The sequence below is a fragment of the Myripristis murdjan genome, chromosome 5, assembly GCF_902150065.1.
Source record: "Myripristis murdjan chromosome 5, fMyrMur1.1, whole genome shotgun sequence".
In the NCBI taxonomy this organism is placed as follows: domain Eukaryota; kingdom Metazoa; phylum Chordata; class Actinopteri; order Holocentriformes; family Holocentridae; genus Myripristis; species Myripristis murdjan.
Window position 1 is genome coordinate 10,458,860 of NC_043984.1, and position 72,089 is coordinate 10,530,948.

General features: G+C 42.6%; 1 protein-coding gene across 1 annotated transcript; it reads left to right on the forward strand.

Moving 5' to 3' along the window:
* The first annotated feature begins 751 nt into the window (after nucleotides 1–751).
* LOC115359613 (lymphoid-restricted membrane protein) lies at nucleotides 752–10,601 on the forward strand. The gene is made up of 14 exons (XM_030052169.1): nucleotides 752–833; nucleotides 1,282–1,454; nucleotides 1,541–1,610; nucleotides 1,829–1,901; nucleotides 2,339–2,369; nucleotides 2,898–3,038; nucleotides 5,096–5,227; nucleotides 6,599–6,740; nucleotides 6,906–6,952; nucleotides 7,664–7,714; nucleotides 8,088–8,185; nucleotides 9,084–9,191; nucleotides 9,496–9,633; nucleotides 10,184–10,601. Exons 2-14 carry the CDS (start codon nucleotides 1,443–1,445, stop codon nucleotides 10,341–10,343), a joined length of 1,203 nt encoding a protein of 400 aa, XP_029908029.1. The 5' UTR covers nucleotides 752–833; nucleotides 1,282–1,442; the 3' UTR covers nucleotides 10,344–10,601.
* The last annotated feature ends 61,488 nt before the right edge of the window (nucleotides 10,602–72,089 follow it).

Below are 72,089 nucleotides of genomic sequence, written 5' to 3' on the forward strand. Positions count from 1 at the left end.
AGGGCGTTCATGTGTGCACTTTTTGCTCAGAAACTGAAATTTAGGTCACACCTGACACCACATGAACGGGCCAATAGATAGCCCACTACGGCTGTTTCACATAAACCTCAAACTACACACAAATGCATGAAAAGGCATGACTCTAGGTTTGTAACATTACCCAGAACTATGAGTAAACTATCTCTTTAACTGAGCGACAGATATTTAGGGTATTGTACAGTATGGTCAAAATCAGTTTATTGAAAATTCTTCATGAAATTCTTTTTCTACCCATCATCTCTGAGCCTCCTCTGAAACTGTTTGGTTTCCCCCCTGAAGACGCCCACCTCACACTTTAAAAACCAACAGCTTAAAGGGATAGCTCAGATTTTTAAACATATATTTATATTTTTGGTCTATGCAAGTGCAATACATTCACAAAGTCTGGTCAATTAAACTGTTCTCTGTCCCTTCCCTACAGTAGAGATAGTTCTACCACTTTGGAGACCATGACAATTTATGGAACTACTTTATGACAGAAAACATACGGAATTTGGGCTATCACTTTAAAATGTTGGTATGCACACATTTTTGCTTGCGTGTGGTTTGCTAATGAGGTGCAGTGATCTTATTCGATACACTCTGCCCCGCCTGTGTCTTCATTTGAGTCCCGCCTAGTCTGTGGGAACGCACCCCCGCCCCCTTTTCTCCCTCCTCTGAAACTCCCGGTGGAGACCATCTTGAAGTAGTTGTGTGGCTTCTCTGCATTTTCTGTCTCACCACCTCTCACTTGGTTTGTGATTCCTTGGTTTTTACTCATCTTGCCAGTTAGGAAGAGATACTATCAGATCACAGTAAGTTATGATTCAGTTACTCACCCTTCTGATCTCTGTCTCACTCACCGTCTCTCTTGGCATGACAGGACACAGACCTGTGTTATCAAAGCAATAAAAGAAATGAATGGATTAGTGATAATATTATCAATATTTACAAGGAGTAAACACACTACATTTGGCCATGAAGATCAGTAAATCAATGTCAGTCAGTCAGAAATATTAATTGTGGAGCTTTTTTTCCCTGAATGTGTCACAACACAACATATGCAACAGCTAAAGTTTCTAATCCATCTTCAAGGAGTCAGGGAGCTGTTTACAATCTGGGACAATTTTACTTATTTGTTAAAACAATTTGTATCTTATATCTCTGTATGGGTCACAGTGGGATTAAAAATGCATTTCTGTTACAACCTCTCCCTTGCTGAAACACCGATCACCCTCTCTCTCTCCTCTCTTTGTCTTGTAGGCGAACCCTTTAAGCCAGAGCTGTGCCACAACACATGCAATCAGCAATAGCAGCATTAATTTGGCTTGTAAACACACAAGTTTACACACACACACATGCTTCTGAGCCTGTGAGAGTCTTAAACTTCTACCTCTTGAAACCCTGACGTTGGGGGGGAGATCATGAACACCCAGGTAACTGTTGTTTTGTTGATAATGAGCTTTATGAAGACTTGATGATCATGCTAAGTTTTAAGCCTTACAACATTTGTTCCTTTTAGTCTGCCAAGACAGAAACAACCCCCTATGGCTGCGCTACTACACCAGGAGACAGTGAGGACAGTGATGATGGTATGTCATTAGCATGAGCTATACAGGTTATAATTAATCTATTCTGCTCATGTTTTAGCCATGTATCATCTCTGTCATTTGTCATGTTTTGCAGTATTGACTCTGATTCATTCTGCTTAAATCTCCATCTCCATCCTCCTCTCTTCTACTCTCACTGTACCTGTTTGCTTCCTCTCTGATCTCTTCACCTTACTGCTCCTCTTCTCTGTGGTCCTCAGAGTCGAGTCCAGAGGACCAGATTTCAGTGTCCTGGGAAGATCTTCCTATAATGGAGAGACTTGGACTGACCAGGTGAGTTTACACCCATCCATACAGACTATGGTGGCTGTTCAGTTTGGTCAGTTCATTGTTGTTTTTGATGTTGTATGCTGCCTTACATTATCAATAAGAACTGTTTTCCTCATGGCTTGGAGAGTGCCATCAGTCAGCAGGTCTTATCACAGGGATCAAGTAGGCTATATGCTAACATCTGCCTGTGATGCTCCAGCCCTCCTAGTAAATGAGCATAACTGAATTTTTGTGTGCTTTTTCTGCATAGTGTGCTTTCATCATTTGAATATGTAGGCATATAGAGTATGTACAGTTATTTGAGGGGTAAAATGTGTATGTGCAAGGTCAAGTTTGAATGACCCTGAATTGCATGGCATCTTGTAGTTTGTAGTTTGTAGTTTGGCTGTCTGGCAAGCATGCCAGACAGCCTTGTCTTAATCTCACTTTTGTCTTTCTAGTGGTGCAGGGATGACTGAAGAAGAGGTTGAGGTAAGCTAACATCTCTGAAGAGGTGACACACACACCTCATCTGAGTGTTGGATTTTTTTTTTTTTTTGTCCTTGATTGGCAAATTTTGAAGGGGTAATTTGAAAAATGTGTTATTATTTCACCTCTCCCCTAGCTGTTATGCATTGGTTTAAGTGGATAGTTCACCCATTTTGAAATATTTGATATTATTTCACCTCCCCCCCAGCTGTTCTGTAGGACAGTAGTGGTGCTATCTTCCTGTCCTTGTTACTGAGTGCTGCCAGCCACCAGCACAGAAAGCTTGGACCACACAAGAAAATAGTTCTATTGTTCAATTTTTTTATGCCTCTGTAAAAAGTCTCCTACACATCGTCAATCTCAAACTTTGTTTATTTAACTCTTTAAATGGATTAAGACAAAGACTAAGTCTCAGAATTAAACTGGCAATTTCTCCCAGACACGTTCTCAGTATAATCAATTGTGCTGTTTTCCTGCTATGAAATGAAGTCATTTCCTGAGCACAGTAGGGTTGTGCTGACTTTTCTGTAGAGTGCATTCACCCAGCTGGCACTGGCCTTCAACTGTGACCAGTACACTCTGAACCAGAGACTGCAGGCTGAGGAGCATGAGCGCACAGTCGCCCAGGAGAACCTTCGGATGGAGGTGGAAAACAGCACAAAAACACTGCAGGTGCGTGTGTGTTTTTGGTTTCAGAAGTTGGAAAATGCTGTACCGATGCAAAACCAAAAATGCAAAAAGACACTCATCCATACAAGTAACAGTCAATGGATATAAATAAAGTGTTAAAATATGTGATGTTATGTGTACTACTTAAATAATCATTCCAACCAAGATTTTGCTGAGTTCCTTCATTAATGTAGAGGTCCAGAAAGATTTATTTTGCAGCAGCTTTTTTCAAAACTTGAAATGCAGTTTGCAATGTGTTTCCTATTTTGCACTAAAACTGTAATAACTACTGAAGACTGTGAGTCAGTAGCAAAAAAACAATTTTTAATGCCATTGATCTCACATAACAGGACAAGAGGAAACATAAGAATGACACTGTCTCTCTCTCTCTCAGAGCAAATCACAGAGAATAGGAACACTGCTAGGAATTGCTAGGAAAACATTTAGCTGGCCACATTTTCATTCTGAGGATGATTGATTCAGCTTAAAGTTACTTGAGAGATTTCTTCATGACTGGAGGACAGAAATAATTAAAAGGAACCACAACAAGCCCTCATAAAGCGGTACCAAAAAGATATGCTATTACAACAGCAATATAGAGAAGCCACAGCCCAGCCCATAATGTTTATCATCGCTGCATGCAGCTGAACAGGAACGAGGAGGGAATGAAATAAGAAGGAGGAGGAAGACGATCTCCTTAACTAGATTCTGATCTAGCGCACACACACACACACACACACACACACACACACGCACACAAGCCTTGCTGGGTCAGCACTGTAGAGGGTCATTAATACCTCCACTTAATACCGCCACTTCTGCTGCTTGCAGGTAAAGAGCTGGTCTAACGAGACTGTCAACACACTGATGTGTTCTACCGTCTGCTAGACAAAACTGTACACTCACAAGATCATAAAATCCTGCAGGGACTGAGTATTACTGTGCAAACCATATAGCTATAAGTTAATGTAATGAAGACATTTTCTGATTGCCTCATCTTGGCTTTCATTTCGAAGGTCAATGACATTGTGACCTTGGACCAGTGTTCGAAAGAGTCTTTGACGACCTTTTATTTCATGACAATGATAAAATGATGTTAACAATTTAATTTGTGAAAATGAAGACAAAGAGTTTGTTTGTTTTTTAATTTACCCTCAATGAAAAATAAAAACATCAAAATGTCAGAGATAGACAATACAAATAGAAAGGCACAAACATACTGTAAATTTGCCCCTCTTTCACCAGCAAGACAGACAAGCCAACAGACAACTAAGCTGCTTTCACAGGAAGTCCAACTGCGCAATATCCTCTTGTAAATTTCTGATTGAGCAATAACAGTGTTTACAGTGTATGCTTGGGGAAAATGAATGTTTTCAAAAGAAAGCAGTCTTAATTTCCTCCACAGAAAATGCCAAGAAAGAGAGCATCCATTTTCCTGCCTTGACACAGTAAACACCATGTTGGTGAAATTTTAAAGACACTCTGAAGTCCCGTTCCTGTGAAAGCAGCAAACACACTAAAGTGACAGAAACACTGAAATAAAGTAAAGAGAGCTGATGCAATGGAAACAGTACAGCATCTTGTCTAGTCTAGTCTCATTGATGTAAACTGACAGGTTTCTGAACGCTGCAGATGAGACGTATTGACTTTCATTTCAAGGTGGTTTCAGGTTTCAACTGGTCTGGTCGTGTATCTTTGGTGTAAACTCACCTGTAGTGCTCTGAAGCTCTAACAATCACAGTTAAGAATGTTCTAGTGTTTATTTATGAGCTTAAATGTTGACATAATTGAGTTTATCGTTTGTCTTGTTTCAGGTATAAAGTTAATACAGTTAAAAATGATGCTCACTCATCACAAAATATTAGTAAAGAGGAAACGCTACACCTTCATGCAAGTAAGGAGGCTGGTCAGAAAAATAAGCCAAGGATGCTCAGGAAATGCAACAGTATATTTATGACAGTGTTTATACACTGGACAATTTGCTTTGTACAGTAGGCCACTGTAGTAAACATTGTACCTCCTCTACCGGCAGCTATTTCTCCTTCTCTCTGCCCTCTCAGACTCTGCGAGGGAGGTGTAGGAGCAGCGAGTGGACAGACATACTGGGTCAGATGGAGGCCAGTCTGAATACAGTGCTGGCAAGGATGGATGACATCATCAGTGCTGCAGAGACACTGGGGGCTGTGCATCAGGTCAGGATTATTTAACATAACTCAGGTCAGGGGTCCTACTGATCAGTACCCCAATTTAGGATACCCCAAGTAACCCAAATCCTCCAAGTAGTTACCCAAAGGTACCCAATAGGCCAAACACATACTCCAAAGTACCAAAAAGTGCTTAAACAATGAAAAAAAAAAAGTTTAAAAAGTACCTAGACAGTTTTGGGTACTGTTTTGTCTACTTTGGGGTACTTTTGGGTAACTGTATGAGTTCTTCTGAGTACTTTGAGGTAGTTCTGGATGATCAGAAGGACTCTTCAGTCAGTTTTGTGAAAATGAAAAATTTTCTCAATGTTACAAAACATCATGTGTGATTTCTCGTTGGAGCTGCTCAAATGTACATTATATGTGAGCAATTTTTGGGTATGGTTTTACATCCAAACTATACATTCTGGTACAACTATTCTGAGGTCAGGAATTAATCTCTGTTGGATATATGAGCAAAATGCAGTTGCCTGACACCAGCGATAACAATAATGCAGAACCAGTGCCAGCAGTATGGAATACCAGTTAGAGAAGCTTTATCCTGCCCAGAAAGACACGGGTTTGAACCCTGTTTCTGAAACACTCAATATTCCAGGAGAAACACTCCTTGCTCTGCAGCCATTATTCTGTTTTTTGTAGTCACATTTCTGTCACGATTTGTGTTTCAGATAGATATGTGAAAGAAAACAGCAATCCAAAGGTTATACAAATCTGACTTAGTGTGTTAATAGCTCCTAAAGGACCTCCTTTATGACATATGAACACTGAAACAATAATAACCTTTATATTGAAAAGTAGTTCTCAGAAAACAAAGTTACAAACTTGACAAAAAAAAAAAAAAAAAAAAAGTTACATGATTGCGAAATGTTTTCATTAGTTACTCCGTGCTCCCCTGGGGTTAAGAAGGTCCCAAAATAATATTTTTAGCACATAAACTGACAAAAAAAAAAAAAAAAAGCCAATATAACAGTGGTACCATTTTTTTTTTTTTTTTTCTTAAAGAAAATTAAACCGCTCATTATTTTCATATTCAAATTGGAAAGTAGATCCCATAGGTCTTGTCTGAAGGAAACTTCCACATAGAATTGTTGTGTGAGGAAGAAATAAAAAATGTTTGTTTGGGAGCTGTTTTGCGGGACTATGGAAGTGAATGGAGGGACAGAAATACAGTAATGTAGATTAGCAGCACAGGAGAGCACAGAGCAACTAATGAGGATATTTCACCACCATGTGGACTCACAGCATGTCCAGGGGGCTACACAACCCAACACTTTATCAAAGTTCAATTAAAAAGAAAAAGAAAACGTGCACCAATGTCCATCTAATTAATTAGTGAATAAGAGTCTCCCCTCTACTCAGGAGGTGCGAGCCAGTTGCTCAGTGGAGCTGATGCAGATCCATATGGAGCACCTAAAGCAGCGTCACATCACAGAGAGCGCCGAGCTGCTGGCAACTAGGAAGCTGTTTCACCGCAACAGAGGCAGGATACACAGCGACTCAGGCAAGTTACTGCCACGTGGAGGCTTAAGGGGGTGTTACACTAGGGCAAGGAGAGCAGCCACGGACCCAAAGACAGGATGAAAACATAGATAGTGAACTCTTATTTGGCATTGCTTAACTAATTTACATCGCTGATATTTGTATTTCTTTGTTAATGTCATTGTAGAAGACCCTGATGTGAGAAGCCTGTTTGTCAGACAAGGCTCCCAACAGGTAAACGAATGCAAATATGTCAATCCCTGCAATCAATTCAACACTAAATATGTAAAACTCCAAGTCAAAGAATGTATGTATCTTCGATCAATCATTTTTTTTTCTCTTCTGAACAACAGTGAAACAAAAAATTATTAAACTGTTTTTCTGTTGTGGGCCTGAAAAATGGAAAGGCAAATTCACCACTTGATTGCTTCTTCTGTTTAGCCTTTTAAACAGAGAAACACAAAGCTATGTAGTCCTTTTTCCTATTGTGAGACAACAACACAAAGCAACTCAACCGCTTTATTTGCTTTTTCCTTTAAATATGGTCATATGAACCTTGTGTCAGTTTTAAACAGAGGATCTGTTCTGTTTAGGTCTAGCAGAGACCTAAACAAAGACATTGTTGATGCTGTTATTTAATGTCAAAGTTAACAGTTTTTATTTTGTTGTATTTGCACATCTAAAAAACATTCAACCAATAAAACAATTACCTTTCTGAACAATCACGCTCCTCTGCCCGACTAATCAAATAAAGCTGTTTTTCTCTCCTTATCCCTTCCTATCTTGCCATAATATTATGTTTTAAATAAATTAAGAAAGTAGGGTGCTCTCAAACGCCACATAACATCATGCTTTTTTCTGTTTGTTTTTGTGGTTATATTTCACCCAAAGTTTCCCGATACTGTACTACTGACTCATCAGTTCTTTTTTTTTTTTCCATGCCAGCATCTCATAAGGAGAAGAGTCAGCATGACACTCATCCCAACACAGACCCAGGTCAGCTGTTTTTTCCCAAAAGAAAACAGGATGACACCACCTGTGAAGTGTTTCACTGAGACTTGTGTTTCCATGTGCTTATGCTGATATGCACTGTAAGAGCATTTTTGAAAGAAGTTAAAGCAGCTAAGGCAGGGGTGTCAAACTGGTGCCATGGAGGGCCAAGAGCTGCAGGTTTTCATTCCAACCAAAAACTCCACCAGGTGTCAGTGTCAGTGCCAGTTTGACACCCCTGAGTTAAGGTATTCAGTTCAGGAGCTGGATTTAAGAACACCAGAATAAGAGATGCAATTTGTGTCGCTATTTAGAAAGCTAGTCTATTTAAAATATCAACCTCCAAATGTCTGTGACCAGTCCAGTCTTTCCCATGCAGCTCATTGACCTGGAGGCTAAGTTTCGAGAGGGCTGCCAAGCAAATGATGACAACAGCAGTCAAGAACCAGAGGAGGGCGCTGTAACACAGGACACCAGGTGAGAATGTGCAGATCCACAGTCGTTTTTCTGGGCAGTTGCTGTAACAATCCCCCAGAAGACATCTGCAAATTTTGTATAACTCTTTTCCAAACTAAATGTGATTAACCCTTTGAACCCTGGGCAAATTCATTCAGTTCTTTCAGCCACATGGGAAAAAAGTGATGAGCAAATTAATGAGAAATGACCCCAAAAATAAGCATGAAAGTGGTTAAAAAAAAAAAAAAAAAAAAAAAAAAACTGAAACCTGAAAGAAAATGGCCACAACATGAGCAACAAAAAACCTGGAAAATTACCAAAAAATGATAAATAATTAAAACTAATTATTATTCAATATTGAAACTAAAATTACAAAAGTACTATTTAATTAAGAAAATGGCCATAAAATAAATAAATTAAATTATTGATTTATTTATTCAACCTTTCCAAAAAGGGCAAAAAGGACAAGAAAATTACTGGCACGGACGGTGTTAAGTAGATTATTGGTGTATATTTGGGTATAGATAGAAGGGGTGTGTCAAGGGACTAAGGAATCGCACCGCCAATATATTTAATAATCTCAAATGACTTCTCATTTTACCCCCACATAACCGGTTTGTGTAAGGTCTATGCTAAGCTGCTAGGTTTGTGTGTTTCATGCAAAAAAGTGGGCATTTAAAAAAAAAAAAAAAAAAAAAATGAAAGAAAGAGATGGAGTAAGAAAGATCAGGGATTATTGAGGATTTCGATGACATTGTTATGGTGATGAATTACTGGTGTAAAGAAAGTTTGACATCTCTGAAAGTTCACTTCCATATCGTAGTGGGACAAATGGAAACCAATGGCTGGACAAAAAGCTATCCACTTAAACCGATGCTAAACCTGGTTCCTTTCTATACCCTGCTTTTCCTCTCTGTAGGCAGGAGGTGGATTCATGCCCATCAGGCAGCAGCCCCATCCCCAGACTGAGCTTCACACCAAGCTGCCAGAGTCAGGAAGATGACGAGGAAGCTGTCTGCCAGCCAAGGTCTCATCACTGTTGTCTTCAGTTCACTTCATAGTCTGGATGGATGGGATTGGTATTACAGTGATTGTAATGACTGCTCAGTATACTGCACATCACTGTATTGACTTCACATGCTCTCAAATTTATTTGTTTCTACTGAGTAGTCACATTTAACAGGTATGATTCAACTGTGCTGATAATTTTACAAACTCTCAGAGCTCACATTGTTGAGAGGTTCATCGTCTCCAAGACAACTCAGGAAAAATATTCTCTACAAAGACACAAGGCTTGGCCTCTTGGATTTGATCATCCCTTTCTGTCCCAGTCCTCTTCAGGCTATGTTCCGCCGCAGACGTCGGTCAGCCATTATCGAACAGGAAGGAAGCACAGAGGAATCAGTGGACCAGGAGTTACCACCAGAGTATGAGGTCACACCAGAGACAGACACCGATGACCCTGAACTGTGAGGCTTCATGCTTTTTACATTGGTGACACTGAGTCTCTGAAATCTAGTCATGCATTTTAAAAATTTGACTCTTATCTATATGATGGTATTTGCTGCCTCATGTGAGTGTAATACATCCACCAAGTTTCACCTTTTAACTCCTTCACTGTCACAAGAGCTTCACTGGGAGTGTGCCAAAATGGATGAAGTAGAGAGATCGGAAAACAACACAATTTTTAGCAATTCTACAGCAGAAAACAGTTCCACCATTTTTGAAGACAGAGGATTAGACAGATTGTTGAAAACAAAAACAAAAATGTGTTGTGCGTCCTTTAAAACAATATTTCAGCTTTGTGTCGCAGCTCAAAATGGTCTCGTTTTCTGGTCTGTATCTACATCATTCATTCTGGACCAGTACACTCCCAGTGAAGCTCTTGTTCTTGTGTCACATAGTACAGGAAATACACTTTATGGGTAAGAATCTGAACTATCACTAAAATAATACCATTCAATACCTGCCTGCTATTTTCACTTGTAAGAACAACACAGTGTTGTGTTTGTCCCTCAGGCCAGAATTATCAGAGGAATCCCCGTCTCCTTGGCAGCCCTATCTTCGTGGTGCCCTGGTGCTGCTCATCTTCCTCCTATGTTTCCTGCTGCTGCCTGGGCTCCTGCTCACTGGACTGAAATCCACACGCCACCCCTGGACTGGCACCACAGCCACCTGAACACCTCACAGATCACTTTCAAATGCTCTGGGTTCAAGAGCAGTTCCACATATAAGACCTGCAAACATGATCATGCAAGCTCACACCAAAGACCCCTACATGAGGTTTATATGTACAGCAGGGAAGTCAGGTTGGGCTCATTTAATTTGGCAGGAGTTGGATGTTATTCCTGCCTGCCTTGTAAAGTTATTGCTTGCTTGCTTCCAACACTTGATGTTTTTTTTGTGTGTGTGTGTGTGTGTGTATAGTAAAAAGAGATTTCAACACACTTTGGGCTTTATTTGTATACTAGTATTTAACACTTTGCCATCTCAACTTCACTGAGTTGTAAGTTGCCAATTTTATCCAGCATTATAGTAGTGTTTGGGATTGTTGTGGTCGAAGGTGAACATGCCAGCACCGAGATGAGCGGAATGGTACAACTGTGTGTTTATATGTAGGTCAGTGGCAATGTGCGTTTTTGGTACCCACTTTGGTGTTACATATCACTATTGCTTTTGCCCATTAAAAGCCACATTTATTTGCACATCAAAAATCTGATTTAAAATGCATGAAAACCATGAATACCAGTGAAACTCAGTCTGTACTGGGTTAGATCCCACAGCTAATTGCAGGATGTATAGCCTTCTCTTATGGTTAATTAGGGTTCCTACAGGTTTCTTCAAATCAAATTCAAGTCTTTAAAAGACCTTTTTAAGACCATTTATATCAAAAATGATTACCTATTTCTCGGCCTATTTCACAGCCCTACCAGCAAAGAATAATGTACTCCTTGAATTTCGAGCGATCATTTATTCAACAAACAAAATAGCAATCATCAGTGCTCATGCAAAATGTGCTAGATCGACTCTAACGTTAGCTGCGGTCGTAGCAGGAGGGGTGGAAGGAGCACTAGCAGCTAGCTGGCTAGCGTTAGCTGTGACTTCAGGCGCATTAGCAGCTAGCTGGTTAACGTTAGCTGGTGGGAACCTGGCGGTGATTGAAGGAGTTTGTTCCTTTCCTGTGGTGTATTTAATGTGTCTGGCCAATTTGGCATGCAGTAGGCTTCAAAAACTTTATCTACCACAGGTTTTAACCAATGACGGAAAGAAATTTTATCCATCCACGCTTCGCTGACTTTACATTTCTCCATTTTCCAAGCGTGAATTAACTAACATTAAAAAAACAACTACTTGTCTTGTCGTTTGTAGTCTTGTGTCTGCTGTAGCGCGAGGTCTTCAGTTACGTATTCATAGCATTTTCCCGGGGCTGAATTGCATTCAAAATTATTGGTTCCGCAGCTCTTTGTTTATGTTATTATATCAAAATAATTGTGGTTGACAAATGAAACATTTGACGAGAAATGCGATACGGAGAAGTTACATACAGAACAAATTTTAAGACCTAGATATCAAAATTCAAGACTTTTTCAAGTCTTTTTAAGGTATTATTTCCAAGCTCATGAATTCAATGCTTTTAAGACTTTTTAAGACCCCGCGGGAACCCTATTAAATGTCCAGGGCCATCTGAAGTAAGCAGGATCGGTATGACATACTATCTCATTTGAGGGAAGTGGCACACATCTTTAAAGTGCTCGAGTTGTCTTGTGTGGAGGCCTATAGTGGTTAACTATGACTGAAGTTTATATAGTGAAAAACATCAATCATCACTCCTCATCCTCACCCAAAAAAAAAACAAAAAAAAACCTGATCACATCTTCTCCACTCCAGAGGCATGGCATTTATATTTCCAACAGAGAAAGGCTCACGGCTGTGATGAATAGTGTGGCTGTAATTGTTTGACTTAAATCTGGTTGTGGCAAAGAAGCATGCATTTGTGTGTCTACAAGAAAACCTGAATTTCCACAGTTCTGGGAATTGCAGCAATAAATTACCTTTACTGAGATTAAAGTCACAATTCTGAGAAAAAATCTGAGCCAGAAATCTGAAAATAAAATTAGACCTCTGATTTAAATCCCATAATTCTGAAAAGAAAGTCAGAATCTCAAGATTCTGAGATTAATGTCAAAATTCTGACGTTAATCTCAGAATTGTGTGGTCCTAGTCTTCTTTCACAGGAAACAGGTTTCAGGTTTTGTTGTATAAACTTTATTTTAACTCATTGGCTGCCAGCCATTTTCAGAACAGAAAGCCCATACTGCCAGCGTTTTAGAGCATGTAAGTGATCTAGAACGCGACTAGATTGCTGTGAGCTATGACAAACTTCACTGCTAGGCCCGGGTTGGTGGAATTTTTTTTAGATGGCGCCTAGAACATAACATTAGTCTCCATGGCTTCACTTGCCTAGATCACTCGTCTCCATGGTAACCATCAGAGTCACTGGAATTCGAAGAATCCTTTCTCACGTTTGTCTTACTACTAGAATTACCGCAACACATACTCTGTTCTAGTGTAAGCTGCCTAATCTTGTCCGATTTGCAACGTTGCAACATTTTTCTCTTTATCCTCTCTGCCTTCTCTTTATCATCTCTATCCTTTCTGATGCAGATACAAACTTAAACTATTCACACAAACTTCGCCAGCGACCTCCTAGCCCGCCCGATTGAAAAAGCTACGTCGCATGCCGTCTTTGGCAGTCAACGTTTGGATTTGAATTGATGTCTTTAGACGTCAATGGCAGTCAGTGAGTTAACTGCACTGTTACTGTGTCTGTCCTCCAAAATATTAGAAAGTGGGTTTTTGCTATACGCACATCGCCATGGGTGCTGGGCTAATGAAAAGTAACAATGGAAAAGACGTAGAGCCCGCACACCAATACTCCGTATAAGACCTTCATTGTTAAAACAACATTTCGATCAGCGTTTGATCTTTGTCAAGTTCAAGTCAACAGTGTGTTCTGGTGGCCTCCTATATGGATTGATTCTGTCCACCAGGTGCAGGCCATTGTCATAATTAGGTTGCCTGCCTGGGTGATGGGCGGGGCCATTAAACAGCCACCTGATCTACAATGAATCACTCCATTTGATGGGAAGAAATTACTCAAAAATCCCCCATTCAATGGGGCGGAATTGTGCAATTTTTGCAACCCCAGTTTACCCACATTACAGGAATTACTCCAAAATCCCCATCGAATGGAAACGGGTTTCTATTGGCTGTCCTCTGGGGGCCCCCGCCCACCGCCTCCAGACCCAAATTGCATGAATTGCTCCCAAAACCCCATTGAATGGCAACGCTTCCCCATTGGCTGTTCTAACGGGCGCCCCACTCCCTCTTTCAGATGGGGGAGTGAGGTTGCTATGGCAACGAGGGCTAAAAATTAATATATTTCAAAATTGCGGTGGTTTTAGCATATAAATATATTCTTTTTATATTATTTAAAGCATAATGTATTTTATTTCACATTCCTTCAATGAATTGACGTCGTATGTTGGTGTATCTATTTATTGATTTATGCATTCATTTTATGATGACTAAAATTACATGTCCATCGTGTCTAATTAATAATCCTTTAAGGATATTGATAATGTAATTTGGTCTATTGTGTTTATTCATTATTCAATTATACAAAATATATGTTTATCTTTTATTTCAACGGAAGTCACGTGAGCGGAAGTTGCGTCTCTCTCTAACCCGCCAACGGAGAAGGAGCTGCTGAAGCCCCGCGTCAGTTCATTTTTGAAGCTGCTGTGGCCTCTGGACTCCCAGAGAAAACTGTTAAGGTAATGTGACAAAGTAAATTTGATGTGTGTGTGATGTTTATTTATTATCATTTTAGATAGTTATATCTACAATAATAACCATCAAGCGATCCCCATCCGACCTTATGGTAAGTGTGTTCTTAATTTGTGTTGTTATGGTGTGAGAAGCTAACGTTATTTTAGACGCAAAGCTAATGTTTGTTTTGTTTACCATTTAGCTGTGGTTAGCTCATGACAGCATAGATGGATGAAATCAGTGCATCAATCGTCTTAGCTGAGGATCTAATTGAGTCATTTCTTAGCGTTAAAGATGATAAGCTTAATTCTGATTCATAAACTGAGCAAAATCTACAGTAGCTCTCAAATCTGTATCAAATGCTATGCAAGGGATACAAATCAAACATATATTTTTCTGTATAAATACAGCTTTAGTAGACTGAGCTCCAAATACAAATTAACCAAATACATTAAAATGTATTTGTGCTATAATGCTATAATTCGTGGCTCTGTTGTGGATTGCTTGCAATGATGACGTAGTAGTAGTAGTAGTAGTAATAATAACGAAGTTACATTTACCCTATTAGAATGAAAGGTACAAGACCCTCAGATAACATCATTCATGATTAAATTGATTACAAATCACATGGTTTAATATAACACCACCAAATGGCACTATTGTAGTGCTTTAAAGGGACATCACAATAGGTAATTAAGAGGACAGATTGCTTTCCTCTACAGAAACAGGTCCTGTTTTTCTCTTTCCAGTAGAAAGATTATTGTTTTGATTGATTGAGGTCAACTAAAAGGAATTACCTCAAGAAAGCATTTCACTTGTTTACATTGAGATCCTTTTTTTAACTCATATAACACTGAGAAACATACAGGTCGAAATACAGTACAATGCAGAAGAAAGCATTCAAAAAATGGATATACTGCAAGAAAAATAATAAAAAGTAAAGGGGAAAAGAAGGGGAATGTACAGTAGAAGAGGGGGAGGTAAGGGGAGGCTTTGTCTATTCCCAGTGTGCAATCTGTAATGTCAGTATTTGATTATGGTGATGTACTATATATGCATGCTTCTCACTCAACACTGAAGCCTCTTGATGTTGTCTACCATAGTGCCTTGACATTTATCACTGGCGATAACTATCTGACCCACCATTGCATGTTATACGAAAACATGGGTTGGCCATGTCTTGCAGCTTGTAGAGAGCAACATTGTATTTTAAAGCCCTGTGTGGTAAGCTTTCCGTGTATCTATCCTGACTTTTAAATCTAAGATTCACTGGTCACCTATGAATAGTCAGCAAGGAAAGTCTGCCTTCAAGTTTTATGCCCAATACAAATGGGACAAACTCCAGGACTCTCTGAAACTGGTTGCTTTGTGTGACTCAAACAGCTGTTGGCTTTTTTCCATGTTTTTGCAGCTGTAATATTGTGCTATGATTCAATTATTTGAAAACAGCTGACACCCATGTATAGTTATCTTCACAGCTCCCTCATACTTTGCTCTACAATCTCTATTCGATATTAAAACAGGTCAGCTCAAAAAAAAAAATATAAATATTTGCTGTCTCGTTGTTTTCCACTGCTTGTAATGTATGTTTTATATGTGTTGTGATCAGGGCGTACTTGAAAAAGAGAGCTTGCTCTCAATGTGCTCCCCTGAATAAATAAAGGAAAAAGAAAAGAAAGAAAGGTTGTGATCTAAAAAATGTGTTACCATTTCTAAAGCTCGAGTTTCATACCCACACCTATGATTTAACAGTTATTCGGTTATTCTAATCAGCTATCTAATCATGTCTAGCTCATGGGCTCTCTATGTATAATTCATATTTTATTTATTGTGTATATCTTGCAGAACAATGGTTAAAGTCAAAAGAAAGGCTTTTGTTAAATGGAAGTCAACTGTAGTACATCAGGGGAGGACAGCTACCTCTGTCCGGAAGCACAATATCCTTTCTAGCAAGGAGCGAGGAGGTTGTCCCTATGGCAGAGCTGCCACTGAAGGTGCACTGCAGGCTGTGGATGCCGATCATCATACCGAACCCCAGGGTGGTGCAGTGCCTGCAAGAGTTCGAAAGATCCATGATGTGCAGGCATGGATAGACATCCGTACCAGCCTGCACTTACCAGCTGTGGAGTCCCTCTGCCCCCCCATAAATCCATGCCGCCACATCTGCCATTGTGGGTTCAGTGTTACAGAGATCTAAAGGTGTGGGGACTGCGACATCCAGTCCCATCTCTGTCTCTCTTGCATTCAAGAAGTCCACAGCAAATTCAACATGTTGCATGTAATGGAGTTGTGGGATGTAAGTATTTTCCCCTCTGTTACAACTAATATATCCTAAAGGCTCTGAGCTCATGAAATTATTACTCATTTCCTTTTACTCACCAAGAGGTGTTTCACAAGCATTGAAAATTCAAAATGTAGCCATGCAACCTTCTTTCTGATTTACTAGGGTAATGCATATGTGAAGACACTCCCAAAAGCCTTCAGGTGGGAATGGCAAAGGCATGATGGACACACCTGTACAGAGACAGTTGCTTGTTTTTGACCAGAAAGGTATTCCATACTTATAACCTTCTCAGCCTTAAGAAATGTGTGAAACAAAAAAGTCAAATGTTCTGATCAGTGTGTTCATATATTTTCTCCATTCAGATCATCTATTTAAAAATTACCAGCATCAACTGGCGATCATTATACATAATCACTTAATTACACTATGTCAAGTGTAAAATCAATGGAGAGACATCCTGGAATAACCCATCCTTCACGGTCACATAGAAACTTACACGACAGGTAGCCAGTGTGTGGAAGGCTGGGTTCACCCAGGCTATGGGAGACATGCATGGACATCAATTTTATTTTACTTATCATGCCAACTGACACATGTACTGCGGAACACCCAAAACAGGCTCAGAAATTCATATTCAATTCAATACATACACACACTTGTTGTATGTATGTGTATGTTAGGGGTGCAACAGTACAGTGTATCAAACCGAATGGCCCTGTAGCTAATGAACCGAAATTAAATTTGATTTGATTATTTAATTTTTTAACCTATTAAGCTGGTGCATCTTACCTATCCACAACAATACCCATCCACATTTAATAGAGTGTTGCGAATGGGGAAGTGGAGCACCCTCTTTTTTTTTTTTTTTTTTTTTTTTTTTTCTATAACGAAAAAGATAGATCCATGAGATAGATTGATTGGTTAAACTGGTGATTCATTTTGCTGCTATGTCTCTCCCCCAAACATTCAGCAGTAGCCCTTAAGTTGAAAGTGAATTTGAAAACTATGGTTTGATCATATCATTTGTCCACTCTGGACAGCTTAAAAAAGAAAGTGTGTAACCCCAAACAATGCACTCATATGATTTGGTTCAACTTTTCCCGTTATCTCAGACATAGACAGAGTATTAAAACACTCACCCCAATACTTACCTTGGTAGGGGAAACATCAGTTATAATACTGAACTATTTATTTTCTGCCCGCATACAAGATTAATCATTTTGTAAAATATGTATATTTTTTGTTTCAGCGAGAGTGCATTCTGTTGTGTGCACATTTTGTGACTGCGAACCTGAACATGCCACTCTCATCCGTTGAATACCGAATACCGACAGCTGATTGGTCAGAAGGCTGTGACTTCACCCCCTCACTTACATCTCATCATCTATGATGACATCATGGTTTATGATGTCATAGGGGTCTTTGTTGGAACACTGGTGCTCTTGTGTTTTTGAAAGCTTTATAATGGGCTGGAGTAGGTGATGTCACAGCCTTCCAACCAAGGCAGCCTGACAAAGAGACAAAATAAGAATCTATGATGACATCATGGTTTATGATGTCATAGGGGTCTTTGTTGGAACACTGGTGCGTTCCAACCAAGGCAGCCTGACAAAGAGACAAAATAAGAATCTATGATGACATCATGGTTTATGATGTCATAGGGGTCTTTGTTGGAACACTGGTGCTCTTGTGTTTTTGAAAGCTTCATAATGGGCTGCAGCAGGTGATGTCACAGCCTTCCAACCAAGGCAGCCTGACAAAGAGACAAAATAGACAAAAAAAGACAAAAAAGTCACAGATAAAAAGAATGTGACACAAAGAAAGAGACAAAGAGACCACGTTACAGAGAAACAAAGTGAAAAAGGAACAAAACCATGAAGGGACAAAGTGACAGTGAGACTAAGGGACAACAAGACAAAGATTCCAATGTTTGTGCCTTGAGGTCAGAAAATTTTGCTTTATTGGAACACCTGCAGCCATGTCATCCGCACTGGCAGGCCTCCATTCACTGCCATGATGAGCCTGAAAAATGCAACAAACGTGAAATGTGACATCAAAAGGGACTTAAACAGTTCTTGTCCTTGGAGTCCTCCAATGAGTATGTCTAGAGTGTATCCAACACTGCTCAGGTGAGGAGAGGTCCCGCATCTATATGGGCTCTGGCCGACCCCAGTGACGAGGTCATCACCGAATACCGACAGCTGATTGGTCAGAAGGCTGTGACTTCACCCACTCACTTACATCTCATCATCTATGATGACATCATGGTTTATGATGTCATAGGGGTCTTTGTTGGAACACTGGTGCTCTTGTGTTTTTGAAAGCTTTATAATGGGCTGCAGTAGGTGATGTCACAGCCTTTCAACCAAGGCAGCCTGACAAAGAGACAAAATAAGAATCTATGATGACATCATGGTTTATGATGTCATAGGGGTCTTTGTTGGAACACTGGTGCTCTTGTGTTTTTGAAAGCTTCATAATGGGCTGCAGTAGGTGATGTCACAGCCTTCCAACCAAGGTAGCCTGACAAAGAGACAAAATAAGACAGTGAGAAAGAGACGAAAAGAAAACAGGACACTGACATACAAAAAGACAAAAACGTCACAGATAAAAAGAATGTGACACAAAGAAAGAGACAAAGAGACCACGTTACAGAGAAACAAAGTGAAAAAGGAACAAAACCATGAAGGGACAAAGTGACAGTGAGACTAAGGGACAACAAGACAAAGATTCCAATGTTTGTGCCTTGAAGTCAGAAAATTTTGCTTGTAGGAACACCTGCAGCCATGTCATTCGCACTGGCAGGCCTCCATTCACTGCCATGATGAGCCTGAAAAATGCAACAAACGTGTGACATCAAAAGGGATTTAAACAGTTCTTGTCCTTGGAGTCCTCCAATGAGTATGTCTAGAGTGTATCCAAGACTGCTCAGGTGAGGAGAGGTCCCGCATCTATATGGGCTCTGGCCGACCCCAGTGACGAGGTCATCACCGAATACCGACAGCTGATTGGTCAGAAGGCTGTGACTTCACCCCCTCACTTACATCTCATCATCTATGATGACATCATGGTTTATGATGTCATAGGGGTCTTTGTTGGAACACTGGTGCTCTTGTGTTTTTGAAAGCTTTATAATGGGCTGGAGTAGGTGATGTCACAGCCCTCCAACCAAGGCAGCCTGACAAAGAGACAAAATAAGAATCTATGATGACATCATGGTTTATGATGTCATAGGGGTCTTTGTTGGAACACTGGTGCTCTTGTGTTTTTGAAAGCTTTATAATGGGCTGGAGTAGGTGATGTCACAGCCTTTCAACCAAGGCAGCCTGACAAAGAGACAAAATAAGAATCTATGATGACATCATGGTTTATGATGTCATAGGGGTCTTTGTTGGAACACTGGTGCTCTTGTGTTTTTGAAAGCTTCATAATGGGCTGCAGTAGGTGATGTCACAGCCTTCCAACCAAGGTAGCCTGACAAAGAGACAAAATAAGACAGTGAGAAAGAGACGAAAAGAAAACAGGACACTGACATACAAAAAGACAAAAACGTCACAGATAAAAAGAATGTGACACAAAGAAAGAGACAAAGAGACCACGTTACAGAGAAACAAAGTGAAAAAGGAACAAAACCATGAAGGGACAAAGTGACAGTGAGACTAAGGGACAACAAGACAAAGATTCCAATGTTTGTGCCTTGAGGTCAGAAAATTTTGCTTGTAGGAACACCTGCAGCCATGTCATTCGCACTGGCAGGCCTCCATTCACTGCCATGATGAGCCTGAAAAATGCAACAAACGTGAAATGTGACATCAAAAGGGATTTAAACAGTTCTTGTCCTTGGAGTCCTCCAATGAGTATGTCTAGAGTGTATCCAAGACTGCTCAGGTGAGGAGAGGTCCCGCATCTATATGGGCTCTGACCGACCCCAGTGACGAGGTCATCACCGAATACCGACAGCTGATTGGTCAGAAGGCTGTGACTTCACCCCCTCACTTACATCTCATCATCTATGATGACATCATGGTTTATGATGTCATAGGGGTCTTTGTTGGAACACTGGTGCTCTTGTGTTTTTGAAAGCTTTGTAATGGGCTGGAGTAGGTGATGTCACAGCCTTCCAACCAAGGCAGCCTGACAAAGAGACAAAATAAGAATCTATGATGACATCATGGTTTATGATGTCATAGGGGTCTTTGTTGGAACACTGGTGCGTTCCAACCAAGGCAGCCTGACAAAGAGACAAAATAAGAATCTATGATGACATCATGGTTTATGATGTCATAGGGGTCTTTGTTGGAACACTGGTGCGTTCCAACCAAGGCAGCCTGACAAAGAGACAAAATAAGAATCTATGATGACATCATGGTTTATGATGTCATAGGGGTCTTTGTTGGAACACTGGTGCTCTTGTGTTTTTGAAAGCTTCATAATGGGCTGCAGTAGGTGATGTCACAGCCTTCCAACCAAGGCAGCCTGACAAAGAGACAAAATAGACAAAAAAGACAAAAAAGTCACAGATAAAAAGAATGTGACACAAAGAAAGAGACAAAGAGACCACGTTACAGAGAAACAAAGTGAAAAAGGAACAAAACCATGAAGGGACAAAGTGACAGTGAGACTAAGGGACAACAAGACAAAGATTCCAATGTTTGTGCCTTGAGGTCCGAAAATTTTGCTTGTAGGAACACCTGCAGCCATGTCATCCGCACTGGCAGGCCTCCATTCACTGCCATGATGAGCCTGAAAAATGCAACAAACGTGTGACATCAAAAGGGAGTTAAACAGTTCTTGTCCTTGGAGTCCTCCAATGAGTATGTCTAGAGTGTATCCAAGACTGCTCAGGTGAGGAGAGGTCCCGCATCTATATGGGCTCTGGCCGACCCCAGTGACGAGGTCATCACCGAATACCGACAGCTGATTGGTCAGAAGGCTGTGACTTCACCCCCTCACTTACATCTCATCATCTATGATGACATCATGGTTTATGATGTCATAGGGGTCTTTGTTGGAACACTGGTGCTCTTGTGTTTTTGAAAGCTTTGTAATGGGCTGGAGTAGGTGATGTCACAGCCTTCCAACCAAGGCAGCCTGACAAAGAGACAAAATAAGAATCTATGATGACATCATGGTTTATGATGTCATAGGGGTCTTTGTTGGAACACTGGTGCGTTCCAACCAAGGCAGCCTGACAAAGAGACAAAATAAGAATCTATGATGACATCATGGTTTATGATGTCATAGGGGTCTTTGTTGGAACACTGGTGCTCTTGTGTTTTTGAAAGCTTCATAATGGGCTGGAGTAGGTGATGTCACAGCCTTCCAACCAAGGCAGCCTGACAAAGAGACAAAATAGACAAAAAAAGACAAAAAAGTCACAGATAAAAAGAATGTGACACAAAGAAAGAGACAAAGAGACCACGTTACAGAGAAACAAAGTGAAAAAGGAACAAAACCATGAAGGGACAAAGTGACAGTGAGACTAAGGGACAACAAGACAAAGATTCCAATGTTTGTGCCTTGAGGTCAGAAAATTTTGCTTGTAGGAACACCTGCAGCCATGTCATTCGCACTGGCAGGCCTCCATTCACTGCCATGATGAGCCTGAAAAATGCAACAAACGTGAAATGTGACATCAAAAGGGATTTAAACAGTTCTTGTCCTTGGAGTCCTCCAATGAGTATGTCTAGAGTGTATCCAAGACTGCTCAGGTGAGGAGAGGTCCCGCATCTATATGGGCTCTGACCGACCCCAGTGACGAGGTCATCACCGAATACCGACAGCTGATTGGTCAGAAGGCTGTGACTTCACCCCCTGACTTACATCTCATCATCTATGATGACATCATGGTTTATGATGTCATAGGGGTCTTTGTTGGAACACTGGTGCTCTTGTGTTTTTGAAAGCTTCATAATGGGCTGGAGTAGGTGATGTCACAGCCTTCCAACCAAGGCAGCCTGACAAAGAGACAAAATAAGAATCTATGATGACATCATGGTTTATGATGTCATAGGGGTCTTTGTTGGAACACTGGTGCTCTTGTGTTTTTGAAAGCTTTATAATGGGCTGGAGTAGGTGATGTCACAGCCTTCCAACCAAGGCAGCCTGACAAAGAGACAAAATAAGAATTTATGATGACATCATGGTTTATGATGTCATAGGGGTCTTTGTTGGAACACTGGTGCTCTTGTGTTTTTGAAAGCTTCATAATGGGCTGCAGTAGGTGATGTCACAGCCTTCCAACCAAGGTAGCCTGACAAAGAGACAAAATAAGACAGTGAGAAAGAGACGAAAAGAAAACAGGACACTGACATACAAAAAGACAAAAACGTCACAGATAAAAAGAATGTGACACAAAGAAAGAGACAAAGAGACCACGTTACAGAGAAACAAAGTGAAAAAGGAACAAAACCATGAAGGGACAAAGTGACAGTGAGACTAAGGGACAACAAGACAAAGATTCCAATGTTTGTACCTTGAGGTCAGAAAATTTTGCTTGTAGGAACACCTGCAGCCATGTCATCCGCACTGGCAGGCCTCCATTCACTGCCATGATGAGCCTGAAAAATGCAACAAACGTGTGACATCAAAAGGGATTTAAAGAGTTCTTGTCCTTGGAGTCCTCCAATGAGTATGTCTAGAGTGTATCCAAGACTGCTCAGGTGAGGAGAGGTCCCGCATCTATATGGGCTCTGACCGACCCCAGTGACGAGGTCATCACCGAATACCGACAGCTGATTGGTCAGAAGGCTGTGACTTCACCCCCTCACTTACATCTCATCATCTATGATGACATCATGGTTTATGATGTCATAGGGGTCTTTGTTGGAACACTGGTGCTCTTGTGTTTTTGAAAGCTTTATAATGGGCTGGAGTAGGTGATGTCACAGCCTTCCAACCAAGGCAGCCTGACAAAGAGACAAAATAAGAATCTATGATGACATCATGGTTTATGATGTCATAGGGGTCTTTGTTGGAACACTGGTGCGTTCCAACCAAGGCAGCCTGACAAAGAGACAAAATAAGAATCTATGATGACATCATGGTTTATGATGTCATAGGGGTCTTTGTTGGAACACTGGTGCGTTCCAACCAAGGCAGCCTGACAAAGAGACAAAATAAGAATCTATGATGACATCATGGTTTATGATGTCATAGGGGTCTTTGTTGGAACACTGGTGCTCTTGTGTTTTTGAAAGCTTCATAATGGGCTGCAGTAGGTGATGTCACAGCCTTCCAACCAAGGCAGCCTGACAAAGAGACAAAATATACAAAAAAAGACAAAAAAGTCACAGATAAAAAGAATGTGACACAAAGAAAGAGACAAAGAGACCACGTTACAGAGAAACAAAGTGAAAAAGGAACAAAACCATGAAGGGACAAAGTGACAGTGAGACTAAGGGACAACAAGACAAAGATTCCAATGTTTGTGCCTTGAGGTCAGAAAATTTTGCTTGTAGGAACACCTGCAGCCATGTCATCCGCACTGGCAGGCCTCCATTCACTGCCATGATGAGCCTGAAAAATGCAACAAACGTGTGACATCAAAAGGGATTTAAACAGTTCTTGTCCTTGGAGTCCTCCATTGAGTATGTCTAGAGTGTATCCAAGAGTGCTCAGGTGAGGAGAGGTCCCGCATCTATATGGGCTCTGGCCGACCCCAGTGACGAGGTCATCACCGAATACCGACAGCTGATTGGTCAGAAGGCTGTGACTTCACCCCCTCACTTACATCTCATCATCTATGATGACATCATGGTTTATGATGTCATAGGGGTCTTTGTTGGAACACTGGTGCTCTTGTGTTTTTGAAAGCTTTGTAATGGGCTGGAGTAGGTGATGTCACAGCCTTCCAACCAAGGCAGCCTGACAAAGAGACAAAATAAGAATCTATGATGACATCATGGTTTATGATGTCATAGGGGTCTTTGTTGGAACACTGGTGCGTTCCAACCAAGGCAGCCTGACAAAGAGACAAAATAAGAATCTATGATGACATCATGGTTTATGATGTCATAGGGGTCTTTGTTGGAACACTGGTGCTCTTGTGTTTTTGAAAGCTTCATAATGGGCTGGAGTAGGTGATGTCACAGCCTTCCAACCAAGGCAGCCTGACAAAGAGACAAAATAGACAAAAAAAGACAAAAAAGTCACAGATAAAAAGAATGTGACACAAAGAAAGAGACAAAGAGACCACGTTACAGAGAAACAAAGTGAAAAAGGAACAAAACCATGAAGGGACAAAGTGACAGTGAGACTAAGGGACAACAAGACAAAGATTCCAATGTTTGTGCCTTGAGGTCAGAAAATTTTGCTTGTAGGAACACCTGCAGCCATGTCATTCGCACTGGCAGGCCTCCATTCACTGCCATGATGAGCCTGAAAAATGCAACAAACGTGAAATGTGACATCAAAAGGGATTTAAACAGTTCTTGTCCTTGGAGTCCTCCAATGAGTATGTCTAGAGTGTATCCAAGACTGCTCAGGTGAGGAGAGGTCCCGCATCTATATGGGCTCTGACCGACCCCAGTGACGAGGTCATCACCGAATACCGACAGCTGATTGGTCAGAAGGCTGTGACTTCACCCCCTGACTTACATCTCATCATCTATGATGACATCATGGTTTATGATGTCATAGGGGTCTTTGTTGGAACACTGGTGCTCTTGTGTTTTTGAAAGCTTTATAATGGGCTGGAGTAGGTGATGTCACAGCCTTCCAACCAAGGCAGCCTGACAAAGAGACAAAATAAGAATCTATGATGACATCATGGTTTATGATGTCATAGGGGTCTTTGTTGGAACACTGGTGCTCTTGTGTTTTTGAAAGCTTTATAATGGGCTGGAGTAGGTGATGTCACAGCCTTCCAACCAAGGCAGCCTGACAAAGAGACAAAATAAGAATTTATGATGACATCATGGTTTATGATGTCATAGGGGTCTTTGTTGGAACACTGGTGCTCTTGTGTTTTTGAAAGCTTCATAATGGGCTGCAGTAGGTGATGTCACAGCCTTCCAACCAAGGTAGCCTGACAAAGAGACAAAATAAGACAGTGAGAAAGAGACGAAAAGAAAACAGGACACTGACATACAAAAAGACAAAAACGTCACAGATAAAAAGAATGTGACACAAAGAAAGAGACAAAGAGACCACGTTACAGAGAAACAAAGTGAAAAAGGAACAAAACCATGAAGGGACAAAGTGACAGTGAGACTAAGGGACAACAAGACAAAGATTCCAATGTTTGTACCTTGAGGTCAGAAAATTTTGCTTGTAGGAACACCTGCAGCCATGTCATCCGCACTGGCAGGCCTCCATTCACTGCCATGATGAGCCTGAAAAATGCAACAAACGTGTGACATCAAAAGGGATTTAAAGAGTTCTTGTCCTTGGAGTCCTCCAATGAGTATGTCTAGAGTGTATCCAAGACTGCTCAGGTGAGGAGAGGTCCCGCATCTATATGGGCTCTGACCGACCCCAGTGACGAGGTCATCACCGAATACCGACAGCTGATTGGTCAGAAGGCTGTGACTTCACCCCCTCACTTACATCTCATCATCTATGATGACATCATGGTTTATGATGTCATAGGGGTCTTTGTTGGAACACTGGTGCTCTTGTGTTTTTGAAAGCTTTATAATGGGCTGGAGTAGGTGATGTCACAGCCTTCCAACCAAGGCAGCCTGACAAAGAGACAAAATAAGAATCTATGATGACATCATGGTTTATGATGTCATAGGGTTCTTTGTTGGAACACTGGTGCGTTCCAACCAAGGCAGCCTGACAAAGAGACAAAATAAGAATCTATGATGACATCATGGTTTATGATGTCATAGGGGTCTTTGTTGGAACACTGGTGCTCTTGTGTTTTTGAAAGCTTCATAATGGGCTGGAGTAGGTGATGTCACAGCCTTCCAACCAAGGTAGCCTGACAAAGAGACAAAATAAGACAGTGAGAAAGAGACGAAAAGAAAACAGGACACTGACATACAAAAAGACAAAAAAGTCACAGATAAAAAGAATGTGACACAAAGAAAGAGACAAAGAGACCACGTTACAGAGAAACAAAGTGAAAAAGGAACAAAACCATGAAGGGACAAAGTGACAGTGAGACTAAGGGACAACAAGACAAAGATTCCAATGTTTGTGCCTTGAGGTCAGAAAATTTTGCTTGTAGGAACACCTGCAGCCATGTCATCCGCACTAGCAAACCTCCATTCACTGCCATGATGAGCCTGAAAAATGCAACAAACGTGAAATGTGACATCAAAAGGGATTTAAACAGTTCTTGTCCTTGGAGTCCTCCAATGAGTATGTCTAGAGTGTATCCAAGACTGCTCAGGTGAGGAGAGGTCCCGCATCTATATGGGCTCTGACCGACCCCAGTGACGAGGTCATCACCGAATACCGACAGCTGATTGGTCAGAAGGCTGTGACTTCACCCCCTCACTTACATCTCATCATCTATGATGACATCATGGTTTATGATGTCATAGGGGTCTTTGTTGGAACACTGGTGCTCTTGTGTTTTTGAAAGCTTTATAATGGGCTGGAGTAGGTGATGTCACAGCCTTCCAACCAAGGCAGCCTGACAAAGAGACAAAATAAGAATCTATGATGACATCATGGTTTATGATGTCATAGGGGTCTTTGTTGGAACACTGGTGCGTTCCAACCAAGGCAGCCTGACAAAGAGACAAAATAAGAATCTATGATGACATCATGGTTTATGATGTCATAGGGGTCTTTGTTGGAACACTGGTGCGTTCCAACCAAGGCAGCCTGACAAAGAGACAAAATAAGAATCTATGATGACATCATGGTTTATGATGTCATAGGGGTCTTTGTTGGAACACTGGTGCTCTTGTGTTTTTGAAAGCTTCATAATGGGCTGCAGTAGGTGATGTCACAGCCTTCCAACCAAGGCAGCCTGACAAAGAGACAAAATAGACAAAAAAAGACAAAAAAGTCACAGATAAAAAGAATGTGACACAAAGAAAGAGACAAAGAGACCACGTTACAGAGAAACAAAGTGAAAAAGGAACAAAACCATGAAGGGACAAAGTGACAGTGAGACTAAGGGACAACAAGACAAAGATTCCAATGTTTGTGCCTTGAGGTCAGAAAATTTTGCTTGTAGGAACACCTGCAGCCATGTCATCCGCACTGGCAGGCCTCCATTCACTGCCATGATGAGCCTGAAAAATGCAACAAACGTGTGACATCAAAAGGGAGTTAAACAGTTCTTGTCCTTGGAGTCCTCCAATGAGTATGTCTAGAGTGTATCCAAGACTGCTCAGGTGAGGAGAGGTCCCGCATCTATATGGGCTCTGGCCGACCCCAGTGACGAGGTCATCACCGAATACCGACAGCTGATTGGTCAGAAGGCTGTGACTTCACCCCCTCACTTACATCTCATCATCTATGATGACATCATGGTTTATGATGTCATAGGGGTCTTTGTTGGAACACTGGTGCTCTTGTGTTTTTGAAAGCTTTGTAATGGGCTGGAGTAGGTGATGTCACAGCCTTCCAACCAAGGCAGCCTGACAAAGAGACAAAATAAGAATCTATGATGACATCATGGTTTATGATGTCATAGGGGTCTTTGTTGGAACACTGGTGCGTTCCAACCAAGGCAGCCTGACAAAGAGACAAAATAAGAATCTATGATGACATCATGGTTTATGATGTCATAGGGGTCTTTGTTGGAACACTGGTGCTCTTGTGTTTTTGAAAGCTTCATAATGGGCTGCAGTAGGTGATGTCACAGCCTTCCAACCAAGGCAGCCTGACAAAGAGACAAAATAGACAAAAAAAGACAAAAAAGTCACAGATAAAAAGAATGTGACACAAAGAAAGAGACAAAGAGACCACGTTACAGAGAAACAAAGTGAAAAAGGAACAAAACCATGAAGGGACAAAGTGACAGTGAGACTAAGGGACAACAAGACAAAGATTCCAATGTTTGTGCCTTGAGGTCAGAAAATTTTGCTTGTAGGAACACCTGCAGCCATGTCATTCGCACTGGCAGGCCTCCATTCACTGCCATGATGAGCCTGAAAAATGCAACAAACGTGAAATGTGACATCAAAAGGGATTTAAACAGTTCTTGTCCTTGGAGTCCTCCAATGAGTATGTCTAGAGTGTATCCAAGACTGCTCAGGTGAGGAGAGGTCCCGCATCTATATGGGCTCTGACCGACCCCAGTGACGAGGTCATCACCGAATACCGACAGCTGATTGGTCAGAAGGCTGTGACTTCACCCCCTGACTTACATCTCATCATCTATGATGACATCATGGTTTATGATGTCATAGGGGTCTTTGTTGGAACACTGGTGCTCTTGTGTTTTTGAAAGCTTTATAATGGGCTGGAGTAGGTGATGTCACAGCCTTCCAACCAAGGCAGCCTGACAAAGAGACAAATAAGAATCTATGATGACATCATGGTTTATGATGTCATAGGGGTCTTTGTTGGAACACTGGTGCGTTCCAACCAAGGCAGCCTGACAAAGAGACAAAATAAGAATCTATGATGACATCATGGTTTATGATGTCATAGGGGTCTTTGTTGGAACACTGGTGCGTTCCAACCAAGGCAGCCTGACAAAGAGACAAAATAAGAATCTATGATGACATCATGGTTTATGATGTCATAGGGGTCTTTGTTGGAACACTGGTGCTCTTGTGTTTTTGAAAGCTTCATAATGGGCTGCAGTAGGTGATGTCACAGCCTTCCAACCAAGGCAGCCTGACAAAGAGACAAAATATACAAAAAAAGACAAAAAAGTCACAGATAAAAAGAATGTGACACAAAGAAAGAGACAAAGAGACCACGTTACAGAGAAACAAAGTGAAAAAGGAACAAAACCATGAAGGGACAAAGTGACAGTGAGACTAAGGGACAACAAGACAAAGATTCCAATGTTTGTGCCTTGAGGTCAGAAAATTTTGCTTGTAGGAACACCTGCAGCCATGTCATCCGCACTGGCAGGCCTCCATTCACTGCCATGATGAGCCTGAAAAATGCAACAAACGTGTGACATCAAAAGGGAGTTAAACAGTTCTTGTCCTTGGAGTCCTCCAATGAGTATGTCTAGAGTGTATCCAAGACTGCTCAGGTGAGGAGAGGTCCCGCATCTATATGGGCTCTGGCCGACCCCAGTGACGAGGTCATCACCGAATACCGACAGCTGATTGGTCAGAAGGCTGTGACTTCACCCCCTCACTTACATCTCATCATCTATGATGACATCATGGTTTATGATGTCATAGGGGTCTTTGTTGGAACACTGGTGCTCTTGTGTTTTTGAAAGCTTTGTAATGGGCTGGAGTAGGTGATGTCACAGCCTTCCAACCAAGGCAGCCTGACAAAGAGACAAAATAAGAATCTATGATGACATCATGGTTTATGATGTCATAGGGGTCTTTGTTGGAACACTGGTGCGTTCCAACCAAGGCAGCCTGACAAAGAGACAAAATAAGAATCTATGATGACATCATGGTTTATGATGTCATAGGGGTCTTTGTTGGAACACTGGTGCTCTTGTGTTTTTGAAAGCTTCATAATGGGCTGCAGTAGGTGATGTCACAGCCTTCCAACCAAGGCAGCCTGACAAAGAGACAAAATAGACAAAAAAAGACAAAAAAGTCACAGATAAAAAGAATGTGACACAAAGAAAGAGACAAAGAGACCACGTTACAGAGAAACAAAGTGAAAAAGGAACAAAACCATGAAGGGACAAAGTGACAGTGAGACTAAGGGACAACAAGACAAAGATTCCAATGTTTGTGCCTTGAGGTCAGAAAATTTTGCTTGTAGGAACACCTGCAGCCATGTCATTCGCACTGGCAGGCCTCCATTCACTGCCATGATGAGCCTGAAAAATGCAACAAACGTGAAATGTGACATCAAAAGGGATTTAAACAGTTCTTGTCCTTGGAGTCCTCCAATGAGTATGTCTAGAGTGTATCCAAGACTGCTCAGGTGAGGAGAGGTCCCGCATCTATATGGGCTCTGACCGACCCCAGTGACGAGGTCATCACCGAATACCGACAGCTGATTGGTCAGAAGGCTGTGACTTCACCCCCTGACTTACATCTCATCATCTATGATGACATCATGGTTTATGATGTCATAGGGGTCTTTGTTGGAACACTGGTGCTCTTGTGTTTTTGAAAGCTTTATAATGGGCTGGAGTAGGTGATGTCACAGCCTTCCAACCAAGGCAGCCTGACAAAGAGACAAAATAAGAATCTATGATGACATCATGGTTTATGATGTCATAGGGGTCTTTGTTGGAACACTGGTGCTCTTGTGTTTTTGAAAGCTTTATAATGGGCTGGAGTAGGTGATGTCACAGCCTTCCAACCAAGGCAGCCTGACAAAGAGACAAAATAAGAATCTATGATGACATCATGGTTTATGATGTCATAGGGGTCTTTGTTGGAACACTGGTGCTCTTGTGTTTTTGAAAGCTTTATAATGGGCTGGAGTAGGTGATGTCACAGCCTTCCAACCAAGGCAGCCTGACAAAGAGACAAAATAAGAATTTATGATGACATCATGGTTTATGATGTCATAGGGGTCTTTGTTGGAACACTGGTGCTCTTGTGTTTTTGAAAGCTTCATAATGGGCTGCAGTAGGTGATGTCACAGCCTTCCAACCAAGGTAGCCTGACAAAGAGACAAAATAAGACAGTGAGAAAGAGACGAACAGAAAACAGGACACTGACATACAAAAAGACAAAAACGTCACAGATAAAAAGAATGTGACACAAAGAAAGAGACAAAGAGACCACGTTACAGAGAAACAAAGTGAAAAAGGAACAAAACCATGAAGGGACAAAGTGACAGTGAGACTAAGGGACAACAAGACAAAGATTCCAATGTTTGTACCTTGAGGTCAGAAAATTTTGCTTGTAGGAACACCTGCAGCCATGTCATCCGCACTGGCAGGCCTCCATTCACTGCCATGATGAGCCTGAAAAATGCAACAAACGTGTGACATCAAAAGGGATTTAAAGAGTTCTTGTCCTTGGAGTCCTCCAATGAGTATGTCTAGAGTGTATCCAAGACTGCTCAGGTGAGGAGAGGTCCCGCATCTATATGGGCTCTGACCGACCCCAGTGACGAGGTCATCACCGAATACCGACAGCTGATTGGTCAGAAGGCTGTGACTTCACCCCCTGACTTACATCTCATCATCTATGATGACATCATGGTTTATGATGTCATAGGGGTCTTTGTTGGAACACTGGTGCTCTTGTGTTTTTGAAAGCTTTATAATGGGCTGGAGTAGGTGATGTCACAGCCTTCCAACCAAGGCAGCCTGACAAAGAGACAAAATAAGAATCTATGATGACATCATGGTTTATGATGTCATAGGGGTCTTTGTTGGAACACTGGTGCTCTTGTGTTTTTGAAAGCTTTATAATGGGCTGGAGTAGGTGATGTCACAGCCTTCCAACCAAGGCAGCCTGACAAAGAGACAAAATAAGAATTTATGATGACATCATGGTTTATGATGTCATAGGGGTCTTTGTTGGAACACTGGTGCTCTTGTGTTTTTGAAAGCTTCATAATGGGCTGCAGTAGGTGATGTCACAGCCTTCCAACCAAGGTAGCCTGACAAAGAGACAAAATAAGACAGTGAGAAAGAGACGAAAAGAAAACAGGACACTGACATACAAAAAGACAAAAAAGTCACAGATAAAAAGAATGTGACACAAAGAAAGAGACAAAGAGACCACGTTACAGAGAAACAAAGTGAAAAAGGAACAAAACCATGAAGGGACAAAGTGACAGTGAGACTAAGGGACAACAAGACAAAGATTCCAATGTTTGTGCCTTGAGGTCAGAAAATTTTGCTTGTAGGAACACCTGCAGCCATGTCATTCGCACTGGCAGGCCTCCATTCACTGCCATGATGAGCCTGAAAAATGCAACAAACGTGAAATGTGACATCAAAAGGGATTTAAACAGTTCTTGTCCTTGGAGTCCTCCAATGAGTATGTCTAGAGTGTATCCAAGACTGCTCAGGTGAGGAGAGGTCCCGCATCTATATGGGCTCTGACCGACCCCAGAGACGAGGTCATCACCGAATACCGACAGCTGATTGGTCAGAAGGCTGTGACTTCACCCCCTCACTTACATCTCATCATCTATGATGACATCATGGTTTATGATGTCATAGGGGTCTTTGTTGGAACACTGGTGCTCTTGTGTTTTTGAAAGCTTTATAATGGGCTGGAGTAGGTGATGTCACAGCCTTCCAACCAAGGCAGCCTGACAAAGAGACAAAATAAGAATCTATGATGACATCATGGTTTATGATGTCATAGGGGTCTTTGTTGGAACACTGGTGCTCTTGTGTTTTTGAAAGCTTTATAATGGGCTGGAGTAGGTGATGTCACAGCCTTCCAACCAAGGCAGCCTGACAAAGAGACAAAATAAGAATTTATGATGACATCATGGTTTATGATGTCATAGGGGTCTTTGTTGGAACACTGGTGCTCTTGTGTTTTTGAAAGCTTCATAATGGGCTGCAGTAGGTGATGTCACAGCCTTCCAACCAAGGTAGCCTGACAAAGAGTCAAAATAAGACAGTGAGAAAGAGACGAAAAGAAAACAGGACACTGACATACAAAAAGACAAAAACGTCACAGATAAAAAGAATGTGACACAAAGAAAGAGACAAAGAGACCACGTTACAGAGAAACAAAGTGAAAAAGGAACAAAACCATGAAGGGACAAAGTGACAGTGAGACTAAGGGACAACAAGACAAAGATTCCAATGTTTGTGCCTTGAGGTCAGAAAATTTTGCTTGTAGGAACACCTGCAGCCATGTCATTCGCACTGGCAGGCCTCCATTCACTGCCATGATGAGCCTGAAAAATGCAACAAACGTGAAATGTGACATCAAAAGGGATTTAAACAGTTCTTGTCCTTGGAGTCCTCCAATGAGTATGTCTAGAGTGTATCCACGACTGCTCAGGTGAGGAGAGGTCCCGCATCTATATGGGCTCTGACCGACCCCAGTGACGAGGTCATCACCGAATACCGACAGCTGATTGGTCAGAAGGCTGTGACTTCACCCCCTCACTTACATCTCATCATCTATGATGACATCATGGTTTATGATGTCATAGGGGTCTTTGTTGGAACACTGGTGCTCTTGTGTTTTTGAAAGCTTTATAATGGGCTGGAGTAGGTGATGTCACAGCCTTCCAACCAAGGCAGCCTGACAAAGAGACAAAATAAGAATCTATGATGACATCATGGTTTATGATGTCATAGGGGTCTTTGTTGGAACACTGGTGCGTTCCAACCAAGGCAGCCTGACAAAGAGACAAAATAAGAATCTATGATGACATCATGGTTTATGATGTCATAGGGGTCTTTGTTGGAACACTGGTGCGTTCCAACCAAGGCAGCCTGACAAAGAGACAAAATAAGAATCTATGATGACATCATGGTTTATGATGTCATAGGGGTCTTTGTTGGAACACTGGTGCTCTTGTGTTTTTGAAAGCTTCATAATGGGCTGCAGTAGGTGATGTCACAGCCTTCCAACCAAGGCAGCCTGACAAAGAGACAAAATAGACAAAAAAAGACAAAAAAGTCACAGATAAAAAGAATGTGACACAAAGAAAGAGACAAAGAGACCACGTTACAGAGAAACAAAGTGAAAAAGGAACAAAACCATGAAGGGACAAAGTGACAGTGAGACTAAGGGACAACAAGACAAAGATTCCAATGTTTGTGCCTTGAGGTCAGAAAATTTTGCTTGTAGGAACACCTGCAGCCATGTCATCCGCACTGGCAGGCCTCCATTCACTGCCATGATGAGCCTGAAAAATGCAACAAACGTGTGACATCAAAAGGGAGTTAAACAGTTCTTGTCCTTGGAGTCCTCCAATGAGTATGTCTAGAGTGTATCCAAGACTGCTCAGGTGAGGAGAGGTCCCGCATCTATATGGGCTCTGGCCGACCCCAGTGACGAGGTCATCACCGAATACCGACAGCTGATTGGTCAGAAGGCTGTGACTTCACCCCCTCACTTACATCTCATCATCTATGATGACATCATGGTTTATGATGTCATAGGGGTCTTTGTTGGAACACTGGTGCTCTTGTGTTTTTGAAAGCTTTGTAATGGGCTGGAGTAGGTGATGTCACAGCCTTCCAACCAAGGCAGCCTGACAAAGAGACAAAATAAGAATCTATGATGACATCATGGTTTATGATGTCATAGGGGTCTTTGTTGGAACACTGGTGCGTTCCAACCAAGGCAGCCTGACAAAGAGACAAAATAAGAATCTATGATGACATCATGGTTTATGATGTCATAGGGGTCTTTGTTGGAACACTGGTGCTCTTGTGTTTTTGAAAGCTTCATAATGGGCTGCAGTAGGTGATGTCACAGCCTTCCAACCAAGGCAGCCTGACAAAGAGACAAAATAGACAAAAAAAGACAAAAAAGTCACAGATAAAAAGAATGTGACACAAAGAAAGAGACAAAGAGACCACGTTACAGAGAAACAAAGTGAAAAAGGAACAAAACCATGAAGGGACAAAGTGACAGTGAGACTAAGGGACAACAAGACAAAGATTCCAATGTTTGTGCCTTGAGGTCAGAAAATTTTGCTTGTAGGAACACCTGCAGCCATGTCATTCGCACTGGCAGGCCTCCATTCACTGCCATGATGAGCCTGAAAAATGCAACAAACGTGAAATGTGACATCAAAAGGGATTTAAACAGTTCTTGTCCTTGGAGTCCTCCAATGAGTATGTCTAGAGTGTATCCAAGACTGCTCAGGTGAGGAGAGGTCCCGCATCTATATGGGCTCTGGCCGACCCCAGTGACGAGGTCATCACCGAATACCGACAGCTGATTGGTCAGAAGGCTGTGACTTCACCCCCTCACTTACATCTCATCATCTATGATGACATCATGGTTTATGATGTCATAGGGGTCTTTGTTGGAACACTGGTGCTCTTGTGTTTTTGAAAGCTTTATAATGGGCTGGAGTAGGTGATGTCACAGCCTTCCAACCAAGGCAGCCTGACAAAGAGACAAAATAAGAATCTATGATGACATCATGGTTTATGATGTCATAGGGGTCTTTGTTGGAACACTGGTGCTCTTGTGTTTTTGAAAGCTTTATAATGGGCTGGAGTAGGTGATGTCACAGCCTTCCAACCAAGGCAGCCTGACAAAGAGACAAAATAAGAATTTATGATGACATCATGGTTTATGATGTCATAGGGGTCTTTGTTGGAACACTGGTGCTCTTGTGTTTTTGAAAGCTTCATAATGGGCTGCAGTAGGTGATGTCACAGCCTTCCAACCAAGGTAGCCTGACAAAGAGACAAAATAAGACAGTGAGAAAGAGACGAAAAGAAAACAGGACACTGACATACAAAAAGACAAAAACGTCACAGATAAAAAGAATGTGACACAAAGAAAGAGATAAAGAGACCACGTTACAGAGAAACAAAGTGAAAAAGGAACAAAACCATGAAGGGACAAAGTGACAGTGAGACTAAGGGACAACAAGACAAAGATTCCAATGTTTGTACCTTGAGGTCAGAAAATTTTGCTTGTAGGAACACCTGCAGCCATGTCATCCGCACTGGCAGGCCTCCATTCACTGCCATGATGAGCCTGAAAAATGCAACAAACGTGTGACATCAAAAGGGATTTAAAGAGTTCTTGTCCTTGGAGTCCTCCAATGAGTATGTCTAGAGTGTATCCAAGACTGCTCAGGTGAGGAGAGGTCCCGCATCTATATGGGCTCTGACCGACCCCAGAGACGAGGTCATCACCGAATACCGACAGCTGATTGGTCAGAAGGCTGTGACTTCACCCCCTCACTTACATCTCATCATCTATGATGACATCATGGTTTATGATGTCATAGGGGTCTTTGTTGGAACACTGGTGCTCTTGTGTTTTTGAAAGCTTTATAATGGGCTGGAGTAGGTGATGTCACAGCCTTCCAACCAAGGCAGCCTGACAAATAGACAAAATAAGAATCTATGATGACATCATGGTTTATGATGTCATAGGGTTCTTTGTTGGAACACTGGTGCGTTCCAACCAAGGCAGCCTGACAAAGAGACAAAATAAGAATCTATGATGACATCATGGTTTATGATGTCATAGGGGTCTTTGTTGGAACACTGGTGCTCTTGTGTTTTTGAAAGCTTCATAATGGGCTGCAGTAGGTGATGTCACAGCCTTCCAACCAAGGTAGCCTGACAAAGAGACAAAATAAGACAGTGAGAAAGAGACGAAAAGAAAACAGGACACTGACATACAAAAAGACAAAAAAGTCACAGATAAAAAGAATGTGACACAAAGAAAGAGACAAAGAGACCACGTTACAGAGAAACAAAGTGAAAAAGGAACAAAACCATGAAGGGACAAAGTGACAGTGAGACTAAGGGACAACAAGACAAAGATTCCAATGTTTGTGCCTTGAGGTCAGAAAATTTTGCTTGTAGGAACACCTGCAGCCATGTCATCCGCACTAGCAAACCTCCATTCACTGCCATGATGAGCCTGAAAAATGCAACAAACGTGAAATGTGACATCAAAAGGGATTTAAACAGTTCTTGTCCTTGGAGTCCTCCAATGAGTATGTCTAGAGTGTATCCAAGACTGCTCAGGTGAGGAGAGGTCCCGCATCTATATGGGCTCTGGCCGACCCCAGTGACGAGATCATCACCGAATACCGACAGCTGATTGGTCAGAAGGCTGTGACTACACCCCCTCACTTACATCTCATCATCTATGATGACATCATGGTTTATGATGTCATAGGGGTCTTTGTTGGAACACTGGTGCTCTTGTGTTTTTGAAAGCTTTGTAATGGGCGGGAGTAGGTGATGTCACAGCCTTCCAACCAAGGCAGCCTGACAAAGAGACAAAATAAGAATCTATGATGACATCATGGTTTATGATGTCATAGGGGTCTTTGTTGGAACACTGGTGCGTTCCAACCAAGGCAGCCTGACAAAGAGACAAAATAAGAATCTATGATGACATCATGGTTTATGATGTCATAGGGGTCTTTGTTGGAACACTTGTGCGTTCCAACCAAGGCAGCCTGACAAAGAGACAAAATAAGAATCTATGATGACATCATGGTTTATGATGTCATAGGGGTCTTTGTTGGAACACTGGTGCTCTTGTGTTTTTGAAAGCTTCATAATGGGCTGCAGTAGGTGATGTCACAGCCTTCCAACCAAGGCAGCCTGACAAAGAGACAAAATAGACAAAAAAAGACAAAAAAGTCACAGATAAAAAGAATGTGACACAAAGAAAGAGACAAAGAGACCACGTTACAGAGAAACAAAGTGAAAAAGGAACAAAACCATGAAGGGACAAAGTGACAGTGAGACTAAGGGACAACAAGACAAAGATTCCAATGTTTGTGCCTTGAGGTCAGGAAATTTTGCTTGTAGGAACACCTGCAGCCATGTCATCCGCACTGGCAGGCCTCCATTCACTGCCATGATGAGCCTGAAAAATGCAACAAACGTGTGACATCAAAAGGGATTTAAACAGTTCTTGTCCTTGGAGTCCTCCAATGAGTATGTCTAGAGTGTATCCAAGAGTGCTCAGGTGAGGAGAGGTCCCGCATCTATATGGGCTCTGGCCGACCCCAGTGACGAGGTCATCACCGAATACCGACAGCTGATTGGTCAGAAGGCTGTGACTTCACCCCCTCACTTACATCTCATCATCTATGATGACATCATGGTTTATGATGTCATAGGGGTCTTTGTTGGAACACTGGTGCTCTTGTGTTTTTGAAAGCTTTGTAATGGGCTGGAGTAGGTGATGTCACAGCCTTCCAACCAAGGCAGCCTGACAAAGAGAGAAAATAAGAATCTATGATGACATCATGGTTTATGATGTCATAGGGGTCTTTGTTGGAACACTGGTGCTCTTGTGTTTTTGAAAGCTTCATAATGGGCTGGAGTAGGTGATGTCACAGCCTTCCAACCAAGGCAGCCTGACAAAGAGACAAAATAAGAATCTATGATGACATCATGGTTTATGATGTCATAGGGGTCTTTGTTGGAACACTGGTGCTCTTGTGTTTTTGAAAGCTTCATAATGGGCTGCAGTAGGTGATGTCACAGCCTTCCAACCAAGGCAGCCTGACAAAGAGACAAAATAGACAAAAAAAAAAAAAAAAGTCAGATAAAAAGTATGTGACACAAAGAAAGAGACAAAGAGACCACGTTACAGAGAAACAAAGTGAAAAAGGAACAAAACCATGAAGGGACAAAGTGACAGTGAGACTAAGGGACAACAAGACAAAGATTCCAATGTTTGTGCCTTGAGGTCAGAAAATTTTGCTTGTAGGAACACCTGCAGCCATGTCATTCGCACTGGCAGGCCTCCATTCACTGCCATGATGAGCCTGAAAAATGCAACAAACGTGAAATGTGACATCAAAAGGGATTTAAACAGTTCTTGTCCTTGGAGTCCTCCAATGAGTATGTCTAGAGTGTATCCAAGACTGCTCAGGTGAGGAGAGGTCCCGCATCTATATGGGCTCTGGCCGACCCCAGTGACGAGGTCATCACCGAATACCGACAGCTGATTGGTCAGAAGGCTGTGACTTCACCCCCTCACTTACATCTCATCATCTATGATGACATCATGGTTTATGATGTCATAGGGGTCTTTGTTGGAACACTGGTGCTCTTGTGTTTTTGAAAGCTTTATAATGGGCTGCAGTAGGTGATGTCACAGCCTTCCAACCAAGGCAGCCTGACAAAGAGACAAAATAAGAATCTATGATGACATCATGGTTTATGATGTCATAGGGGTCTTTGTTGGAACACTGGTGCTCTTGTGTTTTTGAAAGCTTCATAATGGGCTGCAGTAGGTGATGTCACAGCCTTCCAACCAAGGTAGCCTGACAAAGAGACAAAATAAGACAGTGAGAAAGAGACGAAAAGAAAACAGGACACTGACATACAAAAAGACAAAAAAGTCACAGATAAAAAGAATGTGACACAAAGAAAGAGACAAAGAGACCATGTTACAGAGAAACAAAGTGAAAAAGGAACAAAACCATGAAGGGACAAAGTGACAGTGAGACTAAGGGACAACAAGACAAAGATTCCAATGTTTGTGCCTTGAGGTCAGAAAATTTTGCTTGTAGGAACACCTGCAGCCATGTCATCCGCACTGGCAGGCCTCCATTCACTGCCATGATGAGCCTGAAAAATGCAACAAACGTGTGACATCAAAAGGGATTTAAACAGTTCTTGTCCTTGGAGTCCTCCAATGAGTATGTCTAGAGTGTATCCAAGAGTGCTCAGGTGAGGAGAGGTCCCGCATCTATATGGGCTCTGGCCGACCCCAGTGACGAGGTCATCACCGAATACCGACAGCTGATTGGTCAGAAGGCTGTGACTTCACCCCCTCACTTACATCTCATCATCTATGATGACATCATGGTTTATGATGTCATAGGGGTCTTTGTTGGAACACTGGTGCTCTTGTGTTTTTGAAAGCTTTATAATGGGCTGGAGTAGGTGATGTCACAGCCTTCCAACCAAGGCAGCCTGACAAAGAGACAAAATAAGAATCTATGATGACATCATGGTTTATGATGTCATAGGGTTCTTTGTTGGAACACTGGTGCGTTCCAACCAAGGCAGCCTGACAAAGAGACAAAATAAGAATCTATGATGACATCATGGTTTATGATGTCATAGGGGTCTTTGTTGGAACACTGGTGCTCTTGTGTTTTTGAAAGCTTCATAATGGGCTGCAGTAGGTGATGTCACAGCCTTCCAACCAAGGTAGCCTGACAAAGAGACAAAATAAGACAGTGAGAAAGAGACGACAAGAAAACAGGACACTGACATACAAAAAGACAAAAAAGTCACAGATAAAAAGAATGTGACACAAAGAAAGAGACAAAGAGACCACGTTACAGAGAAACAAAGTGAAAAAGGAACAAAACCATGACGGGACAAAGTGACAGTGAGACTAAGGGACAACAAGACAAAGATTCCAATGTTTGTGCCTTGAGGTCAGAAAATTTTGCTTGTAGGAACACCTGCAGCCATGTCATCCGCACTAGCAAACCTCCATTCACTGCCATGATGAGCCTGAAAAATGCAACAAACGTGAAATGTGACATCAAAAGGGATTTAAACAGTTCTTGTCCTTGGAGTCCTCCAATGAGTATGTCTAGAGTGTATCCAAGAGTGCTCAGGTGAGGAGAGGTCCCGCATCTATATGGGCTCTGGCCGACCCCAGTGACGAGGTCATCACCGAATACCGACAGCTGATTGGTCAGAAGGCTGTGACTTCACCCCCTCACTTACATCTCATCATCTATGATGACATCATGGTTTATGATGTCATAGGGGTCTTTGTTGGAACACTGGTGCTCTTGTGTTTTTGAAAGCTTTGTAATGGGCTGGAGTAGGTGATGTCACAGCCTTCCAACCAAGGCAGCCTGACAAAGAGACAAAATAAGAATCTATGATGACATCATGGTTTATGATGTCATAGGGGTCTTTGTTGGAACACTGGTGCTCTTGTGTTTTTGAAAGCTTCATAATGGGCTGGAGTAGGTGACGTCACAGCCTTCCAACCAAGGCAGCCTGACAAAGAGACAAAATAAGAATCTATGATGACATCATGGTTTATGATGTCATAGGGGTCTTTGTTGGAACACTGGTGCTCTTGTGTTTTTGAAAGCTTCATAATGGGCTGCAGTAGGTGATGTCACAGCCTTCCAACCAAGGCAGCCTGACAAAGAGACAAAATAGACAAAAAAAAAAAAAAAAGTCACAGATAAAAAGAATGTGACACAAAGAAAGAGACAAAGAGACCACGTTACAGAGAAACAAAGTGAAAAAGGAACAAAACCATGAAGGGACAAAGTGACAGTGAGACTAAGGGACAACAAGACAAAGATTCCAATGTTTGTGCCTTGAGGTCAGAAAATTTTGCTTGTAGGAACACCTGCAGCCATGTCATCCGCACTGGCAGGCCTCCATTTACTGCCATGATGAGCCTGAAAAATGCAACAAACGTGTGACATCAAAAGGGATTTAAACAGTTCTTGTCCTTGGAGTCCTCCATTGAGTATGTCTAGAGTGTATCCAAGAGTGCTCAGGTGAGGAGAGGTCCCGCATCTATATGGGCTCTGGCCGACCCCAGTGACGAGGTCATCACCGAATACCGACAGCTGATTGGTCAGAAGGCTGTGACTTCACCCCCTCACTTACATCTCATCATCTATGATGACATCATGGTTTATGATGTCATAGGGGTCTTTGTTGGAACACTGGTGCTCTTGTGTTTTTGAAAGCTTTGTAATGGGCTGGAGTAGGTGATGTCACAGCCTTCCAACCAAGGCAGCCTGACAAAGAGACAAAATAAGAATCTATGATGACATCATGGTTTATGATGTCATAGGGGTCTTTGTTGGAACACTGGTGCTCTTGTGTTTTTAAAAGCTTCATAATGGGCTGCAGTAGGTGATGTCACAGCCTTCCAACCAAGGTAGCCTGACAAAGAGACAAAATAAGACAGTGAGAAAGAGACGAAAAGAAAACAGGACACTGACATACAAAAAGACAAAAAAGTCACAGATAAAAAGAATGTGACACAAAGAAAGAGACAAAGAGACCACGTTACAGAGAAACAAAGTGAAAAAGGAACAAAACCATGAAGGGACAAAGTGACAGTGAGACTAAGGGACAACAAGACAAAGATTCCAATGTTTGTGCCTTGAGGTCAGAAAATTTTGCTTGTAGGAACACCTGCAGCCATGTCATTCGCACTGGCAGGCCTCCATTCACTGCCATGATGAGCCTGAAAAATGCAACAAACGTGTGACATCAAAAGGGATTTAAACAGTTCTTGTCCTTGGAGTCCTCCAATGAGTATGTCTAGAGTGTATCCAAGAGTGCTCAGGTGAGGAGAGGTCCCGCATCTATATGGGCTCTGGCCGACCCCAGTGACGAGGTCATCACCGAATACCGACAGCTGATTGGTCAGAAGGCTGTGACTTCACCCCCTCACTTACATCTCATCATCTATGATGACATCATGGTTTATGATGTCATAGGGGTCTTTGTTGGAACACTGGTGCTCTTGTGTTTTTGAAAGCTTTGTAATGGGCGGGAGTAGGTGATGTCACAGCCTTCCAACCAAGGCAGCCTGACAAAGAGACAAAATAAGAATCTATGATGACATCATGGTTTATGATGTCATAGGGGTCTTTGTTGGAACACTGGTGCGTTCCAACCAAGGCAGCCTGACAAAGAGACAAAATAAGAATCTATGATGACATCATGGTTTATGATGTCATAGGGGTCTTTGTTGGAACACTGGTGCTCTTGTGTTTTTGAAAGCTTTGTAATGGGCTGGAGTAGGTGATGTCACAGCCTTCCAACCAAGGCAGCCTGACAAAGAGACAAAATAAGAATCTATGATGACATCATGGTTTATGATGTCATAGGGGTCTTTGTTGGAACACTGGTGCGTTCCAACCAAGGCAGCCTGACAAAGAGACAAAATAGGAATCTATGATGACATCATGGTTTATGATGTCATAGGGGTCTTTGTTGGAACACTGGTGCTCTTGTGTTTTTGAAAGCTTCATAATGGGCTGCAGTAGGTGATGTCACAGCCTTCCAACCAAGGCAGCCTGACAAAGAGACAAAATAGACAAAAAAAGACAAAAAAGTCACAGATAAAAAGAATGTGACACAAAGAAAGAGACAAAGAGACCACGTTACAGAGAAACAAAGTGAAAAAGGAACAAAACCATGAAGGGACAAAGTGACAGTGAGACTAAGGGACAACAAGACAAAGATTCCAATGTTTGTGCCTTGAGGTCAGAAAATTTTGCTTGTAGGAACACCTGCAGCCATGTCATCCGCACTGGCAGGCCTCCATTCACTGCCATGATGAGCCTGAAAAATGCAACAAACGTGTGACATCAAAACGGATTTAAACAGTTCTTGTCCTTGGAGTCCTCCAATGAGTATGTCTAGAGTGTATCCAAGAGTGCTCAGGTGAGGAGAGGTCCCGCATCTATATGGGCTCTGGCCGACCCCAGTGACGAGGTCATCACCGAATACCGACAGCTGATTGGTCAGAAGGCTGTGACTTCACCCCCTCACTTACATCTCATCATCTATGATGACATCATGGTTTATGATGTCATAGGGGTCTTTGTTGGAACACTGGTGCTCTTGTGTTTTTGAAAGCTTTGTAATGGGCTGGAGTAGGTGATGTCACAGCCTTCCAACCAAGGCAGCCTGACAAAGAGACAAAATAAGAATCTATGATGACATCATGGTTTATGATGTCATAGGGGTCTTTGTTGGAACACTGGTGCTCTTGTGTTTTTGAAAGCTTCATAATGGGCTGGAGTAGGTGACGTCACAGCCTTCCAACCAAGGCAGCCTGACAAAGAGACAAAATAAGAATCTATGATGACATCATGGTTTATGATGTCATAGGGGTCTTTGTTGGAACACTGGTGCTCTTGTGTTTTTGAAAGCTTCATAATGGGCTGCAGTAGGTGATGTCACAGCCTTCCAACCAAGGCAGCCTGACAAAGAGACAAAATAGACAAAAAAAAAAAAAAAAGTCACAGATAAAAAGAATGTGACACAAAGAAAGAGACAAAGAGACCACGTTACAGAGAAACAAAGTGAAAAAGGAACAAAACCATGAAGGGACAAAGTGACAGTGAGACTAAGGGACAACAAGACAAAGATTCCAATGTTTGTGCCTTGAGGTCAGAAAATTTTGCTTGTAGGAACACCTGCAGCCATGTCATCCGCACTGGCAGGCCTCCATTCACTGCCATGATGAGCCTGAAAAATGCAACAAACGTGATGTGACATCAAAAGGGATTTAAACAGTTCTTGTCCTTGGAGTCCTCCATTGAGTATGTCTAGAGTGTATCCAAGAGTGCTCAGGTGAGGAGAGGTCCCGCATCTATATGGGCTCTGGCCGACCCCAGTGACGAGGTCATCACCGAATACCGACAGCTGATTGGTCAGAAGGCTGTGACTTCACCCCCTCACTTACATCTCATCATCTATGATGACATCATGGTTTATGATGTCATAGGGGTCTTTGTTGGAACACTGGTGCTCTTGTGTTTTTGAAAGCTTTGTAATGGGCTGGAGTAGGTGATGTCACAGCCTTCCAACCAAGGCAGCCTGACAAAGAGACAAAATAAGAATCTATGATGACATCATGGTTTATGATGTCATAGGGGTCTTTGTTGGAACACTGGTGCTCTTGTGTTTTTGAAAGCTTCATAATGGGCTGGAGTAGGTGATGTCACAGCCTTCCAACCAAGGTAGCCTGACAAAGAGACAAAATAAGACAGTGAGAAAGAGACGAAAAGAAAACAGGACACTGACATACAAAAAGACAAAAAAGTCACAGATAAAAAGAATGTGACACAAAGAAAGAGACAAAGAGACCACGTTACAGAGAAACAAAGTGAAAAAGGAACAAAACCATGAAGGGACAAAGTGACAGTGAGACTAAGGGACAACAAGACAAAGATTCCAATGTTTGTGCCTTGAGGTCAGAAAATTTTGCTTGTAGGAACACCTGCAGCCATGTCATTCGCACTGGCAGGCCTCCATTCACTGCCATGATGAGCCTGAAAAATGCAACAAACGTGTGACATCAAAAGGGATTTAAACAGTTCTTGTCCTTGGAGTCCTCCAATGAGTATGTCTAGAGTGTATCCAAGAGTGCTCAGGTGAGGAGAGGTCCCGCATCTATATGGGCTCTGGCCGACCCCAGTGACGAGGTCATCACCGAATACCGACAGCTGATTGGTCAGAAGGCTGTGACTTCACCCCCTCACTTACATCTCATCATCTATGATGACATCATGGTTTATGATGTCATAGGGGTCTTTGTTGGAACACTGGTGCTCTTGTGTTTTTGAAAGCTTTGTAATGGGCGGGAGTAGGTGATGTCACAGCCTTCCAACCAAGGCAGCCTGACAAAGAGACAAAATAAGAATCTATGATGACATCATGGTTTATGATGTCATAGGGGTCTTTGTTGGAACACTGGTGCGTTCCAACCAAGGCAGCCTGACAAAGAGACAAAATAAGAATCTATGATGACATCATGGTTTATGATGTCATAGGGGTCTTTGTTGGAACACTGGTGCTCTTGTGTTTTTGAAAGCTTTGTAATGGGCGGGAGTAGGTGATGTCACAGCCTTCCAACCAAGGCAGCCTGACAAAGAGACAAAATAAGAATCTATGATGACATCATGGTTTATGATGTCATAGGGGTCTTTGTTGGAACACTGGTGCGTTCCAACCAAGGCAGCCTGACAAAGAGACAAAATAGGAATCTATGATGACATCATGGTTTATGATGTCATAGGGGTCTTTGTTGGAACACTGGTGCTCTTGTGTTTTTGAAAGCTTCATAATGGGCTGCAGTAGGTGATGTCACAGCCTTCCAACCAAGGCAGCCTGACAAAGAGACAAAATAGACAAAAAAAGACAAAAAAGTCACAGATAAAAAGAATGTGACACAAAGAAAGAGACAAAGAGACCACGTTACAGAGAAACAAAGTGAAAAAGGAACAAAACCATGAAGGGACAAAGTGACAGTGAGACTAAGGACAACAAGACAAAGATTCCAATGTTTGTGCCTTGAGGTCAGAAAATTTTGCTTGTAGGAACACCTGCAGCCATGTCATCCGCACTGGCAGGCCTCCATTCACTGCCATGATGAGCCTGAAAAATGCAACAAACGTGTGACATCAAAAGGGATTTAAACAGTTCTTGTCCTTGGAGTCCTCCAATGAGTATGTCTAGAGTGTATCCAAGAGTGCTCAGGTGAGGAGAGGTCCCGCATCTATATGGGCTCTGGCCGACCCCAGTGACGAGGTCATCACCGAATACCGACAGCTGATTGGTCAGAAGGCTGTGACTTCACCCCCTCACTTACATCTCATCATCTATGATGACATCATGGTTTATGATGTCATAGGGGTCTTTGTTGGAACACTGGTGCTCTTGTGTTTTTGAAAGCTTTGTAATGGGCGGGAGTAGGTGATGTCACAGCCTTCCAACCAAGGCAGCCTGACAAAGTGACAAAATAAGAATCTATGATGACATCATGGTTTATGATGTCATAGGGGTCTTTGTTGGAACACTGGTGCTCTTGTGTTTTTGAAAGCTTCATAATGGGCTGGAGTAGGTGATGTCACAGCCTTCCAACCAAGGCAGCCTGACAAAGAGACAAAATAAGAATCTATGATGACATCATGGTTTCTGATGTCATAGGGGTCTTTGTTGGAACACTGGTGCTCTTGTGTTTTTGAAAGCTTCATAATGGGCTGCAGTAGGTGATGTCACAGCCTTCCAACCAAGGCAGCCTGACAAAGAGACAAAATAGACAAAAAAAAAAAAAGTCACAGATAAAAAGAATGTGACACAAAGAAAGAGACAAAGAGACCACGTTACAGAGAAACAAAGTGAAAAAGGAACAAAACCATGAAGGGACAAAGTGACAGTGAGACTAAGGGACAACAAGACAAAGATTCCAATGTTTGTGCCTTGAGGTCAGAAAATTTTGCTTGTAGGAACACCTGCAGCCATGTCATTCGCACTGGCAGGCCTCCATTCACTGCCATGATGAGCCTGAAAAATGCAACAAACGTGAAATGTGACATCAAAAGGGATTTAAACAGTTCTTGTCCTTGGAGTCCTCCAATGAGTATGTCTAGAGTGTATCCAAGAGTGCTCAGGTGAGGAGAGGTCCCGCATCTATATGGGCTCTGGCCGACCCCAGTGACGAGGTCATCACCGAATACCGACAGCTGATTGGTCAGAAGGCTGTGACTTCACCCCCTCACTTACATCTCATCAATCTATGATGACATCATGGTTTATGATGTCTCATAGGGGTCTTTGTTGGAACACTGGTGCTCTTGTGTTTTTGAAAGCTTTGTAATGGGCGGGAGTAGGTGATGTCACAGCCTTCCAACCAAGGCAGCCTGACAAAGAGACAAAATAAGAATCTATGATGACATCATGGTTTATGATGTCATAGGGGTCTTTGTTGGAACACTGGTGCTCTTGTGTTTTTAAAAGCTTCATAATGGGCTGCAGTAGGTGATGTCACAGCCTTCCAACCAAGGTAGCCTGACAAAGAGACAAAATAAGACAGTGAGAAAGAGACGAAAAGAAAACAGGACACTGACATACAAAAAGACAAAAAAGTCACAGATAAAAAGAATGTGACACAAAGAAAGAGACAAGAGACCACGTTACAGAGAAACAAAGTGAAAAAGGAACAAAACCATGAAGGGACAAAGTGACAGTGAGACTAAGGGACAACAAGACAAAGATTCCAATGTTTGTGCCTTGAGGTCAGAAAATTTTGCTTGTAGGAACACCTGCAGCCATGTCATCCGCACTGGCAGGCCTCCATTCACTGCCATGATGAGCCTGAAAAATGCAACAAACGTGTGACATCAAAAGGGATTTAAACAGTTCTTGTCCTTGGAGTCCTCCAATGAGTATGTCTAGAGTGTATCCAAGAGTGCTCAGGTGAGGAGAGGTCCCGCATCTATATGGGCTCTGGCCGACCCCAGTGACGAGGTCATCACCGAATACCGACAGCTGATTGGTCAGAAGGCTGTGACTTCACCCCCTCACTTACATCTCATCATCTATGATGACATCATGGTTTATGATGTCATAGGGGTCTTTGTTGGAACACTGGTGCTCTTGTGTTTTTGAAAGCTTTGTAATGGGCGGGAGTAGGTGATGTCACAGCCTTCCAACCAAGGCAGCCTGACAAAGAGACAAAATAAGAATCTATGATGACATCATGGTTTATGATGTCATAGGGGTCTTTGTTGGAACACTGGTGCTCTTGTGTTTTTGAAAGCTTCATAATGGGCTGCAGTAGGTGATGTCACAGCCTTCCAACCAAGGTAGCCTGACAAAGAGACAAAATAAGACAGTGAGAAAGAGACGAAAAGAAAACAGGACATTGACATACAAAAAGACAAAAAAGTCACAGATAAAAAGAATGTGACACAAAGAAAGAGACAAAGAGACCACGTTACAGAGAAACAAAGTGAAAAAGGAACAAAACCATGAAGGGACAAAGTGACAGTGAGACTAAGGGACAACAAGACAAAGATTCCAATGTTTGTGCCTTGAGGTCAGAAAATTTTGCTTGTAGGAACACCTGCAGCCATGTCATCCGCACTGGCAGGCCTCCATTCACTGCCATGATGAGCCTGAAAAATGCAACAAACGTGTGACATCAAAAGGGATTTAAACAGTTCTTGTCCTTGGAGTCCTCCAATGAGTATGTCTAGAGTGTATCCAAGAGTGCTCAGGTGAGGAGAGGTCCCGCATCTATATGGGCTCTGGCCGACCCCAGTGACGAGGTCATCACTGAATACCGACAGCTGATTGGTCAGAAGGCTGTGACTTCACCCCCTCACTTACATCTCATCATCTATGATGACATCATGGTTTATGATGTCATAGGGGTCTTTGTTGGAACACTGGTGCTCTTGTGTTTTTGAAAGCTTTGTAATGGGCGGGAGTAGGTGATGTCACAGCCTTCCAACCAAGGCAGCCTGACAAAGAGACAAAATAAGAATCTATGATGACATCATGGTTTATGATGTCATAGGGGTCTTTGTTGGAACACTGGTGCTCTTGTGTTTTTGAAAGCTTCATAATGGGCTGCAGTAGGTGATGTCACAGCCTTCCAACCAAGGTAGCCTGACAAAGAGACAAAATAAGACAGTGAGAAAGAGACGAAAAGAAAACAGGACACTGACATACAAAAAGACAAAAAAGTCACAGATAAAAAGAATGTGACACAAAGAAAGAGACAAAGAGACCACGTTACAGAGAAACAAAGTGAAAAAGGAACAAAACCATGAAGGGACAAAGTGACAGTGAGACTAAGGGACAACAAGACAAAGATTCCAATGTTTGTGCCTTGAGGTCAGAAAATTTTGCTTGTAGGAACACCTGCAGCCATGTCATTCGCACTGGCAGGCCTCCATTCACTGCCATGATGAGCCTGAAAAATGCAACAAACGTGAAATGTGACATCAAAAGGGATTTAAACAGTTCTTGTCCTTGGAGTCCTCCAATGAGTATGTCTAGAGTGTATCCAAGACTGCTCAGGTGAGGAGAGGTCCCGCATCTATATGGGCTCTGGCCGACCCCAGTGACGAGGTCATCACCGAATACCGACAGCTGATTGGTCAGAAGGCTGTGACTTCACCCCCTCACTTACATCTCATCATCTATGATGACATCATGGTTTATGATGTCATAGGGGTCTTTGTTGGAACACTGGTGCTCTTGTGTTTTTGAAAGCTTTATAATGGGCTGCAGTAGGTGATGTCACAGCCTTCCAACCAAGGCAGCCTGACAAAGAGACAAAATAAGAATCTATGATGACATCATGGTTTATGATGTCATAGGGGTCTTTGTTGGAACACTGGTGCTCTTGTGTTTTTGAAAGCTTTATAATGGGCTGGAGTAGGTGATGTCACAGCCTTCCAACCAAGGCAGCCTGACAAAGAGACAAAATAAGAATCTATGATGACATCATGGTTTATGATGTCATAGGGGTCTTTGTTGGAACACTGGTGCTCTTGTGTTTTTGAAAGCTTTATAATGGGCTGCAGTAGGTGATGTCACAGCCTTCCAACCAAGGCAGCCTGACAAAGAGACAAAATAAGAATCTATGATGACATCATGGTTTATGATGTCATAGGGGTCTTTGTTGGAACACTGGTGCTCTTGTGTTTTTGAAAGCTTCATAATGGGCTGCAGTAGGTGATGTCACAGCCTTCCAACCAAGGTAGCCTGACAAAGAGACAAAATAAGACAGTGAGAAAGAGACGAAAAGAAAACAGGACACTGACATACAAAAAGACAAAAAAGTCACAGATAAAAAGAATGTGACACAAAGAAAGAGACAAAGAGACCACGTTACAGAGAAACAAAGTGAAAAAGGAACAAAACCATGAAGGGACAAAGTGACAGTGAGACTAAGGGACAACAAGACAAAGATTCCAATGTTTGTGCCTTGAGGTCAGAAAATTTTGCTTGTAGGAACACCTGCAGCCATGTCATCCGCACTGGCAGGCCTCCATTCACTGCCATGATGAGCCTGAAAAATGCAACAAACGTGTGACATCAAAAGGGATTTAAACAGTTCTTGTCCTTGGAGTCCTCCAATGAGTATGTCTAGAGTGTATCCAAGAGTGCTCAGGTGAGGAGAGGTCCCGCATCTATATGGGCTCTGGCCGACCCCAGTGACGAGGTCATCACCGAATACCGACAGCTGATTGGTCAGAAGGCTGTGACTTCACCCCCTCACTTACATCTCATCATCTATGATGACATCATGGTTTATGATGTCATAGGGGTCTTTGTTGGAACACTGGTGCTCTTGTGTTTTTGAAAGCTTTGTAATGGGCTGGAGTAGGTGATGTCACAGCCTTCCAACCAAGGCAGCCTGACAAAGAGACAAAATAAGAATCTATGATGACATCATGGTTTATGATGTCATAGGGGTCTTTGTTGGAACACTGGTGCTCTTGTGTTTTTGAAAGCTTCATAATGGGCTGCAGTAGGTGATGTCACAGCCTTCCAACCAAGGTAGCCTGACAAAGAGACAAAATAAGACAGTGAGAAAGAGACGAAAAGAAAACAGGACACTGACATACAAAAAGACAAAAAAGTCACAGATAAAAGAATGTGACACAAAGAAAGAGACAAAGAGACCACGTTACAGAGAAACAAAGTGAAAAAGGAACAAAACCATGAAGGGACAAAGTGACAGTGAGACTAAGGGACAACAAGACAAAGATTCCAATGTTTGTGCCTTGAGGTCAGAAAATTTTGCTTGTAGGAACACCTGCAGCCATGTCATTCGCACTGGCAGGCCTCCATTCACTGCCATGATGAGCCTGAAAAATGCAACAAACGTGAAATGTGACATCAAAAGGGATTTAAACAGTTCTTGTCCTTGGAGTCCTCCAATGAGTATGTCTAGAGTGTATCCAAGACTGCTCAGGTGAGGAGAGGTCCCGCATCTATATGGGCTCTGGCCGACCCCAGTGACGAGGTCATCACCGAATACCGACAGCTGATTGGTCAGAAGGCTGTGACTTCACCCCCTCACTTACATCTCATCATCTATGATGACATCATGGTTTATGATGTCATAGGGGTCTTTGTTGGAACACTGGTGCTCTTGTGTTTTTGAAAGCTTTATAATGGGCTGCAGTAGGTGATGTCACAGCCTTCCAACCAAGGCAGCCTGACAAAGAGACAAAATAAGAATCTATGATGACATCATGGTTTATGATGTCATAGGGGTCTTTGTTGGAACACTGGTGCTCTTGTGTTTTTGAAAGCTTTATAATGGGCTGGAGTAGGTGATGTCACAGCCTTCCAACCAAGGCAGCCTGACAAAGAGACAAAATAAGAATCTATGATGACATCATGGTTTATGATGTCATAGGGGTCTTTGTTGGAACACTGGTGCTCTTGTGTTTTTGAAAGCTTTATAATGGGCTGCAGTAGGTGATGTCACAGCCTTCCAACCAAGGCAGCCTGACAAAGAGACAAAATAAGAATCTATGATGACATCATGGTTTATGATGTCATAGGGGTCTTTGTTGGAACACTGGTGCTCTTGTGTTTTTGAAAGCTTCATAATGGGCTGCAGTAGGTGATGTCACAGCCTTCCAACCAAGGTAGCCTGACAAAGAGACAAAATAAGACAGTGAGAAAGAGACGAAAAGAAAACAGGACACTGACATACAAAAAGACAAAAAAGTCACAGATAAAAAGAATGTGACACAAAGAAAGAGACAAAGAGACCACGTTACAGAGAAACAAAGTGAAAAAGGAACAAAACCATGAAGGGACAAAGTGACAGTGAGACTAAGGGACAACAAGACAAAGATTCCAATGTTTGTGCCTTGAGGTCAGAAAATTTTGCTTGTAGGAACACCTGCAGCCATGTCATCCGCACTGGCAGGCCTCCATTCACTGCCATGATGAGCCTGAAAAATGCAACAAACGTGTGACATCAAAAGGGATTTAAACAGTTCTTGTCCTTGGAGTCCTCCAATGAGTATGTCTAGAGTGTATCCAAGAGTGCTCAGGTGAGGAGAGGTCCCGCATCTATATGGGCTCTGGCCGACCCCAGTGACGAGGTCATCACCGAATACCGACAGCTGATTGGTCAGAAGGCTGTGACTTCACCCCCTCACTTACATCTCATCATCTATGATGACATCATGGTTTATGATGTCATAGGGGTCTTTGTTGGAACACTGGTGCTCTTGTGTTTTTGAAAGCTTTGTAATGGGCGGGAGTAGGTGATGTCACAGCCTTCCAACCAAGGCAGCCTGACAAAGAGACAAAATAAGAATCTATGATGACATCATGGTTTATGATGTCATAGGGGTCTTTGTTGGAACACTGGTGCTCTTGTGTTTTTGAAAGCTTCATAATGGGCTGGAGTAGGTGATGTCACAGCCTTCCAACCAAGGCAGCCTGACAAAGAGACAAAATAAGAATCTATGATGACATCATGGTTTATGATGTCATAGGGGTCTTTGTTGGAACACTGGTGCTCTTGTGTTTTTGAAAGCTTCATAATGGGCTGCAGTAGGTGATGTCACAGCCTTCCAACCAAGGCAGCCTGACAAAGAGACAAAATAGACAAAAAAAAAAAAAAAGTCACAGATAAAAAGAATGTGACACAAAGAAAGAGACAAAGAGACCACGTTACAGAGAAACAAAGTGAAAAAGGAACAAAACCATGAAGGGACAAAGTGACAGTGAGACTAAGGGACAACAAGACAAAGATTCCAATGTTTGTGCCTTGAGGTCAGAAAATTTTGCTTGTAGGAACACCTGCAGCCATGTCATTCGCACTGGCAGGCCTCCATTCACTGCCATGATGAGCCTGAAAAATGCAACAAACGTGAAATGTGACATCAAAAGGGATTTAAACAGTTCTTGTCCTTGGAGTCCTCCAATGAGTATGTCTAGAGTGTATCCAAGAGTGCTCAGGTGAGGAGAGGTCCCGCATCTATATGGGCTCTGGCCGACCCCAGTGACGAGGTCATCACCGAATACCGACAGCTGATTGGTCAGAAGGCTGTGACTTCACCCCCTCACTTACATCTCATCATCTATGATGACATCATGGTTTATGATGTCATAGGGGTCTTTGTTGGAACACTGGTGCTCTTGTGTTTTTGAAAGCTTTGTAATGGGCGGGAGTAGGTGATGTCACAGCCTTCCAACCAAGGCAGCCTGACAAAGAGACAAAATAAGAATCTATGATGACATCATGGTTTATGATGTCATAGGGGTCTTTGTTGGAACACTGGTGCGTTCCAACCAAGGCAGCCTGACAAAGAGACAAAATAAGAATCTATGATGACATCATGGTTTATGATGTCATAGGGGTCTTTGTTGGAACACTGGTGCTCTTGTGTTTTTGAAAGCTTTGTAATGGGCGGGAGTAGGTGATGTCACAGCCTTCCAACCAAGGCAGCCTGACAAAGAGACAAAATAAGAATCTATGATGACATCATGGTTTATGATGTCATAGGGGTCTTTGTTGGAACACTGGTGCGTTCCAACCAAGGCAGCCTGACAAAGAGACAAAATAAGAATCTATGATGACATCATGGTTTATGATGTCATAGAGGTCTTTGTTGGAACACTGGTGCTCTTGTGTTTTTGAAAGCTTCATAATGGGCTGCAGTAGGTGATGTCACAGCCTTCCAACCAAGGTAGCCTGACAAAGAGACAAAATAAGACAGTGAGAAAGAGACGAAAAGAAAACAGGACACTGACATACAAAAAGACAAAAAAGTCACAGATAAAAAGAATGTGACACAAAGAAAGAGACAAAGAGACCACGTTACAGAGAAACAAAGTGAAAAAGGAACAAAACCATGAAGGGACAAAGTGACAGTGAGACTAAGGGACAACAAGACAAAGATTCCAATGTTTGTGCCTTGAGGTCAGAAAATTTTGCTTGTAGGAACACCTGCAGCCATGTCATCCGCACTGGCAGGCCTCCATTCACTGCCATGATGAGCCTGAAAAATGCAACAAACGTGTGACATCAAAAGGGATTTAAACAGTTCTTGTCCTTGGAGTCCTCCAATGAGTATGTCTAGAGTGTATCCAAGAGTGCTCAGGTGAGGAGAGGTCCCGCATCTATATGGGCTCTGGCCGACCCCAGTGACGAGGTCATCACCGAATACCGACAGCTGATTGGTCAGAAGGCTGTGACTTCACCCCCTCACTTACATCTCATCATCTATGATGACATCATGGTTTATGATGTCATAGGGGTCTTTGTTGGAACACTGGTGCTCTTGTGTTTTTGAAAGCTTTGTAATGGGCGGGAGTAGGTGATGTCACAGCCTTCCAACCAAGGCAGCCTGACAAAGAGACAAAATAAGAATCTATGATGACATCATGGTTTATGATGTCATAGGGGTCTTTGTTGGAACACTGGTGCTCTTGTGTTTTTGAAAGCTTCATAATGGGCTGGAGTAGGTGATGTCACAGCCTTCCAACCAAGGCAGCCTGACAAAGAGACAAAATAAGAATCTATGATGACATCATGGTTTATGATGTCATAGGGGTCTTTGTTGGAACACTGGTGCTCTTGTGTTTTTGAAAGCTTCATAATGGGCTGCAGTAGGTGATGTCACAGCCTTCCAACCAAGGCAGCCTGACAAAGAGACAAAATAGACAAAAAAAAAAAAAAAAGTCACAGATAAAAAGAATGTGACACAAAGAAAGAGACAAAGAGACCACGTTACAGAGAAACAAAGTGAAAAAGGAACAAAACCATGAAGGGACAAAGTGACAGTGAGACTAAGGGACAACAAGACAAAGATTCCAATGTTTGTGCCTTGAGGTCAGAAAATTTTGCTTGTAGGAACACCTGCAGCCATGTCATTCGCACTGGCAGGCCTCCATTCACTGCCATGATGAGCCTGAAAAATGCAACAAACGTGAAATGTGACATCAAAAGGGATTTAAACAGTTCTTGTCCTTGGAGTCCTCCAATGAGTATGTCTAGAGTGTATCCAAGACTGCTCAGGTGAGGAGAGGTCCCGCATCTATATGGGCTCTGGCTGACCCCAGTGACGAGGTCATCACCGAATACCGACAGCTGATTGGTCAGAAGGCTGTGACTTCACCCCCTCACTTACATCTCATCATCTATGATGACATCATGGTTTATGATGTCATAGGGGTCTTTGTTGGAACACTGGTGCTCTTGTGTTTTTGAAAGCTTTATAATGGGCTGGAGTAGGTGATGTCACAGCCTTCCAACAAAGGCAGCCTGACAAAGAGACAAAATAAGAATCTATGATGACATCATGGTTTATGATGTCATAGGGGTCTTTGTTGGAACACTGGTGCTCTTGTGTTTTTGAAAGCTTTATAATGGGCTGGAGTAGGTGATGTCACAGCCTTCCAACCAAGGCAGCCTGACAAAGAGACAAAATAAGAATCTATGATGACATCATGGTTTATGATGTCATAGGGGTCTTTGTTGGAACACTGGTGCTCTTGTGTTTTTGAAAGCTTTATAATGGGCTGCAGTAGGTGATGTCACAGCCTTCCAACCAAGGCAGCCTGACAAAGAGACAAAATAAGAATCTATGATGACATCATGGTTTATGATGTCATAGGGGTCTTTGTTGGAACACTGGTGCTCTTGTGTTTTTGAAAGCTTCATAATGGGCTGCAGTAGGTGATGTCACAGCCTTCCAACCAAGGTAGCCTGACAAAGAGACAAAATAAGACAGTGAGAAAGAGACGAAAAGAAAACAGGACACTGACATACAAAAAGACAAAAAAGTCACAGATAAAAAGAATGTGACACAAAGAAAGAGACAAAGAGACCACGTTACAGAGAAACAAAGTGAAAAAGGAACAAAACCATGAAGGGACAAAGTGACAGTGAGACTAAGGGACAACAAGACAAAGATTCCAATGTTTGTGCCTTGAGGTCAGAAAATTTTGCTTGTAGGAACACCTGCAGCCATGTCATTCGCACTGGCAGGCCTCCATTCACTGCCATGATGAGCCTGAAAAATGCAACAAACGTGAAATGTGACATCAAAAGGGATTTAAACAGTTCTTGTCCTTGGAGTCCTCCAATGAGTATGTCTAGAGTGTATCCAAGACTGCTCAGGTGAGGAGAGGTCCCGCATCTATATGGGCTCTGGCCGACCCCAGTGACGAGGTCATCACCGAATACCGACAGCTGATTGGTCAGAAGGCTGTGACTTCACCCCCTCACTTACATCTCATCATCTATGATGACATCATGGTTTATGATGTCATAGGGGTCTTTGTTGGAACACTGGTGCTCTTGTGTTTTTGAAAGCTTTATAATGGGCTGGAGTAGGTGATGTCACAGCCTTCCAACAAAGGCAGCCTGACAAAGAGACAAAATAAGAATCTATGATGACATCATGGTTTATGATGTCATAGGGGTCTTTGTTGGAACACTGGTGCTCTTGTGTTTTTGAAAGCTTTATAATGGGCTGGAGTAGGTGATGTCACAGCCTTCCAACCAAGGCAGCCTGACAAAGACACAAAATAAGAATCTATGATGACATCATGGTTTATGATGTCATAGGGGTCTTTGTTGGAACACTGGTGCTCTTGTGTTTTTGAAAGCTTTATAATGGGCTGCAGTAGGTGATGTCACAGCCTTCCAACCAAGGCAGCCTGACAAAGAGACAAAATAAGAATCTATGATGACATCATGGTTTATGATGTCATAGGGGTCTTTGTTGGAACACTGGTGCTCTTGTGTTTTTGAAAGCTTCATAATGGGCTGCAGTAGGTGATGTCACAGCCTTCCAACCAAGGTAGCCTGACAAAGAGACAAAATAAGACAGTGAGAAAGAGACGAAAAGAAAACAGGACACTGACATACAAAAAGACAAAAAAGTCACAGATAAAAAGAATGTGACACAAAGAAAGAGACAAAGAGACCACGTTACAGAGAAACAAAGTGAAAAAGGAACAAAACCATGAAGGGACAAAGTGACAGTGAGACTAAGGGACAACAAGACAAAGATTCCAATGTTTGTGCCTTGAGGTCAGAAAATTTTGCTTGTAGGAACACCTGCAGCCATGTCATCCGCACTGGCAGGCCTCCATTCACTGCCATGATGAGCCTGAAAAATGCAACAAACGTGTGACATCAAAAGGGATTTAAACAGTTCTTGTCCTTGGAGTCCTCCAATGAGTATGTCTAGAGTGTATCCAAGAGTGCTCAGGTGAGGAGAGGTCCCGCATCTATATGGGCTCTGGCCGACCCCAGTGACGAGGTCATCACCGAATACCGACAGCTGATTGGTCAGAAGGCTGTGACTTCACCCCCTCACTTACATCTCATCATCTATGATGACATCATGGTTTATGATGTCATAGGGGTCTTTGTTGGAACACTGGTGCTCTTGTGTTTTTGAAAGCTTTGTAATGGGCGGGAGTAAGTGATGTCACAGCCTTCCAACCAAGGCAGCCTGACAAAGAGACAAAATAAGAATCTATGATGACATCATGGTTTATGATGTCATAGGGGTCTTTGTTGGAACACTGGTGCGTTCCAACCAAGGCAGCCTGACAAAGAGACAAAATAAGAATCTATGATGACATCATGGTTTATGATGTCATAGGGGTCTTTGTTGGAACACTGGTGCTCTTGTGTTTTTGAAAGCTTTATAATGGGCTGCAGTAGGTGATGTCACAGCCTTCCAACCAAGGCAGCCTGACAAAGAGACAAAATAAGAATCTATGATGACATCATGGTTTATGATGTCATAGGGGTCTTTGTTGGAACACTGGTGCTCTTGTGTTTTTGAAAGCTTTATAATGGGCTGCAGTAGGTGATGTCACAGCCTTCCAACCAAGGCAGCCTGACAAAGAGACAAAATAAGAATCTATGATGACATCATGGTTTATGATGTCATAGGGGTCTTTGTTGGAACACTGGTGCTCTTGTGTTTTTGAAAGCTTTATAATGGGCTGCAGTAGGTGATGTCACAGCCTTCCAACCAAGGCAGCCTGACAAAGAGACAAAATAAGAATCTATGATGACATCATGGTTTATGATGTCATAGGGGTCTTTGTTGGAACACTGGTGCTCTTGTGTTTTTGAAAGCTTCATAATGGGCTGCAGTAGGTGATGTCACAGCCTTCCAACCAAGGTAGCCTGACAAAGAGACAAAATAAGACAGTGAGAAAGAGACGAAAAGAAAACAGGACACTGACATACAAAAAGACAAAAAAGTCACAGATAAAAAGAATGTGACACAAAGAAAGAGACAAAGAGACCACGTTACAGAGAAACAAAGTGAAAAAGGAACAAAACCATGAAGGGACAAAGTGACAGTGAGACTAAGGGACAACAAGACAAAGATTCCAATGTTTGTGCCTTGAGGTCAGAAAATTTTGCTTGTAGGAACACCTGCAGCCATGTCATCCGCACTGGCAGGCCTCCATTCACTGCCATGATGAGCCTGAAAAATGCAACAAACGTGTGACATCAAAAGGGATTTAAACAGTTCTTGTCCTTGGAGTCCTCCAATGAGTATGTCTAGAGTGTATCCAAGAGTGCTCAGGTGAGGAGAGGTCCCGCATCTATATGGGCTCTGGCCGACCCCAGTGACGAGGTCATCACCGAATACCGACAGCTGATTGGTCAGAAGGCTGTGACTTCACCCCCTCACTTACATCTCATCATCTATGATGACATCATGGTTTATGATGTCATAGGGGTCTTTGTTGGAACACTGGTGCTCTTGTGTTTTTGAAAGCTTTGTAATGGGCGGGAGTAAGTGATGTCACAGCCTTCCAACCAAGGCAGCCTGACAAAGAGACAAAATAAGAATCTATGATGACATCATGGTTTATGATGTCATAGGGGTCTTTGTTGGAACACTGGTGCTCTTGTGTTTTTGAAAGCTTTGTAATGGGCGGGAGTAGGTGATGTCACAGCCTTCCAACCAAGGCAGCCTGACAAAGAGACAAAATAAGAATCTATGATGACATCATGGTTTATGATGTCATAGGGGTCTTTGTTGGAACACTGGTGCGTTCCAACCAAGGCAGCCTGACAAAGAGACAAAATAAGAATCTATGATGACATCATGGTTTATGATGTCATAGGGGTCTTTGTTGGAACACTGGTGCTCTTGTGTTTTTGAAAGCTTTGTAATGGGCGGGAGTAGGTGATGTCACAGCCTTCCAACCAAGGCAGCCTGACAAAGAGACAAAATAAGAATCTATGATGACATCATGGTTTATGATGTCATAGGGGTCTTTGTTGGAACACTGGTGCTCTTGTGTTTTTAAAAGCTTCATAATGGGCTGCAGTAGGTGATGTCACAGCCTTCCAACCAAGGTAGCCTGACAAAGAGACAAAATAAGACAGTGAGAAAGAGACGAAAAGAAAACAGGACACTGACATACAAAAAGACAAAAAAGTCACAGATAAAAAGAATGTGACACAAAGAAAGAGACAAAGAGACCACGTTACAGAGAAACAAAGTGAAAAAGGAACAAAACCATGAAGGGACAAAGTGACAGTGAGACTAAGGGACAACAAGACAAAGATTCCAATGTTTGTGCCTTGAGGTCAGAAAATTTTGCTTGTAGGAACACCTGCAGCCATGTCATTCGCACTGGCAGGCCTCCATTCACTGCCATGATGAGCCTGAAAAATGCAACAAACGTGAAATGTGACATCAAAAGGGATTTAAACAGTTCTTGTCCTTGGAGTCCTCCAATGAGTATGTCTAGAGTGTATCCAAGACTGCTCAGGTGAGGAGAGGTCCCGCATCTATATGGGCTCTGGCCGACCCCAGTGACGAGGTCATCACCGAATACCGACAGCTGATTGGTCAGAAGGCTGTGACTTCACCCCCTCACTTACATCTCATCATCTATGATGACATCATGGTTTATGATGTCATAGGGGTCTTTGTTGGAACACTGGTGCTCTTGTGTTTTTGAAAGCTTTATAATGGGCTGGAGTAGGTGATGTCACAGCCTTCCAACAAAGGCAGCCTGACAAAGAGACAAAATAAGAATCTATGATGACATCATGGTTTATGATGTCATAGGGGTCTTTGTTGGAACACTGGTGCTCTTGTGTTTTTTAAAGCTTTATAATGGGCTGGAGTAGGTGATGTCACAGCCTTCCAACCAAGGCAGCCTGACAAAGAGACAAAATAAGAATCTATGATGACATCATGGTTTATGATGTCATAGGGGTCTTTGTTGGAATACTGGTGCTCTTGTGTTTTTGAAAGCTTTATAATGGGCTGCAGTAGGTGATGTCACAGCCTTCCAACCAAGGCAGCCTGACAAAGAGACAAAATAAGAATCTATGATGACATCATGGTTTATGATGTCATAGGGTTCTTTGTTGGAACACTGGTGCTCTTGTGTTTTTGAAAGCTTCATAATGGGCTGCAGTAGGTGATGTCACAGCCTTCCAACCAAGGTAGCCTGACAAAGAGACAAAATAAGACAGTGAGAAAGAGACGAAAAGAAAACAGGACACTGACATACAAAAAGACAAAAAAGTCACAGATAAAAAGAATGTGACACAAAGAAAGAGACAAAGAGACCACGTTACAGAGAAACAAAGTGAAAAAGGAACAAAACCATGAAGGGACAAAGTGACAGTGAGACTAAGGGACAACAAGACAAAGATTCCAATGTTTGTGCCTTGAGGTCAGAAAATTTTGCTTGTAGGAACACCTGCAGCCATGTCATCCGCACTGGCAGGCCTCCATTCACTGCCATGATGAGCCTGAAAAATGCAACAAACGTGTGACATCAAAAGGGATTTAAACAGTTCTTGTCCTTGGAGTCCTCCAATGAGTATGTCTAGAGTGTATCCAAGAGTGCTCAGGTGAGGAGAGGTCCTGCATCTATATGGGCTCTGGCCGACCCCAGTGACGAGGTCATCACCGAATACCGACAGCTGATTGGTCAGAAGGCTGTGACTTCACCCCCTCACTTACATCTCATCATCTATGATGACATCATGGTTTATGATGTCATAGGGGTCTTTGTTGGAACACTGGTGCTCTTGTGTTTTTGAAAGCTTTGTAATGGGCGGGAGTAGGTGATGTCACAGCCTTCCAACCAAGGCAGCCTGACAAAGAGACAAAATAAGAATCTATGATGACATCATGGTTTATGATGTCATAGGGGTCTTTGTTGGAACACTGGTGCGTTCCAACCAAGGCAGCCTGACAAAGAGACAAAATAAGAATCTATGATGACATCATGGTTTATGATGTCATAGGGGTCTTTGTTGGAACACTGGTGCTCTTGTGTTTTTGAAAGCTTTATAATGGGCTGCAGTAGGTGATGTCACAGCCTTCCAACCAAGGCAGCCTGACAAAGAGACAAAATAAGAATCTATGATGACATCATGGTTTATGATGTCATAGGGGTCTTTGTTGGAACACTGGTGCTCTTGTGTTTTTTAAAGCTTTATAATGGGCTGCAGTAGGTGATGTCACAGCCTTCCAACCAAGGCAGCCTGACAAAGAGACAAAATAAGAATCTATGATGACATCATGGTTTATGATGTCATAGGGGTCTTTGTTGGAACACTGGTGCTCTTGTGTTTTTGAAAGCTTTATAATGGGCTGCAGTAGGTGATGTCACAGCCTTCCAACCAAGGCAGCCTGACAAAGAGACAAAATAAGAATCTATGATGACATCATGGTTTATGATGTCATAGGGGTCTTTGTTGGAACACTGGTGCTCTTGTGTTTTTGAAAGCTTCATAATGGGCTGCATTAGGTGATGTCACAGCCTTCCAACCAAGGTAGCCTGACAAAGAGACAAAATAAGACAGTGAGAAAGAGACGAAAAGAAAACAGGACACTGACATACAAAAAGACAAAAAAGTCACAGATAAAAAGAATGTGACACAAAGAAAGAGACAAAGAGACCACGTTACAGAGAAACAAAGTGAAAAAGGAACAAAACCATGAAGGGACAAAGTGACAGTGAGACTAAGGGACAACAAGACAAAGATTCCAATGTTTGTGCCTTGAGGTCAGAAAATTTTGCTTGTAGGAACACCTGCAGCCATGTCATCCGCACTGGCAGGCCTCCATTCACTGCCATGATGAGCCTGAAAAATGCAACAAACGTGTGACATCAAAAGGGATTTAAACAGTTCTTGTCCTTGGAGTCCTCCAATGAGTATGTCTAGAGTGTATCCAAGAGTGCTCAGGTGAGGAGAGGTCCCGCATCTATATGGGCTCTGGCCGACCCCAGTGACGAGGTCATCACCGAATACCGACAGCTGATTGGTCAGAAGGCTGTGACTTCACCCCCTCACTTACATCTCATCATCTATGATGACATCATGGTTTATGATGTCATAGGGGTCTTTGTTGGAACACTGGTGCTCTTGTGTTTTTGAAAGCTTTGTAATGGGCGGGAGTAGGTGATGTCACAGCCTTCCAACCAAGGCAGCCTGACAAAGAGACAAAATAAGAATCTATGATGACATCATGGTTTATGATGTCATAGGGGTCTTTGTTGGAACACTGGTGCTCTTGTGTTTTTAAAAGCTTCATAATGGGCTGCAGTAGGTGATGTCACAGCCTTCCAACCAAGGTAGCCTGACAAAGAGACAAAATAAGACAGTGAGAAAGAGACGAAAAGAAAACAGGACACTGACATACAAAAAGACAAAAAAGTCACAGATAAAAAGAATGTGACACAAAGAAAGAGACAAAGAGACCACGTTACAGAGAAACAAAGTGAAAAAGGAACAAAACCATGAAGGGACAAAGTGACAGTGAGACTAAGGGACAACAAGACAAAGATTCCAATGTTTGTGCCTTGAGGTCAGAAAATTTTGCTTGTAGGAACACCTGCAGCCATGTCATCCGCACTGGCAGGCCTCCATTCACTGCCATGATGAGCCTGAAAAATGCAACAAACGTGTGACATCAAAAGGGATTTAAACAGTTCTTGTCCTTGGAGTCCTCCAATGAGTATGTCTAGAGTGTATCCAAGAGTGCTCAGGTGAGGAGAGGTCCCGCATCTATATGGGCTCTGGCCGACCCCAGTGACGAGGTCATCACCGAATACCGACAGCTGATTGGTCAGAAGGCTGTGACTTCACCCCCTCACTTACATCTCATCATCTATGATGACATCATGGTTTATGATGTCATAGGGGTCTTTGTTGGAACACTGGTGCTCTTGTGTTTTTGAAAGCTTTGTAATGGGCGGGAGTAGGTGATGTCACAGCCTTCCAACCAAGGCAGCCTGACAAAGAGACAAAATAAGAATCTATGATGACATCATGGTTTATGATGTCATAGGGGTCTTTGTTGGAACACTGGTGCGTTCCAACCAAGGCAGCCTGACAAAGAGACAAAATAAGAATCTATGATGACATCATGGTTTATGATGTCATAGGGGTCTTTGTTGGAACACTGGTGCTCTTGTGTTTTTGAAAGCTTCATAATGGGCTGCAGTAGGTGATGTCACAGCCTTCCAACCAAGGCAGCCTGACAAAGAGACAAAATAAGAATCTATGATGACATCATGGTTTATGATGTCATAGGGGTCTTTGTTGGAACACTGGTGCTCTTGTGTTTTTGAAAGCTTCATAATGGGCTGGAGTAGGTGATGTCACAGCCTTCCAACCAAGGTAGCCTGACAAAGAGACAAAATAAGACAGTGAGAAAGAGACGAAAAGAAAACAGGACACTGACATACAAAAAGACAAAAAATTCACAGATAAAAAGAATGTTACACAAAGAAAGAGACAAAGAGACCACGTTACAGAGAAACAAAGTGAAAAAGGAACAAAACCATGAAGGGACAAAGTGACAGTGAGACTAAGGGACAACAAGACAAAGATTCCAATGTTTGTGCCTTGAGGTCAGAAAATTTTGCTTGTAGGAACACCTGCAGCCATGTCATCCGCACTGGCAGGCCTCCATTCACTGCCATGATGAGCCTGAAAAATGCAACAAACGTGTGACATCAAAAGGGATTTAAACAGTTCTTGTCCTTGGAGTCCTCCAATGAGTATGTCTAGAGTGTATCCAAGAGTGCTCAGGTGAGGAGAAGTCCCGCATCTATATGGGCTCTGGCCGACCCCAGTGACGAGGTCATCACCGAATACCGACAGCTGATTGGTCAGAAGGCTGTGACTTCACCCCCTCACTTACATCTCATCATCTATGATGACATCATGGTTTATGATGTCATAGGGGTCTTTGTTGGAACACTGGTGCTCTTGTGTTTTTGAAAGCTTTGTAATGGGCTGGAGTAGGTGATGTCACAGCCTTCCAACCAAGGCAGCCTGACAAAGTGACAAAATAAGAATCTATGATGACATCATGGTTTATGATGTCATAGGGGTCTTTGTTGGAACACTGGTGCTCTTGTGTTTTTGAAAGCTTCATAATGGGCTGGAGTAGGTGATGTCACAGCCTTCCAACCAAGGCAGCCTGACAAAGAGACAAAATAAGAATCTATGATGACATCATGGTTTATGATGTCATAGGGGTCTTTGTTGGAACACTGGTGCTCTTGTGTTTTTGAAAGCTTCATAATGGGCTGCAGTAGGTGATGTCACAGCCTTCCAACCAAGGCAGCCTGACAAAGAGACAAAATAGACAAAAAAAAAAAAAAAAGTCACAGATAAAAAGAATGTGACATAAAGAAAGAGACAAAGAGACCACGTTACAGAGAAACAAAGTGAAAAAGGAACAAAACCATGAAGGGACAAAGTGACAGTGAGACTAAGGGACAACAAGACAAAGATTCCAATGTTTGTGCCTTGAGGTCAGAAAATTTTGCTTGTAGGAACACCTGCAGCCATGTCATTCGCACTGGCAGGCCTCCATTCACTGCCATGATGAGCCTGAAAAATGCAACAAACGTGAAATGTGACATCAAAAGGGATTTAAACAGTTCTTGTCCTTGGAGTCCTCCAATGAGTATGTCTAGAGTGTATCCAAGACTGCTCAGGTGAGGAGAGGTCCCGCATCTATATGGGCTCTGGCCGACCCCAGTGACGAGGTCATCACCGAATACCGACAGCTGATTGGTCAGAAGGCTGTGACTTCACCCCCTCACTTACATCTCATCATCTATGATGACATCATGGTTTATGATGTCATAGGGGTCTTTGTTGGAACACTGGTGCTCTTGTGTTTTTGAAAGCTTTGTAATGGGCGGGAGTAGGTGATGTCACAGCCTTCCAACCAAGGCAGCCTGACAAAGAGACAAAATAAGAATCTATGATGACATCATGGTTTATGATGTCATAGGGGTCTTTGTTGGAACACTGGTGCGTTCCAACCAAGGCAGCCTGACAAAGAGACAAAATAAGAATCTATGATGACATCATGGTTTATGATGTCATAGGGGTCTTTGTTGGAACACTGGTGCTCTTGTGTTTTTGAAAGCTTTGTAATGGGCTGGAGTAGGTGATGTCACAGCCTTCCAACCAAGGCAGCCTGACAAAGAGACAAAATAAGAATCTATGATGACATCATGGTTTATGATGTCATAGGGGTCTTTGTTGGAACACTGGTGCGTTCCAACCAAGGCAGCCTGACAAAGAGACAAAATAAGAATCTATGATGACATCATGGTTTATGATGTCATAGGGGTCTTTGTTGGAACACTGGTGCTCTTGTGTTTTTGAAAGCTTCATAATGGGCTGCAGTAGGTGATGTCACAGCCTTCCAACCAAGGCAGCCTGACAAAGAGACAAAATAAGAATCTATGATGACATCATGGTTTATGATGTCATAGGGGTCTTTGTTGGAACACTGGTGCTCTTGTGTTTTTGAAAGCTTCATAATGGGCTGGAGTAGGTGATGTCACAGCCTTCCAACCAAGGTAGCCTGACAAAGAGACAAAATAAGACAGTGAGAAAGAGACGAAAAGAAAACAGGACACTGACATACAAAAAGACAAAAAAGTCACAGATAAAAAGAATGTGACACAAAGAAAGAGACAAAGAGACCACGTTACAGAGAAACAAAGTGAAAAAGGAACAAAACCATGAAGGGACAAAGTGACAGTGAGACTAAGGGACAACAAGACAAAGATTCCAATGTTTGTGCCTTGAGGTCAGAAAATTTTGCTTGTAGGAACACCTGCAGCCATGTCATCCGCACTGGCAGGCCTCCATTCACTGCCATGATGAGCCTGAAAAATGCAACAAACGTGTGACATCAAAAGGGATTTAAACAGTTCTTGTCCTTGGAGTCCTCCAATGAGTATGTCTAGAGTGTATCCAAGAGTGCTCAGGTGAGGAGAGGTCCCGCATCTATATGGGCTCTGGCCGACCCCAGTGACGAGGTCATCACCGAATACCGACAGCTGATTGGTCAGAAGGCTGTGACTTCACCCCCTCACTTACATCTCATCATCTATGATGACATCATGGTTTATGATGTCATAGGGGTCTTTGTTGGAACACTGGTGCTCTTGTGTTTTTGAAAGCTTTGTAATGGGCTGGAGTAGGTGATGTCACAGCCTTCCAACCAAGGCAGCCTGACAAAGTGACAAAATAAGAATCTATGATGACATCATGGTTTATGATGTCATAGGGGTCTTTGTTGGAACACTGGTGCTCTTGTGTTTTTGAAAGCTTCATAATGGGCTGCAGTAGGTGATGTCACAGCCTTCCAACCAAGGCAGCCTGACAAAGAGACAAAATAAGAATCTATGATGACATCATGGTTTATGATGTCATAGGGGTCTTTGTTGGAACACTGGTGCTCTTGTGTTTTTGAAAGCTTCATAATGGGCTGCAGTAGGTGATGTCACAGCCTTCCAACCAAGGCAGCCTGACAAAGAGACAAAATAGACAAAAAAAAAAAAAAAAAGTCACAGATAAAAAGAATGTGACACAAAGAAAGAGACAAAGAGACCACGTTACAGAGAAACAAAGTGAAAAAGGAACAAAACCATGAAGGGACAAAGTGACAGTGAGACTAAGGGACAACAAGACAAAGATTCCAATGTTTGTGCCTTGAGGTCAGAAAATTTTGCTTGTAGGAACACCTGCAGCCATGTCATTCGCACTGGCAGGCCTCCATTCACTGCCATGATGAGCCTGAAAAATGCAACAAACGTGAAATGTGACATCAAAAGGGATTTAAACAGTTCTTGTCCTTGGAGTCCTCCAATGAGTATGTCTAGAGTGTATCCAAGAGTGCTCAGGTGAGGAGAGGTCCCGCATCTATATGGGCTCTGGCCGACCCCAGTGACGAGGTCATCACCGAATACCGACAGCTGATTGGTCAGAAGGCTGTGACTTCACCCCCTCACTTACATCTCATCATCTATGATGACATCATGGTTTATGATGTCATAGGGGTCTTTGTTGGAACACTGGTGCTCTTGTGTTTTTGAAAGCTTTGTAATGGGCGGGAGTAGGTGATGTCACAGCCTTCCAACCAAGGCAGCCTGACAAAGAGACAAAATAAGAATCTATGATGACATCATGGTTTATGATGTCATAGGGGTCTTTGTTGGAACACTGGTGCTCTTGTGTTTTTAAAAGCTTCATAATGGGCTGCAGTAGGTGATGTCACAGCCTTCCAACCAAGGTAGCCTGACAAAGAGACAAAATAAGACAGTGAGAAAGAGACGAAAAGAAAACAGGACACTGACATACAAAAAGACAAAAAAGTCACAGATAAAAAGAATGTGACACAAAGAAAGAGACAAAGAGACCACGTTACAGAGAAACAAAGTGAAAAAGGAACAAAACCATGAAGGGACAAAGTGACAGTGAGACTAAGGGACAACAAGACAAAGATTCCAATGTTTGTGCCTTGAGGTCAGAAAATTTTGCTTGTAGGAACACCTGCAGCCATGTCATCCGCACTGGCAGGCCTCCATTCACTGCCATGATGAGCCTGAAAAATGCAACAAACGTGTGACATCAAAAGGGATTTAAACAGTTCTTGTCCTTGGAGTCCTCCAATGAGTATGTCTAGAGTGTATCCAAGAGTGCTCAGGTGAGGAGAGGTCCCGCATCTATATGGGCTCTGGCCGACCCCAGTGACGAGGTCATCACCGAATACCGACAGCTGATTGGTCAGAAGGCTGTGACTTCACCCCCTCACTTACATCTCATCATCTATGATGACATCATGGTTTATGATGTCATAGGGGTCTTTGTTGGAACACTGGTGCTCTTGTGTTTTTGAAAGCTTTGTAATGGGCGGGAGTAGGTGATGTCACAGCCTTCCAACCAAGGCAGCCTGACAAAGAGACAAAATAAGAATCTATGATGACATCATGGTTTATGATGTCATAGGGGTCTTTGTTGGAACACTGGTGCGTTCCAACCAAGGCAGCCTGACAAAGAGACAAAATAAGAATCTATGATGACATCATGGTTTATGATGTCATAGGGGTCTTTGTTGGAACACTGGTGCTCTTGTGTTTTTGAAAGCTTTGTAATGGGCGGGAGTAGGTGATGTCACAGCCTTCCAACCAAGGCAGCCTGACAAAGAGACAAAATAAGAATCTATGATGACATCATGGTTTATGATGTCATAGGGGTCTTTGTTGGAACACTGGTGCGTTCCAACCAAGGCAGCCTGACAAAAAGACAAAATAAGAATCTATGATGACATCATGGTTTATGATGTCATAGGGGTCTTTGTTGGAACACTGGTGCTCTTGTGTTTTTGAAAGCTTCATAATGGGCTGCAGTAGGTGATGTCACAGCCTTCCAACCAAGGCAGCCTGACAAAGAGACAAAATAGACAAAAAAAAAAAAAAAAGTCACAGATAAAAAGAATGTGACACAAAGAAAGAGACAAAGAGACCACGTTACAGAGAAACAAAGTGAAAAAGGAACAAAACCATGAAGGGACAAAGTGACAGTGAGACTAAGGGACAACAAGACAAAGATTCCAATGTTTGTGCCTTGAGGTCAGAAAATTTTGCTTGTAGGAACACCTGCAGCCATGTCATTCGCACTGGCAGGCCTCCATTCACTGCCATGATGAGCCTGAAAAATGCAACAAACGTGAAATGTGACATCAAAAGGGATTTAAACAGTTCTTGTCCTTGGAGTCCTCCAATGAGTATGTCTAGAGTGTATCCAAGAGTGCTCAGGTGAGGAGAGGTCCCGCATCTATATGGGCTCTGGCCGACCCCAGTGACGAGGTCATCACCGAATACCGACAGCTGATTGGTCAGAAGGCTGTGACTTCACCCCCTCACTTACATCTCATCATCTATGATGACATCATGGTTTATGATGTCATAGGGGTCTTTGTTGGAACACTGGTGCTCTTGTGTTTTTGAAAGCTTTGTAATGGGCGGGAGTAGGTGATGTCACAGCCTTCCAACCAAGGCAGCCTGACAAAGAGACAAAATAAGAATCTATGATGACATCATGGTTTATGATGTCATAGGGGTCTTTGTTGGAACACTGGTGCTCTTGTGTTTTTAAAAGCTTCATAATGGGCTGCAGTAGGTGATGTCACAGCCTTCCAACCAAGGTAGCCTGACAAAGAGACAAAATAAGACAGTGAGAAAGAGACGAAAAGAAAACAGGACACTGACATACAAAAAGACAAAAAAGTCACAGATAAAAAGAATGTGACACAAAGAAAGAGACAAAGAGACCACGTTACAGAGAAACAAAGTGAAAAAGGAACAAAACCATGAAGGGACAAAGTGACAGTGAGACTAAGGGACAACAAGACAAAGATTCCAATGTTTGTGCCTTGAGGTCAGAAAATTTTGCTTGTAGGAACACCTGCAGCCATGTCATCCGCACTGGCAGGCCTCCATTCACTGCCATGATGAGCCTGAAAAATGCAACAAACGTGTGACATCAAAAGGGATTTAAACAGTTCTTGTCCTTGGAGTCCTCCAATGAGTATGTCTAGAGTGTATCCAAGAGTGCTCAGGTGAGGAGAGGTCCCGCATCTATATGGGCTCTGGCCGACCCCAGTGACGAGGTCATCACCGAATACCGACAGCTGATTGGTCAGAAGGCTGTGACTTCACCCCCTCACTTACATCTCATCATCTATGATGACATCATGGTTTATGATGTCATAGGGGTCTTTGTTGGAACACTGGTGCTCTTGTGTTTTTGAAAGCTTTGTAATGGGCGGGAGTAGGTGATGTCACAGCCTTCCAACCAAGGCAGCCTGACAAAGAGACAAAATAAGAATCTATGATGACATCATGGTTTATGATGTCATAGGGGTCTTTGTTGGAACACTGGTGCTCTTGTGTTTTTGAAAGCTTCATAATGGGCTGCAGTAGGTGATGTCACAGCCTTCCAACCAAGGTAGCCTGACAAAGAGACAAAATAAGACAGTGAGAAAGAGACGAAAAGAAAACAGGACATTGACATACAAAAAGACAAAAAAGTCACAGATAAAAAGAATGTGACACAAAGAAAGAGACAAAGAGACCACGTTACAGAGAAACAAAGTGAAAAAGGAACAAAACCATGAAGGGACAAAGTGACAGTGAGACTAAGGGACAACAAGACAAAGATTCCAATGTTTGTGCCTTGAGGTCAGAAAATTTTGCTTGTAGGAACACCTGCAGCCATGTCATCCGCACTGGCAGGCCTCCATTCACTGCCATGATGAGCCTGAAAAATGCAACAAACGTGTGACATCAAAAGGGATTTAAACAGTTCTTGTCCTTGGAGTCCTCCAATGAGTATGTCTAGAGTGTATCCAAGAGTGCTCAGGTGAGGAGAGGTCCCGCATCTATATGGGCTCTGGCCGACCCCAGTGACGAGGTCATCACTGAATACCGACAGCTGATTGGTCAGAAGGCTGTGACTTCACCCCCTCACTTACATCTCATCATCTATGATGACATCATGGTTTATGATGTCATAGGGGTCTTTGTTGGAACACTGGTGCTCTTGTGTTTTTGAAAGCTTTGTAATGGGCGGGAGTAGGTGATGTCACAGCCTTCCAACCAAGGCAGCCTGACAAAGAGACAAAATAAGAATCTATGATGACATCATGGTTTATGATGTCATAGGGGTCTTTGTTGGAACACTGGTGCTCTTGTGTTTTTGAAAGCTTCATAATGGGCTGCAGTAGGTGATGTCACAGCCTTCCAACCAAGGTAGCCTGACAAAGAGACAAAATAAGACAGTGAGAAAGAGACGAAAAGAAAACAGGACACTGACATACAAAAAGACAAAAAAGTCACAGATAAAAAGAATGTGACACAAAGAAAGAGACAAAGAGACCACGTTACAGAGAAACAAAGTGAAAAAGGAACAAAACCATGAAGGGACAAAGTGACAGTGAGACTAAGGGACAACAAGACAAAGATTCCAATGTTTGTGCCTTGAGGTCAGAAAATTTTGCTTGTAGGAACACCTGCAGCCATGTCATTCGCACTGGCAGGCCTCCATTCACTGCCATGATGAGCCTGAAAAATGCAACAAACGTGAAATGTGACATCAAAAGGGATTTAAACAGTTCTTGTCCTTGGAGTCCTCCAATGAGTATGTCTAGAGTGTATCCAAGACTGCTCAGGTGAGGAGAGGTCCCGCATCTATATGGGCTCTGGCCGACCCCAGTGACGAGGTCATCACCGAATACCGACAGCTGATTGGTCAGAAGGCTGTG

Excerpts from the sequence above, each read along its gene's own strand:
- LOC115359613 (XM_030052169.1), top strand. Across the intron at positions 5,228-6,598 it reads CACTGGGGGCTGTGCATCAG|GAGGTGCGAGCCAGTTGCTC; the intron begins GTCAGGATTATT and ends CCCTCTACTCAG. Across the intron at positions 8,186-9,083 it reads GCTGTAACACAGGACACCAG|GCAGGAGGTGGATTCATGCC; the intron begins GTGAGAATGTGC and ends TCCTCTCTGTAG.